At 36.6% G+C, this 72,089-nt stretch overlaps 1 protein-coding gene and 1 pseudogene across 1 annotated transcript; one reads left to right on the top strand and one right to left on the bottom strand.

The window, feature by feature from the left end:
- Nucleotides 1–52,114: 52,114 nt before the first annotated feature.
- LOC126012174 (nascent polypeptide-associated complex subunit alpha-like) lies at nt 52,115–52,893 on the bottom strand. The gene has a single exon (XM_049776004.1). It carries the CDS (start codon nt 52,825–52,827, stop codon nt 52,180–52,182), a length of 648 nt encoding a protein of 215 aa, XP_049631961.1. The 5' UTR covers nt 52,828–52,893; the 3' UTR covers nt 52,115–52,179.
- Nucleotides 52,894–58,354: 5,461 nt separating this feature from the next.
- LOC126012183 (ras-related protein Rap-1b-like) lies at nt 58,355–59,157 on the top strand (annotated as a pseudogene).
- Nucleotides 59,158–72,089: the final 12,932 nt, after the last annotated feature.

The following is a 72,089-nucleotide window of genomic DNA, read 5'->3' as shown; positions in this document are numbered from 1 at the left end:
TGGGTGGGTGTAAACTCCAGGGCACCACTTTGGTCTGTGACTTAGGACTCTACAGTACTTAAGTTAGAAAGGGTAAATGAGGAGTAATGATGATAGGAATTAAAGAAGTTAAAGAGAAATATGAACTTATGAAGGGGTATGCAAAAGGGCAGAGTACAAAATGGACATTGTGCATACATAAAAACATAATTCAATGATAGTGAGTACTATTAATGTTTCTTGTGTGAGTACTATTAATGTTTCTTGTGTGAGTATTATTAATGTTTCTTGTGTGAGTACTATTAATGTTCTATTAATCTACTATTATTCGCCCCCGCGCGATTCTGAAAATATAGACTGGACAGAGATTACCAGTGACTTCAAGAAGCTGGGAGGCCAGAAGTTCAGAGCCCCACCCAGACCCTCCCTAAGGAGCTGAATGGATAATGGGGGAAGGCCTAGGATACCTTCAAGCTCCACCAAGGGACCCAATTCACCGGCTTGCCCAGGCATGTGGCCCGGGAAAGCCCTGGAGATCTGGAGCAAGGCGGTAGAGGGGTGCTGGGGTTACCCAAGTCCTGCACCCCCACTAGGCCTGGTCAAGCAGACCTCCGGCATGGCGGGGGCCTGCCAAACCTCCTCCTGCTAGAGTCCCAGCTCCAAGAAAGGAGAGATCCTTCAAGAAGCTGGGAGGCCCCGTGATTGTATTGTTTAAGCTTTCTACGTCCTCCTTGATGAGTTTCACAAGATATTTTTCCAGCATTCTGTTGGTTTCTTCAGGGTTCTCTAGCCTAGCTGAGTACTGTTTTTCACAATACTCCCTCATGATGTCTTGTATTTATGGGGATTCTTTTGTAATCTCTCACCTTTCATTTGTGATCCTATTTATTTATGGTGTATCCCTCCCCCCCCTTTTTTTGTGAGTCATGCCAGTAATTTGTCTATCTTGTTTATTCTTTTGAAAAACCAACTACTGGTCTCATTGATTTTTTGTATTGTTTTTCTTTCCTTCTATGTTGTTTATTTCTGCTCTGGTTTTTATTTTTTTTTCTTCTGTTTGTGTTTGGGTTCCTTTGCTGCTGTTTCTACAGCTCCTTAAGGTGCCCTTGTAGACTGTTGATTTTGTCATTTTCCTCTTTCCTGATATAGGCCTGCATTGCTATGAGCTTTCCCTAATTACTGCTTTTGCCATGTCCCACAAATTTTGACAATTTGTCTCCATTGTCATTTATCTCAAGGAATTTTTTTATTTCTTCCTTGATTTTATCTTTTATACAACTGTTGTTGAGTAGCATGTTGTTTAATCTCCAGGTTTTGGATTTTCTCCACAGTGTCTTTTTATAGTCAATCTTAATCTCTGTTGCATAATAACCTGAGAGGGTGCTTCTAATAATTCTTATATTTGTGACTTTGTGCAAGTTAGATTTAAGTCCTAGGGCATAGTCTATTATAGAGAAGGTTCCATGTGCACTTGAGAAGAATGTGTATTCTGCTTTCTTTGGGTGAAGAGCACTGTAGAAGTCCATCAGTCCAATTTCCTCTAATTTCTCATTTAGGGCTCTATGTCTTTGATAGTTTTCTGCCTGGTGGATCTGTCTAGTGGTGATGTTGGCATGTTAAAATCTCCTATTATCACATTACGTTCCATATGTTTTTCTCGGTTTGTGAGCAAATGCCTTATATATTTTGCTGGCTCTACAGTGGGTGCATAAATATTGATCAGAGTTAGTACTTCTTGGTGTAATGTTCCCCTGATCAGTAGGTAGTGACCCTCTTAGTCAATGAGCACTTTTTTGAGGTTGAATGTAATTTGATCTGATATAAGGATGGCTGTCCCAGCTTTTTTTTTCCATTGGCTTGGATGATTGATTTTCATCCTTTTATTCTAAGCCTATGTTTATCCTGTTCTGTTAGGTGTATTTCTTCTAGGCAGCAGATATCTGGTTTTTGTTTTCGGATCCAGTCCTCTATTCTGTGTCTTTTAATGGGGAATTTTAGCCCATTGACATTTAAGAAGATGATTGATAGAGCAGGTTGTTGTGTTGTATTTAGTAACATGGTTGTTGTTATAATAGGGGGTTTGGGTTGTGTAACCCAACTACTACTTTGAGTAGTTCATTTAGAGTTGGTTTGGTTAGTGAAATAGTGTGAGTCCTTGTCAGAGACTGTTTTTTTTCCTTCCTCCTATATGAATGAGAATTTTGCCAGATAGTGGACTCTAGGTTGGAAGTTTCTGTCATTCAGTAGTTTGAATATGTCATTCCACTTTCTTCTTGCTTGAATTATTTCAAATGGGAGATCTGGTTTGGTTCTTATATTCCTTCCATTGTACTTGAGGTTTTTTTCTCCCTTATTGCTTTAAGAAATTCATATCTCTCTCTCTCTCTTTCTCTCTCTCTCTCTCTCTCTCTGTGCCATTTGCATTACTATGTGTCTTGGTATTGGTTTGTTTTGGTCTATTTTATTAGGGACTCTTTTTGCCTCTTGGATTTGCATCAGAGCCTCTCTCCAGAGGGTGGGAAAGATTTTTGCTATTATTCCCTTCACCACTTGTTCTTCGACTTGCCCTATTTCTTCCTCTCTTGTATTTCTACAATCCATAGACTATTTCCTTTGTCTTTATAAAGTATCTAACATTTTCCCCAATGCTTTACCTCTTATTTCCTTATTGGTTTCTTTGTTATTTTTGGTTTGTAGTTTTCTTCAAGTCTTTCTATGCAATTCTTCAGTTGTGTAATTATGCTATTATTGCTTGCTAAGATTTTTATTTCCTTTAATTCTATTTGTATGGATTCTTTCATCTGCTGTAAAAGTTCATCTTAGAGTTGGTTGACTTGTTCAACTATGGATTTCTTGAACTTGCTGGCAAGTGATTCCTTGATTTCTTGATTTGAAAGCCATGGCTTTCAGTGCCACTTTTATGTTCTCATCTATTTGGCCCATGTGTTTTGGTGGACTTGGAAACTTACCAGGATTTCTCTTCATATCCCTGGCTGCTAGTTTCTTCCTTGGTTTCCCCATATTTTTTTTGCATTTGATGATTCGAAGTGTTCTGCCCTTGTTCTCAGCCCTCCTATATCACCTGTGATATGTGGCTGGGTCCCTACTCTGGCGTGCAGAGCCAGGTGGGGGCTAATGATGTAGTTTCTGAGGTTTGGCTCCGCCCTCAGGCCTCCTCTCCTGATACCTGTGAGAATGCTCAGGCCCCAAGCACCGACAATAGCGACTGCTGGTAGTCAGTCTCAGCCCTCCCCCAGTACCTGGGAAAGGTGTGGTGCTACTCCCCGCCTGAGTCCCCATGTGCACGCTACATTGGTAGTCCGGCCTCAGCCATACCCCAGTACCTGGGAAAAGTGTGTGTCACTCCCCGCCTGAGTCCCCAACTGCCAATTCAATTATTTCTTAAGCACTCCAGGCCTCTAACTCCAACCTCTAACTCCAATGAATAGATTTCTAATATTTGTAAGTGGGAATGAGTTTGGATGCAGTCAAATCTTCTATATTGGCCGAATCTATATTGCAAACAAGCCATGGCTATATTATACATAGTCCCTCATATATTATTTCCCCCATCCCATTCTGAACTTCTATTCTCTCACCCTTTTAATCTCATCTCCTCAATCCCCTCAAACCTGACCTATTATCTCTTCCTATTTAACTCTCTTTACCTTCAGTTCTTAAGCTCTTAGAAACCAAGACCATCCTCCTGACTCAGTAATCTGCCACCTGGCTTCCAAAGCGAAAGGACACCCTCTCAGCCCCGTTTTTCTTGCCCTGACAAGAAGCTGCAACCACCAGTATTGTTGACTTATTCTATGCAGCCATTTCCCCCAATGTGGATGGTTGCTTGCTACCAGATTCAGCTCCAGAGGGACCTCCAGCTAGAGAACACTACCTGACCCCTTACTGCTGCAAATCATTTCTCAGACTCCATAAAGACCAAAGGTCAAAACTGTGCTCTGGCTCTCATCCCAAAAGACTTATTGAGGATATCTATATAATCTATGTATATTAAATTCCTTAATACTTATATCTTTTAGTGTGTCTATTTCCAAAAGTAAAAGTAGCCTCCTCCATCCCTCTTTTAAAAATATTTATTTACTTTCATTTTCTTGCTCTGGTTCTGTTTAGTACAAAATTCTAGAAGAAAAGTCTTGCTTGGGACAAAAGCTCAGATCAAAACCAGGGCACAGAGATTGTGTAGCCTGTCATTTTACCCCCTAAAGCACATAATATAATATGGCATCATTCCTTTTTGCATAGGCATACTAAAATTGGGGAAATCTTATGTATAGAAACAAGCACTTATATACTAGGAATAAGCACCCATAAAGCTTATAATACAGGAACACTTCTTACCCTGAACTTTTGTCATGGGGACTCAACTTAGACCTCACATGATTGAACATTGACCATCTAACTCCAAACCATAAATCCCAATCTTAGAACAGTTTTCTGCAACAGCACCAAGAATCACACTTTCCCCTCAGGGGAGTCCTTTATATAGTTCTGGCACCAACTTGTGCCAGGATAGGTTCATACAACATCCTGATGATGAGGAAACAACAACAATTTGATCTTAAAGCAGGTTGTCCCACCTCACCACCTAACAGTGAGATGAAGTCAGAAGACACTTCATCCTTTGATCTATTCAAAAACCAATATCACTAATTATAAAAGATTGACTACAACAACTGTGATTGAGCAGAATTCCTGGAACCATAAAGAAAGATTCTATCCTAGACTTTGTCTTAGGATCTGCGCAAAAACCTAGGTCTCTAATACAAAGGACTGACCTTGACAACGACAGCTGAGCAGAACATTTCCTGGCACCATAAAGAAAGACCTTGGGTTTTGACAATAAACATGTCCAGACCTTGTAGTTGGTCTCATGACAGTATACTTCAAGGGTGCATAAACTCTGTATCTCTTAGGCCAAGGGAATTTCCTTCCTAATTTCCCCAATACTTACTGTGCCTATTAAAAAACAAAAACAAAAAACTTGCCACACCAGTCACCCTTCCTTTTTTCAGTTTTGATTTTGTTTTTCCTTTTATTTCTTTCTTCTTTTAAATTTATATTTCTAGATCCTAGCCAGGAGCTCCTTCCCAATTTTTTTCAACAGAACCACAGAATATGAATTATCCTGTTTTGCCTCATAAATTGAGAAAAAAACAAGTGATGGTATCAGGGGCAAGTAGTCTCAAGAACATTGATTGAGTGAAATAAAAAATGATCAGACCTAAATATCCAACTCAAAGTCAATGACAATAGAATAAAAAGAGCAAAACTATGACAAATTATACACTAAAAGGACCTGTTACATTAGCAGTCCAGGGCACTAAGGGTGGAGTATAGGATGCATTCTGGAAAGAAGAGTAGAGGGAGGTCAACATTGGTGGTGGGAATTGCCCTGTTCACTGTCACTATATAACTATATATAACTAATATATATTCTATGTAACTAATAATAACTATAAGACTTGTAATTCACATTGATCTTAATAAAAATTATAAAAATTCTTTGTTTTAGACATTTATTTTAAACTTGACTTTCATTTTTGTGAACTTTTTATTGTTAAAATATATAGTTAGCTTGCCATTTAATTTATTCATTTTCGTACCTTCACAGAATTAATATCTAGATTTTCTTGTCAATCATTTAGTGTTTGAGTTTTCCAGAGCTGTTATTTCTTCCTCTTTTGAGCCCTCATCTTGGAGATGATAAAACACAAAAAGAGAATTTTTTGTTTGTTTATTTAGTAACTAAGCTGGACAGAACAATTCAGATTAATTGCAAATTTCCACTGTCCATGACGTTTCCCATTTCTCTCAAGAACTAATCAGTGACCCTCTGTCTTTCCAGTATCTCTAATGTCTAATCTTGGCACTGATTTCTAAAGTGCTTTAACTGCATGAATAATAGGGATCTTGTCCTCAGTTGTTGTGTCCTTAGCTGGCCAGGCCTGCACTGCTGTGAGCCAAGCTGGAACAAGGCCTAGGACAAGAGGAGATGCCTTTCTAGTTTCCCTAGTCCTGGCAGTGGTAGTTCTGGCAGGTTCTTCCTGGAAACATGATCAGCAAAGGGTGTAAAATATATGAGAGACATCAATGGAAAAATTATTTTATTTTGTATCCAAGTTAGGTGTTGAAAATCAGGAGACACAGCCGCTGAGATGAAATCTCAATTTGTTTTGCAGGTTCTGGTGGTGGTGATGAGGGTGGAAAGAAATAGGGAATTAGTATTTTGATTGGGTTATCACCATACCTGCTCAAGTATCTTTGGAAACCACCTCTTGTCAAAGGAAAGGAACAAATGTAGAAGAAACTAGAGGATGGAGTAGCGAGAAACAGAAACAGAAAGGCCTTTGCTGAGCCCATGCCTTTGTGCACCACATTCAAACTGATTTGTACTCTTTGTATTCTTAATTATTTGTGAGAACAGGATAACAGGAGTACCCAGCTCACCCATTATTTCCTGAATAAAAAAAGGCACACAGAAGCCGCTGATCATTTTTGAATTAGCAAACATGATACTAAAAAAAAAGTGGGGGCATAAAAAAATTCATTAATACCATCAGGGATTAGGAGGCTGATTAAAGTGTAGCTGTTAGCGTATGCAAATGAGCGATAGGCATTTATCGGGGCCTGTGCAAGCTGTCTTGGAGCTGTAAAGCCCACGTATGTTTTTCAGCTGATTAAAGTAGTTTTAAGTTCTGGAGAATTTTTGGGGGGGGCAGGGAATTAAAAAAAGAGACCATCATTTCTACTTTTCCTTTTGTCAGAATTTCTCTAAAGTCTGCTTCCAATCAGTCCACTTGACTGCACTCTAGTGCTGCTGCTTCTGTGAGAGCTCAGGATGTGGCAGCTCTGTTATCACAAGCTCCGCTCTTTTCCAGGTCTCTTGCTTTGAGTTTCTCATACGAGCCCCTTAGGAATGGCCCAGGCCCAAAAGACTTTAGGACTCCAGGTGCAACCTCAATTTGAACACTGTCTCGCCCCAGGCTGAAGGCAGTTAGAAAGGCATTTGTGCCATGATTACAAGTGCTCTTATTGTGTCTTGAGACTGTTCCCTCACTCTGAGCTCTGCAGCCTGAAGCAAGGGAAGAGCACTTGAGAGGTGAGATTAAGACACCAGGGCAGAGTTGGAAGTTTATGCTGTCCTGTGTCTTAAAGGGAATTCTGAGGAAAACAAAGGAGAGAAACATTAGTTTCCAAATCCAAACCCTATTTAAGACTGTCTTTTAGCAGCCTATGGATAATAACTTCTTAATAAACAATTGCTATGAACTAGAAAATCATAAATGTAGGAAAATAAGATTACTCCTGTCCTCAACATAAAAAATATTAAATTCAGAATCTCGCCTTTATAATATTTATACTGACAACTTTCTGGTTCAACTCACTTCCTTCTCTAATTGGGATCCACACAGTATTTTTCTAACTTGGCTCTACATTTCTAGTCTTGCTTCTCCCATCTACCAAGACTTTACTAAGGACAGTAGATAGAGGGCTGCTTTTATAACAGAGCCACATAGTATCATCCCTCTGCTAAAAACCCTGCATTGCTCTTTTTCACTTGGAGTAAAGGCTAGCGTCTATTCTTTCTTTTCTTAAAACAATTTTGTAATTATTTTATTTAAACACCCTGGTTATAAAGTTGTTCATAACAGAGTTATTTTTGGCCTTTAATGTTCCACTGCCAATACCACCACCAGTATGACATCCCATCCACTATTTTTCCAAGGTTCCTATCCTCCTTTAAGCCTGTCCCCTTAGCAGTCACAAAATAATTTACTCTATATTGCTTGTTATAACTAAATATTATTGAAATTATTAAACATTTTGTGAAAATTGTTATATTTCATAATGGGGGGACATTAAGTCATTATCTGACGGTTTACTAAGTTGTTTGTTACTACTAAAATATACTGTGTTATTGTTTCTGTTTGTTGAGCTTAGGTGACTTCTCTATCACTTTTACATCTAATTTGGTATGTACCTACTAGGGTGTTGGCATTGAAAGATATAGAAGTGTTGTGCAGCCACGTGTGTAGCCATCCATGTGTTCCAGGAATTTCAGGAGCTGAGGAGGGGGGCTGTGAGGTAACATGAAGTACATGGCAGTGGCTGTGGGAGATGGGTGTGGCTACCAGGGCTTCCAAGAAGTCAGAGGGGCTTGAGAGACTGCCTACCCTCACTCTGGGAGGATCCTAAAGTTTTCAGCCCTAAATTGGCACACTTGGAGTTTTTGTTGGTTTGGTATCTCTGCCAAAATTTATTCATAAAGCAACGAAGTTGGATTTTTTTTTTGGTTTTCCGTCCACACCCTGCGATGCTCAGGGATTACTCCTGGCTCTTTGCTCAGAAATCACTCCTGGCAGGCACGGGGGACTATATGGGATGCCGGAATTCGAACCACCCTTGGTCCTGGGTCAGCGCTTGCAAGGCAAACGCGCTACTGCTGTGCTATCTCTCCAGCCCCGAAGTTGGACTTTTGGTGTGGGAGCAATTGTGGGGTGTGGGTGCAGTTGCAGGGCATTTAGCGGGGCGGGGACTTGACCTGCTCTGTCCCAAAGGTGCCCGGAGTTTTCAGCTGTGAGACTGCTGTACCCATGAATGTTTGTGAATTGGCCTGCATCTCTTTCAGGAAAAAAAAAGTGGCTCTGAGCTGACATGGAGACAACTGTGAGACAATGGTGTCTAAAGGCTATTTTAAGTGGTTCACACTATTATAAAATCTGGCCCAATACTTTCCTGGCTTCTTTACATTTTCTCTCATTCACACTAACTCTTTTGGTTTTCTTCAACAGCTCCAGAGACATTTTTGAACATTTTTTTATCTTCTTTACTTTTGTATTTCTTCCATGGCACTTATTTCTTTTAATATAGTTTGCAGTATATAGTATGGTTATTATCTATTATTACAAGCTAGACTATAAACTCTATTAGTGAAGGGATATTTGTTTTACTCAATAAAATATTCCATACATCTAGATTAATATTCATTGTAAGCTCAACAATTACTTTTTAAAAAGTTCAAATAAATTTGTAAAAATGTTTTGACATTTATTTAAAAATATATAGTAACTAACCTTAAAGGTTAGGAAGCATATCTTCATGGGGCTAAATCTGATAACCCATATTACTGGAAGTAAAAATGTATTTTCAGTTTGATTCTCACAATTTAAAATAAACAAATAATCTATATGTAAAGGATAATTCTTTTTTTGGTTCAAATATTTATTTGTTAAAATATTTTTCAGTTTGACCAAGTCAGATCTTCCCTGAGAACCTTTTGGGATGAGCAATATCTAAATCTCAGGCTTTTCATAACAAAACCAGAGTAAATTCCAATTCTATACATGTGGTACCATTTCTTACATGACATTGAGACTCATCCCTAGGCTTTACAATGATTGGCTCATGATTTTTCCCTCTTTCAAATCAATCTTTCATCTTATCTGCACATTCTATGGGAAATCCTATTTTCCTTGGCCAAGTAGTAAGCTAGAGTTTATTGAAATATCAAAAACACTGGAACTGACTTATTTGGTTATCCAGTCATAGATGTGTGGTGGTGAGGAGTGGTAGAGATGATGCAAAAAACAGTGATTTCAAGACAACACTTTGTCTTATAAAATTTCAAACAAAGGAGGTCAGAGAAGTAATAGAGTGTCCCTTGCATGTAGCCAAGCTGAGTTTGATCCCTAGATTCTATAAAGTCCCAGAGCACTAGAGAAGTGATCCCTGAATGCAGAGCCAGAAGTAAGCCCTAACCGTGGCAGGATATGGTCCAAATAATCCATATCCCAAAAAAAAATCCTGTTTTTGGTTTTTGGGCTACACTCACTGGTACTCAGGGATTACTTCTGGCTCTGCACACAGAAATCACTTCTTGCAGCTTTGTGGGATCTTACGGGATGGTGGGGATCTAACTTGGTTGGCTATATGCAAAGCAAGCACTCTACCTACTGTATTATTTCTCTGGTCCCACAATTTTTAAAAATTATTTATTGAATTTAGACTGGCTTGACAGATATCTGAGCCAATATGAGATGAGTCCAAGGAGGAAGTGTTGCTAAAGGTTTAGGAAGTGGCAACTGAAAGAAGGAACTAAACTTTCTCTATTCAGATGTTGAGGAACACACAGTGGTGGAAAGGGGAAGAGAAGTGGGACTATATGTAAGATGTTTAGTTTGTTGGAATATATTCTAAAGATTAAGTCAGATAAGTCAGTGGAAGTTTATTTGTGGAAATTGTATACTATGTTAAGTGTTCCAGATTTTGTATCAGGAAGTTCCCAAAGCAGAGTCAGGACCCAGTAAAGAAAAAGGTGCAATATTTAAAATAGAACTCAAAAATCTCAGTAATCAACTAAACAATAGTTATTTAGCTGACTCAGGTGCAAAATTTAAAGGGGGAACTCAAAACCTTAGTAATCAATGAGATAATAGTTAAATGCAATATTAAAAAAATGTAATGAACAGACTGCTTCCAGTCTTTTTGTAATAAAATTTTACTTGCAGAATTTGATGAAAGACCCACTTTAGAAGATTGAGCTCATCACAGAAGTCTGGTCTGAGTCCAAATGCTGCCTGCCTTAGCAGCTGGAGAGTTGGAGGACTGAGGGCCTGGACAGCATGCTGTCTGAAATGTCTTTACTCTTGCACCAGATACAGTTGTTACCCAGCCCCTGTCCCCCCTCCTTGCCCCCTACTAGCACTTTGGTCTGATATCTACTTGTTGTTAGGGAAGAAGAGTATATCGATTTGAGTGGGATAGACAGGCATATAAATGATTAGCCAAGTCAGAAAAAAATAAGCTATTAGAAAAGTAAATCTGATTTCAGTAGAGGAGTGTTGTGACCACTCCAAGTAAATATCATCAGATATCTAAATTTTTATTAATACTTGGGATATAATAAACCTAATTAAACTTGATTTTTATGAGATACCAACATATGATCTTGAGAAACTTTGTAAGTACCATTAGTACTTTATATTATTCTACAGTGATCTATACCATATGATCTAATTTTACCAAGTATTTGGGTTCAAATAAAAGTCTGCATAGACTGGAGCAATTGTAAAACAGAAAGATTGTTTGCTTTGCATGTAGCTGACTCAGGTTAGAACCCCATCACCAGATATAGTCCCCTGAGCCCTGCCAGGAGCTATTTCTGCGGGCATAACTAGGAGTTAGCCTGTTGCATTGCCATGTGGGTGCCTAAAGTAAAAAAAAAACAACAAAACAAAACAAAACAAAAATGAAGCTTCTAATTTACTAGTTGGTTTACAAATAAGAGTATGCAAGAGTGTTTATTGTTCCAAATGAATTTCAGAAGTGTTTAATCCACATCTTTGAAGAATGTCATGGTTATCTTTAGAGGGATCACATTAAATCTGTACAATGCTTTGGGGAGTATTGGCATTTTAATGATGTGAATCCTGACAATCCATGAGCAGGGTATATTTTTCCATTTCCACATGTCCTCTTATTTCTTAGACCTCCAGCTAACACCATGTACCAAGGTAAAATCCAAATGGATTAAAGACCTTAATATCAGACCTGAAACCATAAGGTATATAGAACACATAGGTAAAATACTCCATGACAATGAGACTAAAGGCATCTTTAAGGAGGAAACAGAACTCTCCAATCAAGTGGAAGCAGAGATAAACTGATGGAACTATATTAAGCTGAGAAGCTTCTACACCTTGAAGGAAACAGTGCCCAGGATACAAAAGCCACCCACTGAGGGGGAGAAACTATTAACCCAATACCCATCAAATAAGAGGTTAATATCCAAAATATACAAGGCACTGACAGAACTTTACAAGAAAAAAAATACCTATTACCATCAAAAAATGGGGAGGAGAATTGAACAGACACTAATTCCACAAGTCAAGGTCCTGTGCCTATGACTCACTGTCATAAGAACACTGTTTACCTCCGGGAATTGTGATTGTTTAATAGATGAGTACAAAACATAATCAGAGTCAAAAAGATGAAAAACTTTTGAGACATTTGATTTAGTCCTCACTTGAGTTGAACCTATAAAGAGATTAGCTTGAAGCTATAGTCAACCTTATCACGCCAGAAAATTGTCATTGTGAAAATGGAAACCAATTACAGATCTACTTTATGTTGGAGAAAAATATCCTCGTGATCATTTGAGCCATGGAAAATAACTCATTTTTCTAGTATATAAATCAATACATTTATTATAGCTAAAGACAATTTGATTTCAGTTTATTGTACCTTGAACAACAAAAAATATTCTAACTGATGCACTTAAGACTTGTAAAAGCCAACCATTGTCCTCTTCCTCTCCCTACCCACCCCAAAATGTCCTCAATCCAAACCAAGCATCAGAAAACCCCATCAAACCTTGATAAATCTGTCCTCATGACCTACGAACTGGGTAGTAACAATTGTAAAAACAGGGACAAGTTCCTATCCTCAGAACTGGCTTCAAGGGCAGCTTCTTTCATGCTGTCTCCTATACTTGGCCGTTTATACTTGGCAATTGCTTATAATTGCCACAGAGGGCTGCCACACAGCTTTGGGAGTAGGGTGGGGGAATCTATCACATAAGGCTTATGTAAGTTTTTCAATACCCTTTTCTGTTGGTGGAAGGGACTTTGATACAGACTCCAGTTTTTAACCACAGGTCTATGGCTATAGTCTCTGAAAAGAATATTGCTTAGTATGTAGTATACCTGGTTAAAATTTTTTACTGTACTATATTAGATTTAATTATTATTAGATTTAATTATATTTAATTATTAGATTATATTAGTTAATACACTAAATACCAGTATAAATAATGATTTTCATTTATGCTTTGGAAATCCATCTTATACTCATTGGTCTATAAAGAGATGTAAAAGAGGTGTAAAAACCATTGCTCTAAAGTGATAGATAAAAAATAATTCTTTGTCAGTCAATAATCTGTTTTTATTTTCTCACACAACTATAATCTTTGCTCATCTCTCACATCTCAGTTCACTTCAAAATGGCAGGTTTTTTTTTTTTATTTTTATTGTGGCCAAAGTGAATTACAAATCTTACACAGTGATATTTAAGGTACACAGTGACAATAAATGAAGGCCTTTCCACCACCAGTGTTGTCTTCCCTTCATCCCTGTTCACAAGCATATATCCCTTATCTCCCTCCTTTATCCCCCAGAATGCTAATGTAACTAAAAGCATATATGAACACTAATGTAAACCTTTATTTTTGCAGTTCCAAATATTTTTACTAGTGGTTTCTTAAAGGTTTAGAGTCAAAGGAGCACTGTAAAAACAGCGTGAGAGTGACATCGGTCCACCAAAGTATGGGGGACATGGAAAGGAAAAACCTTGGCCTAAATACAAGGAGACTCTACCCCTGAAGTTTCCTGACATAAGAACAATTCTAGGCTCCAGGCAAACTAGTTTGTTCAATCCAGGTCATTGTCTGTAGTGCCCATACAGTTTTATTTTTCAGTCTCTGATATTGGTAGCATGTTTTTGTATTGAAGAGCCTGGAATCTGTATATCCTACATTGAAGTCAGGATGGTGCAGAGCGGCGTCTAATTTCAACTCACAATTAAAGGGCAATACAGAAAGCCCTGTCCAGTATGCAGGTCATTGTTGTTGTTTAAATCTTCTCAGTGTTAAGGGAGGACTCTTTTGAGTAAATCGATGTCAGAGCAAAAGTAGGGTCTTCCCTGGTAGAGAATTGCTTCCAGGTGATGTCATAGACAACTTTGGATGTTTCATAGATGGCTTCCCTGGTTCAGGGGTGAATGGAAAATGCCCAAACCTCTGAGGCCTGTGCCAAGTCATCATGTCAATGTTCAGGGTGTAAGGTTCCATTGCACCACAAGATTTGTGTGTTCCTATCTCTATTAAATAAGAACTTATTTGTATGTATAGTATTTTCCATTTTAATGTGCCCATGCAAATAAGGAATAATGCCATCTGGTGTTATCAGTGCATAAGGGGGCCGCAAGAACAAGTCCAACAATCCCCGTGACCTGGTTCAAACATAAGCATTAAACTGAGGGACTCTTTCACCAAAATTCCTTATTGAACAGTTCACAAAGAGAAAAACAGATAAAAAGTGGGGAAAATAAACAATCTAACTTAAGAGAGTGGACATAATTGTCACCGTTTAAGAAAATTTTTTCCCCATCTCTATAAGATAAGAACGTGTTTGTATATAATTTCCCATTTTAATGTGCCTATGCAAAGGAAGAACAGTATCACATGGCGAGATTGATGCCTATGGAGATAAAAGTAATTTTAATGTTAATGTAAAATGTAGTATTAAGAGGTACAGTAAATCAACCTGTTAATACAACGGAGTCTAGTATCACATCACAGGCTATTTACAGGAATTAAATAAAAATTTTATAGCACATAAAATGATAAATAAGTCTTCTTGTAAGTAACCACTCACCTATGGAAGGTGAATTTGTTTGTGGTCTTTAGGAAACTGACTATTTTCATATTCCTTCCTGTGACATTAATTCAATTTTTGAACCTACTATCTGCTTTCTAAAAAGACATACAATTTGTTCAGTGTAGGTATTTTCTCTGAAAACACAAATTTTGGTGATTTGGGTATTCTGACCCTGCATAACTAATGTAGCTCATTTGTCTGAGATTGTGTCCAATTCTGTGGCATAGATTAATATCTATCCATAGCACACAGATGTTTATGGAAAGTATTAAGCACCCTTTGTTGGGGTACCATAGCTTTGTACATAAATACCATAAATGTCATTATGGTGACCATGTTGCTTAAAATATAATGAAATGAACAAAAAATAAAGATCAGTAATTTAAACTAGCAGACATGTTGTTTTCTACCCAGATAATACCATTATAATTTAAGAAATTACCATTTATTCATTAAAGAAATTGCCAAGTATATGAGGTTATTGATAGAACATTAATGAAAACAAAAACAAATCACCTAATCAAATTCTTCTAAAGTTGCCTGGTATGTTAGGATCAACAAGCCCAATTCCTTATTGAAGTTATTATCTATCAGATACTGAGGCCCAAATTTTCATTTCTAAGATCATCCTGAGAAAGATCTTTTTGTGGATCTCATTAAAGCTTTCACTCTATTACGTGACCCAAGAGAAAATATTTTCCATGACTGACTTAACTTTGTTGTACTTTAGTCAAAACTTCTCTGTGCCAGGACATGAAGCTTTTTTCATAAAGATTTTCTAAAGTCTGGTATTCTTTTTTTCTTTTCTTTTTTTTTTTTTTTTGGTTTTTGGGTCACACCTGGCAACACTCAGGGGTTACTCCTGGCTCTATGCTCAGAAATTGCTCCTGGCAGGCTTCGGAGACTATATGGGATGCTGGGATTTGAATCTTCATCCTTCTGCATGCAAGGCAAACACCTTACCTCCATGCTACTCTCTGGCCCCCTATTCTTAAGTCCAGTTTAAATATGATTTTCCTTCAGTTTTTTTCCTATGTTGCATTTTCTGGTTGTTTTATTATGACATCACCTGGTAAGTCACCAGATATAATTGAAATCACCATTTCTAAAACTTACTTTTAACTGCTATAAAGCACAAATGATTTATGATGGTTTAATCTAAGATTTTCACCTTTATGGTGGTGCAAAAAGCAATGCTAAATAGCATACACCATACAGTAAATTGTGTCCTTTACTGGTAATGAATTCTTTTTTTGTTGTTGTAGTTTTTGGGTCATATTTGATTATGCTTAGGGCATACTCCTTTCTTTGCACTCAGGAATCAACTCTAGTGAGACTCAAGGAACCATATATGGTTCTGGGAATTGGATCTGGGATGGCCATGTACAAGACAAGTACCCTAATTTCTGTACTATTACCTGGCTTGAAGATATGTTATTAATTTATGACCCTGAGTCATGCCTATGGGCACCAATAGTTATTATTCAGACACATAATCAGTGATCCCAATCCCATGATTTTGGCTAATTAAGTTTATAAATATTAAAAGTATTTAAAAATATGTTTTTGGTAGGTTTGGTGTCTGAAGTGCATATTGGCTAATTATACACAATGGACTACTACATAGCAGTAAAAATGATACAATTATGCAATTTGCAGCAAAATGATTGGAACTAGAAAATATTGTGTTAAATTAAGTAAGCCAGAAGAAAAAGGATAAATGCAGAACAATATCACATATAAGTTGTATTTAGGATAAATCCATGACCCATCACAATGGTCTAAATGGTAGATACTTTGAATACTGTAAATGCCAGGGTATAACAAGGAGAAGTGACTAAATTAAGTGGAAGAGGAGAAACACAAAGCCTTTGCTCTCTTTTATACTGCAAAGAAATCTCAACAACAGAAACAGCTATTTAGATCCATTAGGTGTTCAAACAACCTCTTATTACAAAGGCCTATAATAATGTTTTAATATTTTTATCCACAGAATCGGGTATATAATATGATATGATGCCAGGCACTATTACTACAGTGCTTACTATAAATATGTTATAGTGCCTTATTTTTATTATATATAAAATAACTTCAACTTCTTGGAGGTTCTTGGAGATATAGGTTGGACAACTGGAATTTCATAATTGAGTGCTCTATAATATTAGACTCCAAATACAGTGCTAATTATGACAATGTCTTGAAAAAAGTACTTCAATTTACCCATTTTATTTTGATTATGTTTGATACTATGACCTAAAGCTTATGACCATAGAGACCACTGAAATAGGCAACTGCACACTATAGACTTTTGTTACAGGCTCAGTTATTGAGTATGTTTTTGAAAATTACTATTATCCTTTTTTATTTTTTCCTTCACTCTTTTTTTCTTCTTTTTCCATTCAAGCTATATTACTATTATATCACAATGCCCACACTGTCAGTTTTCTTTTAGGAAAGAAATCTTGATGCACAAGACACGGTGGATGATACTACATAGAGTAGACTTCACTCATAATGCTCACTACCATATTGCGTAGTATTCTAGATGTGAAAATTATGATTATCCTAAAATAATCCATGCACAATCTAACCCTGAAAGCTTTATTTAGCAAAGTTCACCCATGCCATTGATAAAGTGACTAGAAATTGGAAAACCTTTCCCCTCCTATGTGCCAGCCCAATTTATTATTTATTTATTTATTTTCTTTTTTAACTATTTATCTTTCTTAATTCAATTATTTTTAAGTTGTCTGACCAATTGATAAGGGTCAGGGTTCCAACTACAACCTATGAATAGATCTCTAATGTCTGTCTATAAGTGGCCATAAATTTGTGTGCAGTGGACTCCTTATACTTGACAAATCTATACTTCAAACAAGACTTGCCTAGATTGTATATAGCCCCTCCTATATATTATTACTTCCCCCATTCAGAACTCCTTCTATCCTCTCACTCCCTCAATCCTAATTTGTTATTTCTCCCTATTTAACCCTCTTTACCCTCAGTTCTTAATTCATTAGGAATTGATAACATCTCCCGACCCAGTAGGCTGCCACCGGGCTCCAAAAGCAAAAGGAAAGATGCCCTCTCAGCCCCACATCTCTTGCCCTGGTAAGAAGCTGCAACCACCACTTCTGCTGACTCATTCTATGCAGCCTATTTTCTCCCACTACCCCTTTAATGTGGACATTTATGTGCTATCAGAGTCCTGGCACCATAAAGAAAGACCTTGGGATTCAACAATGAACATGTCCGGAATCTGTAGTTAGTCTCATGACTATAAGCTTCAAGGGTGGATAAACTCTGTATCTCTTAGGCCAAGGGAATTTAATTTCTAATTTCCCCAATACTTATTGTGCCCATGTAAAACAAACAAAAATCTTTGCCACACCAGCCCCCCCTTTATCTTTCTTTCTTTTTTTAAATTTATATTTATAGCTTCTTGTTATGGTTTTCCACCTACTTTCTTTTTTTTACTTTTCTTTTTTTTTATTAACAGAACAATAGAACACGAATCATCTTCTGCCTCATATTTCTATGTCTTCCTACAATTTGAGAAAATAAAGTGGATGGTACCAGGGGCAAAACAGTTTCATGAACATTGAGTAGAAATAAAAAATGATCAAACCTAAATACCCAACCCAAAGTCAATGACAATAGAATGAAGAGACTCAAACTACAAGCTATACACAAAAGGAGCCTGTTACACTAGCAGTTTGGGGGACTAAGGGTTGAGGTATGGGATGCATGCTGGGAACAGGGGCAGAGGGAGATCAACACTGGTGCTGAGAATTGCCCTAATTCACTATTACTATGTACCTTAAATATAACTGTGAAAGACTTTAATTAAAAAACACCTCCTCTATCCTAAATGAGGCAATGTGTATTTGTAAATTATGAGTCTGATTTTTCACTGTTTTAGGGAAACCTTACTTTATAGCTTGGCTATATGAAAAGTTCTTGAGAGAATTTTTGAGAGAGAATTCTTGAGAGAGAATTCTTGGCTAAATGAAAAGTTCTTGAAAGAATATTACTAAAGTCATAAACTTAAATACTTAACAATAAACATTTGATTTTAATTTTGCTTCCACTGTGATCTGAGGTCTAGCCCAGTAAGTTTCAATGAGTTTTGATGTGTTTGATGTTGGTAGTGTTCCAGAGACTCACAACTAGGCAAGCTTTCATTCTTTTCTAAACCAATTTTAAAAGATTCTGGTAAGAACTTGAATTTTATCTTATTTAATCATTTGTTTCATCTATACTATCAATAATCATGGTGAACACATTTAACATTCTAAAAAGGCAATAGAAACAGAAAAAAGAATATAAAAATTATATGACTTACCATATATAAAATATACATGCCAGGGTAGAATTTTTCTTCCGTTACATTCTAACATAAAGGTATTTTAAGAAAGCTATTCATATTTTGTGACTATGAAAAAGAATAATTTTCAGATGAAAAATGAGTGATGAAGTTATGAAAGATGCTTACAACCTTTTTTTATTGTTCATAAAACCAAAATCAGCCTACGCTAAAATGTCTTGCTGATGACAACATATTCCATCGTTGAACAGAATCATTAACTTTTTAAAAAGAGCCAATAATCAATAAGTCTTAATTTGTTGCAGTGACATTTGTGCAGGTTTCATCTAGATGAAATTAATTAGAAAGAAAATGGTTTCTCAGTGATTGGCTGGAGGAAAGGAGTCAGTGGCAAGATAAGTTTGACCCTGTATAGTGGAAACATTTTAATGAGGTTAAGCCTCAGCATATATGAATCTGGCCGCTGGTTGAGTGTATACTGACATTTCTAATTGGTTAGCAGAGGCTTTCCAAAATGGGTCAATGACTTTGAAAGTATTTTGTGGGTCACTGGAATTCTAGGTGGTTAGATAGTATTCAGACAGATTAAAATGTAATATGTGAAATAAACATCTGGGATAGAATAGTGAACAACAATCTCATCAAGATCACAATACCCCTTTTTCCATGTTCCTTAGTTGGGACTCCATAGCTTTTAAAGTAAATTCAGATCCCAATTTGCTGGTACCAAAGGATTCCTGTTTTATGAGTCCTTGAAAAGCCCTGCCCATGCCAGACATCAGAGATAGCCAGATTCTGGAGTGAGGAATGTGCCCAAGAATCCTCAGGGGAAAATGCTTGTTTTAATTGCCTTAGGAACCCTTCATATCAATAAGTCTAATGAAATTAGACAAGGAGAATACTAGCAAGACTTGATCAAATACATTGGTTGTCCCTCTAGGCACATTATTAAGTTAAGAGGAATGACTCAGAGTAAACCAAAGTAACCCCTTCAACATTAACCTGAGTCTCTGGGGAAAGACCATAAGGACTTTCTTTGGACACAGATTTTTTAGCACTGAGGTGGCATGTCATTTGAAAGAAATGTTGAACAGCCTGGCAATTAGACCCTGAAGTTTCTCTCAGCTCCAGGATCTCTGGACATAGAATAGGCACTGTCTTTTGAGTCATTCTTTCCAAAGTGGGGCCCCTCTCTTCCATTGCCTTGCTTTCCCTCTTGGGCAGATTCAGATCAACTTTCTGTTGGAGAGGGTTTTCCCAGCAGGTGTAAAGATGGTAGTATTCAAGTGGTTAAGGAGGAGACAAGAAGGCTTTACAAAGATTCATAGACAGGAATGCTTTGTTTTGGGGTCAAATTGAGCAATGATCAGGGCTTATTCCTGACAATGAGCTCAGTATCTCTCCTGGTGGGCTCATGGGACCATGTGGGTTACTGGGGATGAAACCTAGCTCATCTGCATGGAAGACAAGCACCCTATTTGCTATAGGATTGCTGTCCCCAATGTTGTTGTTTTTTTTAAATGAATTTCACTTGAGCCACAAAACTTTATTAAGTAGTTTAATATATGAACACAGAATCTTCTTTTGAATTGAAAAACTTAAGAAACAAAATGAAATGAATTATTTAACCTATATTTAATGGTAATGTCTGCTCATAGAAATTTTATTATAGTTCTCTACTTATTAATGCAGAATCTTAAACTATCTGTAATATAATATTTTCTAACATAAAGCTAATATTTCTTACCTTAAAACACAATTTTAGGGGCCGGTGAGGTAAGGTGTCTGCCTTGCAAGCACTAGCCAAGGAAGGACCGTAGGTCAATCCCCCAGCATCTCATATGGTCCCACCAAGCCAGGGGTGATTTCTGAGCACTTAGCCAGGAGTAACCCCTGAGCATCAAATGGGTGTGGCTCAAAAAAAAAAACCACAAAACCCCACAAATTTATTTTTATAGACCTATTAAAATCATCTTTTTATGGGTGCCTGAAAGACAGTACAGTGCCTTTTATAAGGCCATCCTGGGTTGGATTCGTAGCAACCCATCTCCCCCTGAGCACACCAGGAGGAATCTCTAAGCACAGAGCCAATAGTAAGCTTTGAACACATGCAGCGTGGCCCCCAAAAGATAAAATAAATAAATACATTTTATTTTATTTTTGCCTTTTTATTATTGTTTATATATATATATATATAAAGGCTCTTCACCAGTGCAACATTCCCATCACCAATGTCCCAATAGTTATCAGTGGAATAGGCTTGAGTACTTGGAGAATGTTCTCCATACATACTGACACCTAATTTTTGATAAAGGAGCAAGAAATCCTAAATGGAACAGGGAAGACCTCTTCAATAAGTGGTGTTGGCACAACTGGTTAGCCACTTGTAAAAAAAAAAAAAAGAACTTAGACTTCCAGCTAACACCTTGTACAAAGGTAAAATCAAAATGGATTAAAGACCTACATATCAGACCTGAAACCATAAAGTACATAGAACAACATATAGGTGAAACACTCCATGGCATTGAGACTAAAGACATCTTCAAGGAGGAAACAGCACTCTCCAAACAAGTGAAAGCAGAAATAAACAGATGGGACTATATTAAGCTGAGAAGCTTCTGCACCTCAAAGAAAATAGTGCCCAGGATACAAGAGCCACCCACTGAGTGGGAGAAACTATTCACCCAATACCCATCAGATAAGGGGCTTATATCCAAAATATATAAGACACTGACAGAACTTTACAAGAAAAAAAAATCATCTAAACCCATCAAAAAATGGGGAGAAGAAATGATCAGACACTTTGACAAAAAATAAATACAAATGGCTAAAAGGTACATGAAAAAATGCTACACATCACTAATCATCAGGGAGATGCAAATCAAAACAATTATGAGGTATCATCTCACGATTGGTGCACACCACAAACAATGAGAACAAGCAGTACTGGTGGGGATGTGGAGAGAAAGAAACTCTTATTTACTGCTGGTAGAAATGCCATCTAGTCCAACCTTTATGGAAAGCGATATGGAGATTCCGCTAAAAGCTGGAAGTTGAGCTCCCATACGATTCAGCTATACCAATCCTGGATATACCCTAGGAACACAAGAATACAATACAAAAATCCCTTCCTCACACCTATATTCATTGCCGTGCTGTTTACAATAGCCAGACTCTGAAACAGCCTAGATGCCCCTCAATAGATGAATGGCTAAAGAAGCTGTGGTACATATATACAATGGCATATTATGCAGCTGTCAGAGAGATGAAGTCATGAAATTTTCCTAAACATGAATATATATGGAATCTATTATGCTGAATGAAATAAGTCATAGGGAGAGAGATAAACACAGACTGGTCTCACTCATCTATTGGTTTTGAGAAAAATAAAAGACATTTGTGTAATGATTCTCAGAGACAAAATAGAAGAGGACTGGAAGATCCAGCTCACGACATGAAGCTCATCACAGAGAGTGATGGGTGCAGACACAGAAATAATTACGCTGAGAACCATCATAACAAAATATGACTGAATGTGCGAAGTAGAAAGCCTGTCTAGAGTACAGGCCAAAGTGAGGTGGGGAGGAGGAAAACTTGTGCTTTTTTTTTTTTAAATAAAATCCTCTAACATTTTTTAAAAGCCTTAGAATGTAGAAATAGCAAAAAAATGTTTGCCATGTTGGTTTTTCCTGCTATAGCTGTACTTTTTGGCAGTAACTGGCAGATATACTGACAATTCACCATTAAATATTTTAGTGTATGTATCAAGAACAAGTTTGTTTTTCTACATACCATAATCACACTATCACCAGCAAAATGTTAATATTGATTGAATAATGTCACCTAAGGGTTCATCTAAATTTAAATTTTATGCTGGTCCTCTAAATGTTATTTATTAAGTTTTTCCCCTAGTTATAAAGTTTTAACTTTAAAAATTTTTTTAAATTAGTCATCATAAATTTACAAAGTTATTCATTATTGTGTTTTAGGCATACAATATTTCAGTACCAATTTCTTCACCATTGTCCACTTGCATCCACCAGAAGAGGTACTCTTTTTTCATAAATTTTTTTTCAAAATTTAATTGAACATATCTTTTCTCCTTAACTATATTTAATTATTTTTTCAGGCTTAGAATTATATATTGTAGTAGTTACTAAAAAACAGTTAAATGTGTGCTAAATAAAGATGTGATTGACCAAAAGAACTTCTGGAGGAAAAACATGAGACTTTTTTTTTTGCCTTATACAAAGTTATTCCATGTTTTCTTTTTTTAAAAAACAATTTTTAAATTGAATCATTGTGAGATACAGTTACAAAGTTGTTCACGATTGACTTTCATCCAATAATGTCCCACAGCCATCCATTCACCAGTGCTCATTTTCTGACACTAATGTCCCCAGTTTCCCTACTGCCCTCTATCTTGTCTTCTCTCCTGCCTGTCTACATGGCAATTTTTTCTTATCTCTCTCTGTCTTCCTCCTTTTTCTTTTAGACATCATGGTTTACAATATTGTTACTGAGTGTCCATCAATCATGTACATCAATTTGCCTTATGTAGGCACCCAGTTTTTGTCCAGAGTGATTATTTTTAACTATATTGATATAGAAGATATGGCATTGAAGTGAAATTCTCTGTCCTACATATACTTCCCCACTTTTTGTAAAAGTTTCCTACCAATCTTCCTGGATTTTGTCTCTAATGTCTTTGAGATTATTAACATATTATCTTTTTTTATAATTCACAAATTAGTGTTATCATTTTGTCTTTCCCTCTCTTTCTGACTTGTTTTACTCATAATACTCTTCATATCCATAAGCTAATTTTATAATTATTTTACTAATAGCTGCATAATATTCCATTGTGTAGATGTACCACTCCTTCTTTAGCCACTCATCTGTTGCTGGGCACTTGGGTTGTTTCCAGATTCTGGCTTTTGTGATTAGTGCTACAATGAGCATACACATGCAGATGCCTTTCTACATTGTGATTTTGGGCTCCTGGGGTATATTTCCAGGAGCGGTATTTCTGGTCATATGGGAACTCAATTTCTAGTTTTCTGAATAATGTCTATATTGTTTTCTAAGAAGGCTAAACCAACAGAAATTCCCACCAGCAGTAACAAAATTTTCTCTCTGTATCATCACTTGAACTGGTTATTATTGTTCTTTTTGATATGTGCCAGTCTTTGTGGTGTGAGATATCTTTTTTCCCTGCCCCCCCCCAAGAGATATCTTATTGTTGGTTTGATTTACACCTCCCTGATGACTAATGACATGGCAATCTGTATTTTTTTCAGGAAATTTCTGTTCATCTCTTCTCTCCAATTTTTTGATGGGAGCCTGTTTTTTGTTCTCTGATATCAAGGTATTTAATTATTTAGATTTTACTTTTGTGCATATTGTTAAAAAAAAAAAAGGTTTGAGTTCTTTCTTTTTTTTCCTTGGAGATGACAAGTTTTCCTGAAGAGAATTTTCTTGCTCCACATGACTGAACTTTTTGTGCTGCATATGTTATATCTTCAATCTGATATAAACAAGAGCAGTTTTTTCTTTTATTTTGGTAACAGACATTTGAGGCTTTTAGTTATTTTTAGATATATAGTCAATAGATTCATCTTTAATTTTTTGTGGTATGAATGTCACATACGTGATACTTTGTGTATTTGCAAGATTTAATGTTCTATACTGAAAATGCTTTATTTATATAATCAACAAACAAAATGTGTTATTGTTTAAAAAACTTAATACAATAATTCCTGTATGGCAGGACACTTAGTACTTCACATTGTATCTAATATTGTTTGTGCATTTATAAATAAATTCATGCACTGCCTTAATTGCATTCAAGCAGTGGCTGGATGATCCTGTAGCATAAAACTGAAGAAGGTATTTGGCCTTGAGAGAAAGGTTTATCATATGACTTTCACCCCTTTTATATTTCAAATTAGGTCTTAATATGAGCTTAATTATTGGAACACAAAATGTTTATCTTATCTTTTTTCTTTTAGCCTAAAATTTATATTCTCTTTAATCTTCATTTTTTTGCCACAAGTTTTACAGGATTTTCTAAGTTTTTTCAATTTGTGCTCATCAAGAATGTTCCCTCTTGCTTTCTTGAAACCAGCAGAGTGCCAAGTAATCCCTGAGAAAACCAGACTTGGACTTTACCTAGGAAAGAGCTTTTTGCTTCAGAAATAACTTACAGATCCCCAAGTGTACTTATCTCAGTGTTGTGAGGAGTAAAAGAAGTGTGTGTGTGAGGTGGTGTGAGGAGACCACCTATAATGGGTTTCTTAAGAGGTTGCATCTACCACACTTTGTGGGCTAATTAATGAATTATGTGCCCAGCTTACTTTTAATTTCAAAGGGTCTCTTTGGAGTTGTGCCTCTCCCTGGCATACAGAAAAAATAGCTATTGCATTGTTCCACTGGCTTCTCCCCCCCATCCCATAGGCTTGCCTGGGTAATGTTCTTCCCTTACAAATTTCATCTCACTGCTCTGTGCATCGAAACGATGCAGTTATGGAGCGCACAGGGAAAAAAATTATAATGCCATTAAAAGTTATCATAAATTTCAGATCAGCATCACTTCTAATCCGATACACAATTTTACTGCCTCTATAAAGTAGGTGATTTGCAGTGGTCTGAGGCGTCTCCTGGAGCATTTTACTTCTTTTTAAATTAAACACACCAACTTTGTGCTGAATTCAGAGTGTGGACATAAAAAAGGGGGTAAAAAGGAGAGGGAAGGTACATCAGATGGGAATTGCAATTGAATCTTTATATATGCCATCTTGGCACTGTGGTACTAAATATAGTGCCAGGTAAATAGATGTGCTGAAATATTCAGAATAAAAAACAAATGTTCCAATAGCAGAAGCAGTGAGTCCTGAGAATGTTTCCACAGTGGGTGTGCTTAAAATAATAAAATGCTGTTGTTTAAAACTACTCAATCCTAGAAAATGCTATGTTGTAATATATATATATATATATATATATATATATATATATATATATATATATATGTATACACACATATATAGGGCTGGTATATGTATGAGGTTCTATGTTTCTTGAATACATATATATGTGTATATATATATAAAAGAACTAAGAAATTAAGTAGAATATAAGAGCTTTGATTTTACTGGTTGGAAAGTTACTCCAGTCATTTCTTTGAGGTACATTAATTCTTTTCAGAAACTTAGTACATTGGAAATTATCATTCATTCAATTGCTAGCAAGTATTCTGAAATATGAATATGCCCAGCAAGGACATTAAGTGTAATGTCCAGTATCTTTTAAGCATGTGCATAAACACAAAAAGAGGTGAGTGCATACCCAAGTGTTAGAACAAAAAGAAACTTGCTTCTCAAGGGTTCTGGTGAAGAATTTTCAATGAATTATGTGCATGATTTTCCCCACATTCTGCATTTATTGGGTGCAAATTTTTTTAAAAAAATGTGCATTGTCTATAATACTTTGAGATAACTTTAAAGATAAAAGGTAAAGAAAATGCTATAGGCTTACTATCAAGATGCTCTCAGTTTGGGGAAGGGAAGTTTGTAGAAAATAAATTTATGCATGTAATATAGTATGTTCAATGTTATGATTTTCTTAGTAAAGGTACAACGAGGAGAAGGAGCCATGTCTCATGATCATTGGAATATGATAGCCAATGTTTCATTTAAATTAGCACTAAGTTTCTTTGTTCTAATATCTTCAACAATTTATTTGATTATTTTTGATGATCAATCAACTACTGATATTAATTTGTATTAAATTCTAGATACTGTCTGTTACTTATATCCATGTCTTTTATGTATTGTATAGCTCATAGTTCTGCCAAAGTGAACTAGAAATACTTAAAAACAAAAAAAAAATGCTATTTACAAGGATGAATAACCCCCAGCTTCTACTATACTTTATAAAAAAGGCATCCACATTTTTATTACTATTTAATCTTCTATAACCACGTAGATATTGTTTCAACTTTATGGATGAAGAAACATACTTTGAGGGAAAAAGTAATTTTCTCTAAAGTGTCTATCAAACAACCAAAACTATATTATGTCATTCTAATCATTCCCTTGGTCTACATAAACAGAGCTATGTGTGATGTTTATGTGAGTGTCTTCAAGTGTATGTCCTGTTTCTTGGGTTCATGTGAGGTTTGTAATAAGTTGAAGTGTCATGCTCGAGTCTCAGCCTGTATAGAAAAACCAAAGGACCTAGGTAGACCAATTGTCTGAGAACTGTGGTGATTGTTGATTGTTGATGTGATGTTCTGTGGGATTGATAAGAACATATTAGATTGACACAAAAGCTTTGAACATGTTGCAATTCTTGATTAGACAATAGTACATAATATCTGCACCTAATATATGTCAGCTGATTATGATTTTTCAGTCCTCAGTACAACCTGGTAAAGTAGGTACTCTTGTCATCAGCCCTATCTCTACAAACAAAAGCCCTGAGAGATTAAAAATGAAGGCTGTTATACATTGTATGACTGTATCTCAATCATGAACAAATTTATCTGTGGAAAAAACTATTATGAACAACCTTGTAACCATGATGTTTGAATAAAAATATTAAAAATAATACCCAAATACAATAGATACTCAAAAATACCCAAAGACAATAGAGATGAGGACCATAATAGAAAGTTTGCCACCAAGAGCAGATGAGAATAGTTAGGGCAGAGAAGGGACCACTATGACAAAAATTGTCTACATTTGTGCATGTGAACATATTTGAGTTATGAATCTGATATAGACAGTCTAACTCAGTGCCTGATTTCTAGAAATAACAGCTCATATATTCATCTACCTTGTATAGATGAGTTTGGTGTCTCCTAATTGCTACTGGAGTTTTGGACCTGTGATAAAAAAAGTTGACGGAGATTGAATCTAGGTGAAGTAGTAGTTGTTCTACTCTGTGGGAGTGAATAGATGAATGAAATTATTGAAGGCATAGCCTGTTAGTAGACAATAAAACAGTCCTGGCTTCCTGAAAAAAAATGACACATCTGCATAATATTTTATATTCTGAAACCAGGCTATATTCATATATTGCTCCTGAAGTGAAATATAAACTATTGTAAACTTTAGTGATTAGATAGCTAATCTGTTTAATAATTATAGAACATTTGTTAAGTGACTTTCAATGTGCTAGATTTTCTAATAAATGTTTATTTGTCCTAGTACTAATGTGTTTAATTAAATCAAAATATTTAGCCTGAAACATATAAATGTTTAGCTTTCAAACTAAAATAAATGCAAAATATTTGGCTATTCTGCATTTCTATTAAGATTGAGTAATATATCTATTTTTCCAGTAGGGGGCACACCAGAGATGTTCAGGACTTCTTGAATAGCCTTGGGATCTTATGTGTTGCCAACATCAAACAGGGTTGACTGTGTGCAAGGCAAGCACCCTCTATCCCTAGTGTCTTCAGTTTTCAATTCTATTGATCATGCTTCAGGGCTTATTTGCTTTGGAAATTATCTAATAATTTTTGGTTATGACCTGTAGCTGAAAATATCTTTATAAACACACAGGAGCTTATTGGATTTGGGAAAAAGTTTGAAAATCTTTCATCTTTTCTTGTTAGGAGAAATAGTTGAAGATAATGAGGTTGTGACCACAAAGGTTAGTTGGCCCCATGGGAAAAAGAAAGGTTTTAGCTGTAGGATTGTGTCTGTTGGTCAACTCCTGAGAACCCTCAAGCATGCACATTTGGCATTTAAATGAGGAGGTTGGGATTCATGGCACTTTGAAATCAAGAACTTAAAAACACAATTGGACTGAGGAAATTGGACTAGGAAAAATTTAATTAGCAAGTTGTTAATTATTGAATTGCTAATTAATAATTCACTCACTTTATAGTGATTATACTAAATTATTTAAAATAGGTTTTGGATTAGAATTAGAATATTTTAGAGAATATTAGCATAGTTTGGGTGAGTGGGGTACTGGGGCTTAAACACTGAACTATGTCTATGGCCTGAATAAAACTTTTTATCATGTTTTTAATTTTAATTTTGTTTTTAATTTGAACTTGGCAGTATTCAGGGTTACTTCTTGCTCTTCACTCAAAATTTCTCCTGGCAGGCGTGGGAGGGAGAGTTCCATATTCTCATGTAAAGGGACGCCAGGGATTGAACTCAGGTCTGCAGTGTGCAGGACAAATACTCTATCCACTGTCCTATTGCTCTGACAACCATGAATAGAATTGTTTAAATGGAATTATAGTACACAGCTTATATAAATAAATAAAATCTTTCAGTTAGCAATGGATGTTAGTATTGCTTCATAGTGAAACCAGGTTTTTTTAATTTTATTATTATATTTTTATTTTCTGTTGAGAAGTTTTTTATTCTTTTTTAAAATATTTTTATTTAAACATCTTGGTTACAAACATGATAGTGGTGTGTTTCAGTCATATAAGAAGACACACCCCTATCACCAGTGAAACATTCCCACCACCAATGTCCCAAATATCTATTCTCCCCTCTCCTCCCCCATCTGTACTCTAGACAGGCTTTCTATTTCCCTAATACATCTCATTGTTAGGATAGTTCGCAATGTAGTTATTTCTCTAACTAAACTCACCACTCTTTGTGGTGAGGTTCATGAAGTGGGCTGTAACTTTCAGCCCTCCTCTCTTTTGACTGAAAATTATTGCAAGAATGTCTTTCATTTTTCTTAAAAGCCATAGATGAGTGAGACTGTTCTGTGTCTTTCTCTCTCTCTCTCTGACTTATTTCACTCAGCATAATAGATTCTGTGTACATCCATCTATAGGAAAATTTCATGACTTCATCTCTCCTGATGGCTGCATAATATTTCATTGTGTATATGTACCATGGTTTCATTAGCCATTCATCTGTTGAAAGGCATCTTGGTTGTTTCCAGAGTCTTGTTATGATAAATAGTGCTGCAATACATATAGGTGTAAGGAAGAGATTTTTGTATTGTATTTTTGTGTTCCTAGGGTATATTCCTAGGAGTGGTATAGCTGGATCGTATGGGAGTTCAGTTTCCAGTTTTTGGAGGAATATCCATATCTCTTTCCATAAAGGTTGAACTAGACGGCATTCCCACCAGCAGTGGATAAGAGTTCCTTTCTCTCCACATCCCAGCCAACACTGCTTGTTCTCATGGTTTGTGATGTGTTAAAATCTCTGTGGTGTGAGGTGGTACCTCATTGTTGTTTTGATTTGCATCTCCTTGATGATTAGTGATGTGGAGCATTTTTTCATGTGCCTTTTGGCCATTTGTATTTCTTCTTTATCAAAGTGTCTGTCCATTACTTCTCCCCATTTTTTGATGGGGTTAGATTTTTTTCTTGTAAAGTTCTGTCAGTGCCTTCTATATTTTAGAGATTAGCCCCTTATCTGATGGGTATTGGGTGAATAGTTTCTCCCACTCAGTGGGGGGGCTCTTGTATCCTGGGCACTATTTCCTTTGAGGTGCAGAAGCTTCTCAGCTTAATATATTCCCATCTGTTAATCTCTGCTTTCACTTGTTTGGAGAGTGGCATTTCCTCCTTGAAGATGCCTTTAGTCTCATTGTCATGGAGTGTTTTACCCACGTGTTGTTCTATATACCTTATGGATTCAGGTCTGTTATTGAGGTCTTTAATCCATTTGGATTTTACCTTCATACATGATGTTAGCTGGGTGTCTAAGTTAGCTTTTTTTGCAAGTGGCTAGCCAGTTGTGCCAACACCACTTGTTGAAGAGGCTTTCTTTGCTCTATTTAGGATTTCTTGCTCCTTTATCAAAGATTAGGTGATTTTATGTCTGGGGAACATTCTCTGAGTACTCAAGCCTATTCCACTGATCTGAGTCTGCCTTTATTCCAATTCCATGCTGTTTTGATAACTATTGCTTTGTAATACAGTTTAAAGTTGGGGAAAGTAATGCCTCCCAAATTCCTTTCCCCAATGATTGCTTTAGCTATTCGAGGGTGTTTATTGTTCTAAATGAATTTCAAAAGTGCCTGATCCACTTCTTTGAAGAATTTCATGGATATTTTTAGAGGGATCACATTAAATTTGTACAATGCTTTGGCGAGTATTGCCATTTTAATTATGTTAATCCTGACAATCCATGAGCAGGGTAGGTTTTTTCATTTCATGTGTCCTCTCTTATTTCTTGGAGCAAAGTTTTATAGTTTTCTTTGTATAGGTCCTTCACATCTTTAGTCAAGTTGATTGGAAATGTTGCACTGGTGAAGGGGTGTTCTTTACATGACTGTAACCTAATCACAATCATATATGTAATGAAGATGTTTAAATAAAGAAAAAAGTTTCAAATAAAAAAAAGATATTCAACCTCCATTGAAACCTCATAGATTTATAAACCAGCATATTTTGAAAGCATATTATGATGCCAATAATCACCATAAAGATATGTAATTTCAACAAGTAAATTTATGGTTAATGTTGTTCCTTTATATCAGTGGTCCTCAAACTATGGCCCGTGGGCCACATATTGTATTTGTATCTGTTTTGTTTCTTCATTGCAAAATAAGATATATGCAGTGTGCATAAGAATTCGTTCATAAGTTTTGTTTTTACTATAGTCAGACCTCCAATGGTCTGAGGGACAGTGAACTGGCCCCCTGTTTAAAAAGTTTGAGGAGGGCCCGGAGAGATAGCACAGCGGTGTTTGCCTTGCAAGCAGCCGATCCAGAACCTAAGGTGGTTGGTTCGAATCCCGGTGTCCCATATGGTCCCCCGTGCCTGCCAGGAGCTAGTTCTGAGCAGACAGCCAGGAGTAACCCCTGAGCACCGCCGGGTGTGGCCCAAAAACCAAAAAAAAAAAAAAAGAAAAAGAAAAAGAAGAAGTTTGAGGACCCCTGCTTTATATCATAGCTGTAAAAATATATTTTAATGCATGTACTTAAAATATATTTTAAAGCAAATTCTTATATGCTGTATTATTAGTTTAATAAAATATATGTACAATTTATACCATTTATATACCATGAATTTATCATATAATTTCAATAAATACATTTATGGTTAACATTGTTTCCTTTATATCACAGTTGTACAAAATATATTTTAATATGTATATATTTACAAATATATTTTAAAGCAAATTATAGATGTTATATTATTTGATCCATAAATATTTAGAGAATATGTGCATGTACATGCACAATAAAATGATTGCACAAAAAATAACAGTACTGTCACCATTGTCCCCAAATTCCTTAACATTATAAAATATTTAGCTTGTATTTACATTTTCTCAATTACCTCAACATTTTTAATTTGTTTAAACTGAGGTGTAATTGTGTTCTTTTATTATAAAATTAGCTAATATCTATTTTTTGTGATTTTAGAAATATTAATTTATACATTTAATATTATTGTTTTTATCCTTTCACATAGACAATGAGATATGCAAGTACTTTGAAGTACATATAAAAATAAAAGATTTATTGTGGCAACCATAGCAGGTCAAATTCTTTATGGTTTATGGATTTTGAGTTGTACTTCTTGGCATTTATTTTGAGAATCGAAAGTTTAGAAAGTAAATGATGAAAAATATTGCATTTCATTTGTGTGTGTGTATATGTGTGTGTACTAAAATGTGTTCACCTGATAAGTCATTAAAATTATTTTTATTTATTTTATTTATTATTTTATTTATCTTGCTTTTAGTTCTTAAAAATAGTACTTTAAATAATTTTTTACTTTATTTAAAGAAAATGCACCTCAGAGCTGACATAGTCAACCATAATGCATTTGTTTCCAGATAAGTGAGAGCAAGGTTATTAAAAAAAAAGGAATGGAAAGAAACATAAAAGAAAAGGAAGAGAACAAATAAAATATTTTTAAAAAGAAAGAAAACAGCACAGTAGCAAAAACATTTCTGAAAATTATTGTATTTGCAATGTTCTTAAACAATTTTGCATCATTAATACATTGTAATGATGCAAAATATAACAAATCGTAATAAAATCATTGTAACATCATTAATACAAAGGCAGAAGGGTTAGTAAGCTCTTGTTGTTAGCTCTCCATTCTGTTAAATTGTGTGGTTCATAAATTAAAAGCAATATTTCCAAGTACTATACAATGGCTTTCAGGGGTGTGTACTCAGCTGCCAGGCTCCTAGAAGAAGGAAAACACAGGAAGTGTGGAGGGTGCCCACATTTGCTCAAAAAAAGCCAGGTGATATCAGCCCAAATGACAACATATCTGAAGTTTAGTCAGATTGGTGTCCAGAAAGAGAATCATAGAGGGGTGTTGAGGCAGGACCATGCCAAAATGGAGATTCTGGGTGATGGATGCAGCAGGTGTGGCTTCAGCAGGGCAGGGCCTTGGCTGGTGTACCCCAGATTTTTCACAGCTTGGATTACATCACCTTTATGTTTTCCAGAATGACTCTATGGAGCTGGTGTGGTGTAAACATGGTGACTACATTTGTGGACATGATTAAAGCTGTCAGGAAGATGTGCGGAGAGGGTGCCACACTAGCTTTACATAGCTTTAAATTATTTTCTCTTTTTCTTTCTTTCTTTCTTTCTTTCTTTCTTTCTTTCTTTCTTTCTTTCTTTCTTTCTTTCTTTCTTTCTTTCTTTCTTTCTTTCTTTCTTTCTTTCTTTCTTTCTTTCTTTCTTTCTTTCTTTCTTTCTTTCTTTCTTTCTTTCTTTCCTTTCTTTCCTTTTTTCCTTTCTTTCTTTCTTTTTCTTTCTTTCTTTCTTTCTTTCTTTCTTTCTTTCTTTCTTTCTTTCTTTCTTTCTTTCTTTCTTTCTTTCTTTCTTTCTTTCTTTCTTTCTTTCTTTCTTTCTTTCTTTCTTTCTTTCTTTCTTTCTTTCTTTCTTTCTTTCTTTCTTTTCTTTCTTTCTTTCTTTCTTTCTTTCTTTCTTTCTTCTTCTTTCTTTCTTTCTTTCTTTCTTTCTTCTTTCTTTCTTTCTTTCTTTCTTTCTTTCTTTCTTTCTTTCTTTCTTTCTTTCTTTCTTTCTTTCTTTCTTTCTTTCTTTCTTTCTTTCTTTCTTTCTTTCTTTCTTTCTTTCTTTCTTTCTTTCTTTCTTTCTTTCTTTCTTTCTTTCTTTCTTTCTTTCTTTCTTTCTTTCTTTCTTTCTTCTTTTCTTTCTTTCTTTCTTCTTTCTTTCTTTCTTTCTTCTTTCTTTCTTTCTTTCTTTCTTTCTTTCTTTCTTTCTTTCTTTCTTTCTTTCTTTCTTTCTTTCTTTCTTTCTTTTTTTCTCTTTCTTTCTTTCTTTCTTTCTTTCTTTCTTTCTTTCTTTCTTTCTTTCTTTCTTTCTTTCTTTCTTCTTTCTTTCTTTCTTCTTTCTTTCTTTCTTTCTTTCTTTCTTTCTTTCTTTCTTTTCTTTCTTTCTTTCTCTCTTCTTTTCTTTCTTTCTCTCTTTCTCTCTCTTTCTTTTTCTTTTTCTTTCTTTTCTTTTTTCTTTTTCTTTCTTTCTTTTCTCTCTTTCTCTCTTTCTTCTTTCTTTCTTCTTTCTTTCTTTCTTTCTTTCTTTCTTTCTTTCTTTCTTTCTTTCTTTCTTTCTTTCTTTCTTTCTTTCTTTCTTTCTTTCTTTCTTTCTTTCTTTCTTTCTCTCTTTCTTTCTTTCTCTCTTTCTTTCTTTCTTTCTTTCTTTCTTTCTTTCTTTCTTTCTTTCTTTCTTTCTTTCTTTCTTTCTTTCTTTCTTTCTTTCTTCTTTCTTTCTTTCTTTCTTTCTTCTTTCTTTCTTTCTTTCTTTCTTTCTTTCTTTCTTTCTTTCTTTCTTTCTTTCTTTCTTTCTTTCTTTCTTTCTTTCTTTCTTTCTTTCTTCTTTCTTTCTTTCTTTCCTTCCTTTCTTTCTTTCTTTCTTCTTTCTTTCTTTCTTTATTTCTTTCTTTCTTTCTTTCTTTCTTTCTTTCTTTCTTTCTTCTTTCTTTCTTTCTTTCTTTCTTTCTTTCTTTCTTTCTTTCTTTCTTTCTTTCTTTCTTTCTTTCTTTCTTTCTTTCTTTCTTTCTTTCTTTCTTTCTTTCTTTCTTTCTTTCTTTCTTTCTTTCTTTCTTTCTTTCTTTCTTTCTTTCTTTCTTTCTTTCTTTCTTTCTTTCTTTCTTTCTTTCTTTCTTTCTTTCTTTCTTTCTTTCTCTCTCTTTCTTTCTTTCTTTCTTTCTTCTTTCTTTCTTTCTTTCTTTCTTTCTTTCTTTCTTTCTTTCTTTCTTTCTTTCTTTCTTTCTTTCTTTCTTTCTTTCTTTCTTTCTTTCTTTCTTTCTTTCTTTCTTTCTTTCTCTCTTTTTCTTTCTTTCTCTCTTTCTCTCTCTTTCTTTCTCTTTTTCTTTCTCTTTCTCTCTTTCTTTTTCTTTCTTTCTTTTTCTCTCTTTCTCTCTTTCTTTCTCTCTCTCTTTCTTTCTCTCTTTCTTTCTTTCTTTCTTTCTTTCTTTCTTTCTTTCTTTCTTTCTTTCTTTCTTTCTTTCTTTCTTTCTTTCTTTCTTTCTCTTTTTCTTTCTCTTTCTCTCTCTTTTTCTTTCTTTCTTTCTTTCTTTCTTTCTTTCTTTCTTTCTCTCTTTTTCTTTCTTTCTCTCTTTCTCTCTCTTTCTTTCTCTTTTTCTTTCTCTTTCTCTCTCTTTTTCTTTCTTTCTTTCTTTCTCTCTTTCTCTCTTTCTCTCTCTCTCTTTCTTTCTCTCTCTCTCTTTCTTTCTTTCTTTCTTTCTTTCTTTCTTTCTTTCTTTCTTTCTTTCTTTCTTTCTTTCTTTCCTTCTTTCTTTCTTTCTTTCTTTCTTTCTTTCTTTCTTTCTTTCTTTCTTTCTTTCTGTCTTTCTTTCTTTCTTTCTTTCTTTCTTTCTTTCTTTCTTTCTTTCTTTCTTTCTTTCTTTCTTTCTTTCTTCTTCTTTCTTTCTTTCTTTCTTCTTTCTTTCTTTCTTTCTTTCTTTCTTTCTTACTTTCTTTCTTTCTTTTCTTTCTTTCTTTCTTTCTTCTTTCTTTCTTTCTTTCTTTCTTTCTTTCTTTCTTTCTTCTTTCTTTCTTTCTTTCTTTCTTTCTTTCTTTCTTTCTTTCTTTCTTTCTTTCTTTCTTTCTTTCTTTCTTTCTTTCTTTCTTTCTTTCTTTCTTTTCTTTCTTTCTTTCTTTCTTTCTTTCTTTCTTTCTTTCTTTCTTTCTTTCTTTCTTCTTTCTTTCTTTCTTTCTTTCTTTCTTTCTCTTCTTTCTTTTTTTCTTTCCCTTTCTTCTCACAAAGGAATCAGAAAGTTGATAAACATTTACCATCTAAACCTGTCATCTCTTCTCTGCAAGAAAGGAGCACCTTTATAGTATTTTCACTGAGTAGTTACAAATAGTACAATTTATGTTATTAAAGAAATAAATGCTAAGCCTTAGTCACATTGATAACTTAAATTTTTATAGCATTAATGTCATTCTCAAAATCTACTTTAAAATTGCAGAGTAAGCTAAATCAAAACCAAGTTTATAAAGAAGTTTTGGAAACCATAGTATTTTGATATCTAGTCTGAAGACAATATGGTTTTTGGCAATAGCACAGTGGCAATTTGTCGTGCACACAGCTGATCCAATTTTGATCTCCAGTATCTCATATGCTCCTCTGAGCCTTCCGGGAGTGATTTATGAATAGAGTCAGGAGTAATTCCTGAATATTACTTAGTGTGGTCCAAAAAACCAAACAAAGACTAGAGAGAGGTTTTTAGATTATTTGTAAAGTTCAACGATATTTTCAAGCAACTTGGGAAGTTTAGAAGGCTGATATGATTCGCCCAAGTGAAATAATTTATATACTAAGATTCAACTCATTACTAGCAATATTGCTTTGGTACTAGTAATGAGTTGAATCTTAGTATATAAATTATATTAGTATATAAATTATATATATTTGTATATAAATTATATATTTATATAAATTATATATATGTAGGCTTGGGAAGGAGAATCTGTGTGCTTGAGATTATCAACAGATTTTGACTTTGATTTTTTTTTTATTGTTCTATACTTCTTTATAAGCAGAACTTACTTTCAAATTCCTAAGCCATCACCAAGGCATGATTTTCTGATTGGCAAGCAATTACTTTCAATCTTTGAGGGTTAAGGAAACTGGATCTTCTAGGACTTTCTAGGATGAACGTTGTCCACTGTGCTTTGAAAACAGTTTTGATAAACAGTTCTCACAAAATATGATTAATTTCATTTTCTCTTGTTTTGAAGTGTGATAAATTTTGGTCAAGTTGTCCCTCAGAACATAGGTTTAGAAAATAGAAAATAAAACGGAATGTTGAAGTACGAAAGAATTTTCTGTGAAATTATATGACTCCAGGGTAAAGAATGTGAAATTGATATTAATTATAGGTGCTAGAAGAATTCTATGTAGTGTGAAAATCTAGGGCTTTTTTGTTTGTTTGTTTTCTTTGTCTTTGGACCACACCCGGCAGCTACACCCAGGGGTTACTCGTGGCTCTGCACTCAGAATTCATTCCTGGCAGATCCAGGGAACCATATGGGATGGTGGGGATTGGACCCTGATTGGCAGCATGCGAGACAAACACCCTACCTGCTGTGCTATTGCTCTGGCCCAAATGCCATTTAAAAAAAAAAGGCCTGGAGAGATAATTCAAGGGCCTGGGTGAATGCTTTGCATCCATGAGGCCCAGCTTTGATCCCTGGCACTACATGGCCTTAGCACTGATAGGTGTCCCCACCCCAAATAGTGCATTGGAGGTAGAAGAATATTTAAAAGATTTTGAGATTTTTGTTGTTGTTGTTGTTGTGATGCTCAGGGGTTGCTCCTAGCTATGTGCTCACAAATCGCTCCTGGTTTAGGGGACCATATAGGACACTGGGGGATCGAACCTCGTCTGTCCTGCGTCAGCCACGTGCACAGATGACCCAGGGTGATAGAAAGGCAAGCAAAGAAAAAAAGATGATGTTTGAAGGAGAAGTACAGAGGAAGCTCAGGGATTGGAAAAATTTGAAATATAAAAAAAAATTGGGAGAAAATATAGTAGATTTTGCCATAGCAGTATGATAAAAACTGACTTATTTTTTTTTTTTTATATTTAGATTGTCTTCAGAGCTAGAATTTAAAGGTGGAGCATCAATGAAACGTTTCTGACACTGATAATAGTTTTGAACTATTGTACTTACATATACTTTAATCAGGTCTCTTTAATTTTAGGATATCATGAATGATAAAGAATACTGCCAGTTCAATAAAAGTTTTTGAGGAAAAGAAATTTTGAGGGAAAAAAAAGTTTTTGAGGAAAAATGATGGCAATGCAGGGGCCAGACCAACAGTACAATGGGTAAGACATTTGCCTTGTATGTCTCAGACCTAGGTTCAATTTCTTTTTTTTTTTTTATCTTTTTTTTTCTCTTTATTTGGATATCTTGATTACATAAATGATTGTGATAAGGGTTCAGTCCTATAAAGATCACCCCTCTTCACCAGTGCAACATTCCCGCCACCAAAGTCCCAAATCTCCCTCCATCCCACCCCACCCCCACCTGTACTCCAGACAGGCTTTCCAGTTCCCTCATTCATTCACTTGATTATGGTAGTTCTCAGTGTAGTTATTTCTATAACTGTGCTCACCACTCTTGTGGTGAGCTTCATGGAGTGAGCTGGTGTTCCAGCTCTCCTCTAATTGTCTCTGAGGATTGTTACAAAAATGACTTTTATTTTTCTTAAGACCCATAGATGAGTGAGACTATTCTGCGTCTCTCTCTCTCCCTCTGACTTATTTCACTGAGCATGATAGATTCCATGTACATCCATGTATAGGAAAATTTCATGACTTCATCTCTCCTGACGGCTGCATAATATTCCATTGTGTATATGTACCACAATTTCTTTAGCCATTCGTCTGTTGAAGGGCATCTTGGTTGTTTCCAGAACCTGGCTATTGTGAATAGTGCTGCAATAAATATAGGTGTGAGGAAGGGGTTTTTGTATTGTATTCTTGTGCTCCTAGGGTATATCCCTAGGAGTGGAATAGCTGGGTCGAATGGGAGCTCAATTTCCAGTTTTTGAAGAAACCTCCATATCGCTTTCCATAGAGGCTGTACTAGACGGCATTCCCACCAGCAGTGGATAAGAGTTCCTTTCTCTCCACATCCCCGCCAGCACTGATTGTTCTCATTCTTTGTGATGTGCGCCAATCTCTGTGGTGTGAGGTGGTATCTCATCGTTGTTTTGATTTGCATCTCTCTGATGATTAGTGACGAGGAGCATTTTTTCATGTGTCTTTTGGCCATTTGTATTTCTTTTTTATCAAAGTGTCTGTTCATTTCTTCTCCCCATTTTTTGATGGGATTAGATGTTTTTTTTTTTGTAAAGTTCTGTCAGTGCCCTGTATATTTTGGATATTAGCCCCTTATCTGAAGGATGTTGGGTGAATAGTTTCTCCCACTCAGTGGGTGACTCTTGTATCCTGGGCACTATTTCTTTTGAGGTGCAGAAGCTTTTCAGTTTAATGTATTCCCATCTGTTAATCTCTGCTTCCACTTGTTTGGAAAGTGCAGTTTCCTCCTTGAAGATACCTTTAGTCTCAATGTCATGGAGTGTTTTACCGACATGTTGTTCTATATACCTTATGGTATCTGGTCTGATATCAAGGTCTTTAATCCATTTAAATTTTACCTTCGTGCATGATGTTAACTGGGGGTCTATGTTCGCTTTTTTGCAAGTGGCTAACCAGTTCTGCCAGCACCACTTGTTGAAGAGATTTTCTCTGCTCCACTTAGGATTTCTTGCTCCTTTGTCAAAAATTAGGTAATTGTATGCCTGGGGAATGTTCTCTGAGAACTCAAGCCTATTCCACTGATCTGAGGGTCTGTCTTTATTCCAATACCATGCTGTTTTAATAACTATTGCTTTGTAGTACAGTTTAAAGTTGGGGAAAGTAATGCCTCCCATTTTCCTTTTCCCTAGGAGTGCTTTAGCTATTCGAGGATGTTTATTGTTCCAGATGAACTTCATAAGTGTTTGATCCACTTCTTTGAAGAATGTCATGGGTATTTTTAAGGGGATCGCATTAAATCTGTATAATGCTTTGGGGAGTATTGCCATTTTAATGATGTTAATCCTGCCAAGCCATGAGCAGGGTAAGTGTTTCCATTTCCGTGTGTCCTCTCTTATTTCTTGGAGCAGGGCTTTATAGTTTTCTTTGTATAGGTCCTTCACGTCTTTGGTCAAGTTGACTCCAAGATATTTGAGTTTGTGTGGCACTATTGTGAATGGGATTGCTTTCCTGACTTCCATCTCCTCCTTATTATTATTGGTGTATAAAAAGGCCATTGATTTCTGTAGGTTGATTTTGTAGCCTGCCACCTTGCTATATGAATCTATTATTTCTAGAAGCTTTTTGGTAGAGTCTTTAGGGTTTTCTAAGTAGAGTATCATATCATCTGCAAACAATGAGAGTTTGACTTCTTCCTTTCCTATCTGAATTCCCTTGATATCTTTTTCTTGCCTGATCGCTATAGCAAGAACTTCCAGTACTATATTGAAGAGGAGTGGTGAGAGAGGACAGCCTTGTCTTGTACCCGAATTTAGAGGAAAGGCTTTTAGTTTTTCTCCATTGAGGATAATATTTGCCATTGGCTTGTGGTAGATGGCTTCAACTAGATTGAGAAAAGTTCCTTCCATTCCCATCTTGCTGAGAGTTTTGATCAAGAATGGGTGTTGGACCTTATCAAATGCTTGCTCTGCATCTATTGATATGATCATGTGATTTTTATTTTTCTTGTTGTTGATGTTGTGTATGATGTTAATAGATTTACGGATGTTAAACCACCTTGCATTCCTGGGATGAAGCCTACTTGGTCGTAGTGTATGATCTTCTTGATGATGCATTGGATCCTATTTGCCAGGATTTTGTTGAAGATCTTTGCATCAGCATTCATCAGGGATATTGGTCTGTAATTTTCTTTTTTGGCAGCATCTCTGTCTGGTTTTGGTATCAAGGTAATGTTGGCTTCATAAAAGCTGTTTGGGAGAGTTCCCTTTTGATTTTTATGACTAATGAGAGCTTGGAAAGATTTGAACATTTTTTTCTTTATTGAAGCACCATGATTACACACACGATTGTAGTTGGGTTTCAGTCATTAAAATAACACCCTCCTTCACCAGGGCAACCTTCCCACCACCAATTCCCCCATCTCCCTCCTTTCTCACCCCCTGCCTGTATTCATGACAGACATTCTATTTTCTCACTCATTAACATTGTAATGGCAGTGTAGTCATCTCTCTAACTAAACTCACCACTCTATGTGGTGAGATTCACATCGAGAGCCAATTCTTTCAGCCTTCATCTCTGTTGTCTCTGAGCATTATTGCAATAACGTGTTTTGTTTCTCTTAAAACCCATAGATGAGTGAAACTATACTGTCTCTCCCTTTGACTTACTTTACTCAACATAATAGATTCCATGTATATTCATGTATAGAATATTTTCATGACTTCATCTCTCCTGATGGCTGCATACCACAGTTTCTTTAGCCATTGATCTGTTGAAGGGAATCAGGGTTGTTTCCAGATTCTGACTATTGTAAGGAGCACTGTAGTGAAAATAGGTGTGAGGAAAGCATTTTTGTATTGCATTTTTGTGTTCCTAAGGTAGATCCATAGGAGTGGCATAGCTGGATCATATGGGAGCTCAATTTCCAGTCTTTTGAGGAATATTCACAGTGTCATAAAGGCTGTATGAGATGGTATTCTCATCAGCAGTGAATGAGAGTTTTTTTCTCACCAAATCCTCACCAACACTTATTGTTCTTGTTCTTTGTTATGTGTGCCAGTCTCTGTGGTGTGAGATAACTTATTGTTGTTTTGATTTGCATCTACCTGATGATTAGTGATGTGGAGCATTTTTTTTTTCATGTGCCTTATGACCATTTGTATTTCTTTTTTGAGAAATTCTTCTCCCCATTTTTAGATGGGTTTACATGTTTTTTTGTCTTGGTAAGTTCTGTCAGTACCTTGTATATATTCGATATTAGCCTTTTATCTGATGGGTATTAGGTGAATAGTTTCTCCCATTCTGTTGGAGTTTAGTCCTATTCTGTGTTGAGTTTTGTCACTATATCCCACCACTGCCTTCTGGCTATAAGGGTTTCTTGTGAAAGGTCTGCTGTAAATCTTAAGCATGCTCCTTTGAATGTAATTTCTCTTTTTGTCCTTGCTGCTTTCAATATTCTATCCCTATCTGTTGCATTCATCATTGTGACTAGGATGTGTCTTGGGATGCTTTTCTTTGGGTCTCTTATAGCTGACATTTTTTTGGGCATGCAGAATTTAACTGCATGCAGTATTTAGCTCTGGAACTTCTGTGCAAAGATGTTCGTACTATTTGTTCTTCTTGGGGATTTTCTTCTTGTGCCTCTGGGACCCAAATAATTCTTACGTTGTTTCATTAGTTTATTGAAGATTTCTTTTTTAAACTTTTTTCTTTATTTAATCATCTTGATTACATATATAATTGTGATTAGGTTTTAGTCATGTAAAGAACACCCCCTACAACAGTGCAACATTCCCAACACCAATGTCCAAAATCTCCCTCCATCCCACCACACTCCCACCTGTACTTTAGACAGGCTTTCCAGTTCCCTCATTCATTTACATGATTATGGTAGATCTCTGTGCAGTTATTTCTATAAATGCACTCACTAATCTTCATGAAGTGAGCTGGAAGTTCCAGCCCTCCTCTCATTATCTCTGAGGATTGCTGCAAAGATGACTTTTATTTTTTTTAAAACCCATAGATGAATGAGACTACTCTGCGTTTCTCTCTCTCTCCCTCTGACTTATTTCACTCAGCATGATAGATTCTATGAACTTACATGTATAGGAAAATTTCATGACTTCATCTCTCCTGATGACTGCATAATATTTCATTGTGTATATGTACCATAGTTTATTTAGCCATTCGTCTGTTGAAGGGCATCTTGGTTGTTTCCAGAGCCTGGCTATTGTGAATAGTGCTGCAATAAATATAGGTGTGAGGAAGGGGTTTTTGTATTGTATTCTTGTGTTCTTAGGGTATAGCCCTAGGAGTGGAATAGCTGAGTTGAATGGGAGCTCAATTTCCAGATTTTGGAGGAATCTCCATATCGCTTTCCATAGAGGTTGGACTAGACGGTATTCCCACGATCAGTGGATAAGAGTTCCTTTCTCTCCACATCCCCACCAGCACTGATTGTTCTCATTCTTTGTGATGTGTGCCAATCTCTGTGGTGTGAGGTGGTATCTAATCATTGTTTTGATTTGCATCCCCTTGATGATTAGTGATGAGGAGGAATTTTCATGTGCATTTTGACCATTTGTATTTCTTTTTTATCAAAGCATCTGCTCATTTCTTATCCCCAATTTTTGATGGGATTAGATGTTTTTTTTTCTTGTAAGTTCTGTCAGTACCCTGTATATTTTGGACATTAGCCCCTATCTGATGGGTGTTGGGTGAATACTTTCTCCAACTCGGTGGGTAACTATTGTATCCTGGGCACTATTTCTTTTGAGGTGCAGAAGCTTCTCAGTTTAATGTATTCCCATCTGTTGATCTCTGCTCCCACTTGTTTGGAAAGTGCAGGTTCCTCCTTGAAGATGCCTTTAGTCTCAATGTCATGGAATGTTTTACCGACGTGTTGTTCTATATACCTTATGGTATCAGGTCTGATATCAAGGTCTTTAATCCATTTGGATTTTACCTTTGTACATGATGTTAACTGAGGATCTATGTTCGCTTTTTTGCAAGTGGCTAACCAGTTCTGCCAGCACCACTTGTTGAAGAGGTTTTCCCTGCTCCACTTAGGATTTCTTGTTCCTTTGTCAAAAATTAGGTAACTGTATATCTGGGGGACAATCTGAGAACTCAAGCCTATTCCACTGATCTGAGGGTCTGTCTTTATTCCAATACCATGCTGTTTTGATAACTATTGCTTTGTAGTACAGTTTAAAGTTGAGGAGAGCAATGCCTCCCATTTTCCTTTTCCCTAGGAGTGCTTTAGCTATACGAGGGTGTTTATTGTTCCAGATGAACTTCATAAGTGTTTGATCCACTTCTTTGAAGAATGTCATGGGTATTTTTAAGGGGATCACATTAAATCTGTATAATGCTTTGGAGTATTGCCATTTTAATGATGTTAATCATGCCAATCCATGAGCAGGGTATGTGTTTCCATTTTCTTTTTCTTTTTCTTTTTATTTATTTATTTTTTATTGTGACTGAAGTTCATTACACAGAATTATTTACAGTACATAGTGACAATTAATGAAGTGCTTTCCCAACACCAATGTTGTCCTCCCTCCACTCCTGTTCCCAGCTTGTCTCCCACATATCCCTTCTTTAACCCCCAGAATCCTAGTGTAACTGGTCTCCACCTTACAGTTTGTTATAGGTTGGGTATCTATTCTGTTTGGTGTTCCAGTCTGGTCATTTTTTTCTCTTTATTTGAATATCTTGATTACATAAATGATTGTGATAATGTTTCAGTCATATAAAGAACACCCTCTTCACCAGTGCAACATTCCCACCACCAATGTCCCAAATCTCCCTCCATCCCACCCCACCCCCACCTATACTCCAGACAGGCTTTCCAGTTCCCTCATTCATTCACTTGATTATGGTAGTTCTCAGTGTAGTTATTTCTATAACTGTGCTCACCACTCTTTGTGGTGAGCTTCATGGAGTGAGCTGGTGTTCCAGCCCTCCTCTCATTGTCTCTGAGGATTGTTACAAAAATGACTTTTATTTTTCTTAAAACCCATAGATGAGTGAGACTATTCTGCATCTCTCTCTCTCTCCTTCTGACTTATTTCACTCAGCATGCTAGATTCCATGTACATCCATATATAGGAAAATTTCATGACTTCATCTCTCCTGACGGCTGCATAATATTCCATTGTGTATATGTACCACCTTTTCTTTAGCCATTCGTCTGTTGAAGGGCATCTTGGTTGTTTCCAGAGCCTGGCTATTGTGAATAGTGCTGCAATAAATATAGGTGTAAGGAAGGGGTTTTTGTATTGTATTCTTGTGTTCCTAGGGTATATCCCTAGGAGTGGAATAGCTGGGTTGAATGGGAGCTCAATTTCCAGATTTTGAAGGAACCTCCATATCGCTTTCCATAGAGGCTGTATTAGATGGCATTCCCACCAGCAGTGGATAAGAGTTCCTTTCTCTCCACATCCCCACCAGCACTGATTGTTCTCATTCTTTGTGATGTGTGCCAATCTCTGTGGTGTGAGGTGGTATCTCATCATTCTTTTGATTTGTATCTCTCTGATAATTAGTGACGAGGAGCATTTTTTATGTGTCTTTTGGCCATTTGTATTTCTTTTTTATCAAAGTGTCTTCATTTTTCTCCCCATTTTTTGATGGGATTAGATTTTTTTTTGTAAAGTTCTGTCAGTGCCCTGTATATTTTGGATATTAGCCCCTTATCTGAAGGATGTTGGGTGAATAGTTTCTCCCACTCAGTGGGTGACTCTTGTATCCTGGGCACTATTTCTTTTGAGGTGCAGAAGCTTCTCAGTTTAATGTATTCCCATCTGTTAATCTCTGCTTCCACTTGTTTGGAAAGTGCAGTTTCCTCCTTGAAGATACCTTTAGTCTCAATGTCATGGAGTGTTTTACCGACGTGTTGTTCTATATACCTTATGGTATCTGGTCTGATATAAAGGTCTTTAATCCATTTGGATTTTACCTTCGTACATGATGTTAACTGGGGGTCTATGTTTGCTTTTTTGCAAGTGGCTAACCAGTTCTGCCAGCCCCACTTGTTGAAGAGATTTTCCCTGCTCCACTTAGGATTTCTTGCTCCTTTGTCAAAAATTAGGTAATTGTATGCCTGGGGAATGTTCTCTGAGAACTCAAGCCTATTCCACTGATCTGAGGGTCTGTCTTTATTCCAATACCATGCTGTTTTAATAACTATTGCTTTGTAGTACAGTTTAAAGTTGGGGAAAGTAATGCCTCCCATTTTCCTTTCCCTAAGAGTGCTTTAGCTATTCAAGGATGTTTATTGTTCCAGATGAACGTCATAAGTGTTTGATCCACTTCTTTGAAGAATGTCATGGGTATTTTTAAGGGGATCACATTAAACCTGTATTCTGCTTTGGGGAGTATTGCCATTTTAATGATGTTAATCCTGCCAAGCCATGAGCAGGGTGTTTCCATTTCCGTGTGTCCTCTCTTATTTCTTGGAGCAGGGCTTCATAGTTTTCTTTGTATAAGTCCTTTACGTCTTTGGTCAAGTTGACTCCAAGATATTTGAGTTTGTGTGGCACTATTGTGAATGGGATTGCCTTCCTGACTTCCATCTCTTCCCTATTATTATTGGTGTATAAAAAGGCCATTGATTTCTGTAGGTTGATTTTGTAGCCTGCCACCTTGCTATATGCATCTATTGTTTCTAGAAGCTTTTTGGTAGAGTCTTTACAGTTTTCTAAGTAGAGTATCATGTCATCTGCAAACAGTGAGAGCTTGACTTCGTCCTTTCCTATCTGAATTCCCTTGATATCTTTTTCTTGCCTGATCGCTATAGCAAGCACTTCCAGTACTATGTTGAAGAGGAGTGGTGAGAGAGGGCAGCCTTTTCTTGTACCCGAATTTAGAGGAAAGGCTTTTAGTTTTTCTCCATTGAGGATAATATTTGCCATTGGCTTGTGGTAGATGGCTTAAACTAGATTGAGAAAGGTTCCTTTCATTCCCATCTTGCTGAGAGTTTTGAACAAGAATAGGTGTTGGACCTTATCAAATGCTTTCTGTGCATCTATTGATATGATCATGTGATTTTTATTTTTCTTGTTGTTGATGTTGTGTATGATGTTAATAGATTTACGGATGTTAAGCCATCCTTGCATTCCTGGGATGAAGCCTACTTGGTCATAGTGTATGATCTTCTTCATGATGCCTTGGATCCTATTTGCCAGGATTTTGTTGAAGATCTTTGCATCAGCATTCATCAGGGATATTGGTCTGTAATTTTCTTTTTTGGCAGCGTCTCTGTCTGGTTTTGGTATCAAGGTGATGTTGGCTTCATAAAAGCTGTTTGGGACTGTTCCCTTTTTTTCAATTTCATGGAAGAGTCTGGCTAGGATTGGTAGTAGCTCCTCTTGAAAGATTTGAAAAAATTCATTAGGAAAACCATCTGTGCCTTCGCTTTTCTTTTTTGGTAGATGTTTGATTACAGTTTCAATTTCCTCAGTAGTGATGGGGGTGTTTAGATATGCTACATCCTCCTTACTTAAATGTGGAAGGTTATAAGTGTCCAAGAATTTTTCCATTTCTTCTAGGTTCTCATGTTTTGTAGCATAAAGTTTCTCAAAATAGCCTCTGATTATCCTTTGGATCTCTGCAATTTCTGTTGTGATCTCCCTCTTTTCATTTCTAATACGGGTTATCAGATTTCTCTCTCTCTCTCTTTCTTTGTGAGTTTTGCCAATGGTCTATCAATCTTATTTATTTTTTCAAAGAACCAGCTTCTGCTTTCGTTGATCTTTCGGATTGCTTTTTGGTTTTCCACTTCATTGAGTTCTGCTTTCACCTTTATTATTTCCTTCTGTCTCCATATTTTTGGTTCCTTTTGTTGGTCATTTTCTAATTTTTTAAGCTGCGCCTTTAAGTTATTCAGGTATGCTCCTTCTTCCTTCCTGATGTGTGCTTGTAGAGCTATAAATTTTCCTCTCAGGACCACTTTTGCTGTGTCCCATAGATTCTGGCAGTTTGTGTCTTCATTATCATTTGTTTCCAGGAAAGTTTTGATTTCCTTTTTGATTTCATCTCTGACCCACTGGTTGTTCAGTAGCAGGGTGTTTAATTTCCAATTGTTAAAGTTTTTCTTCTGTGTGGCTTTGTAGTTCACATCTAATTTCAGAGCCTTGTGGTCAGCAAAGGTAGCCTGCAAGATTTCTATCCTCTTGATTTTATGGAGGTATGTTTTATGTGTCAGCATGTAGTTTATTCTGGAGAATGACCCATGTACATTGGAAAATAATGTGTATCCAGGTTTTTGGGATGGAGTGTCCTGTATATATCTACTAGTCCTCTTTCTTCCATAACTCTTTTCAGGCCTAGTATGTTTTTTTTGGGTTTCAGTCTGGTTGACCTATCAAGTGTTGATAGGGCTGTGTTGAATCTCCCACAATGATTGTATTATTATTGATTTCTTCTTTCAGATTTGTCAGTAATTGTATTAGATAATTTGCTGGTTTTTCATTGGGTGCATATATGTTTAATAGTCTGATTTCTTCCTGTTTCACATATCCCTTGAGTAGTACATAGTGTCCATCTTTGTCCCTTACCACTTTTCTGAGTATAAAGTTGTTGTCATCTGATATTAATATGGCCACCCCAGCTTTTTTCAGGGTGTTGTTTGCTTGGATAATTTTCTTCCAACCTTTGATTTTGAGTCTATGTTTGTTCTGACTATTCAGATGTGTTTCTTGTAGGCAGCAGAAAGTTGGATTCATCTTTTTGACCCATTTTGCCACTCTGTGTCTTTTAATTGGTGAATTTAGTCCATTGACATTGAGGGAGATGATTGTCATAGGATTTAATGTCATCTTTGTAGATAAGTTTGCTGTGTTTGCTGGTCTCTCTTGTCTTAGAGTAGACCTGTCAGTTTTTCCTTTAAGGCTTGTTTATCATCTATGAAGTTTCTGAGCTGTTGTTTATCCGTGAAGCTGTGTATTCTTCCTCCAAACCTGAACATGAGTCGGGCTGGGTGCAGTATTCTTGGGGAGGCATTCATTTCATTCAATCTTGTCACAATATCCACCCACTGTCTTCTGGCCTTGAGAGTTTCTTGTGACATGTCTGCTGTAAGTCTTAGGGATGCTCCTTTGAATGTAATTTTCCTTTTTGATCTCGCCGCTTTCAGTATTCTATCCCTATCTATGGGATTTGTCATTGTAACGAGGATATGTCTTGCAGTGTTTTTCTTTGGGTCTCTTTTAGCTGGTATTCTTTGGGCATGCAGGATTTGATTGCATGTAGTCTTTAACTCTGGGAGTATCTCTTTGATGATGTCTTTGACAGTTGATTCTTCTTGGAGATCTCCTTCCTGGGTTTCTGGGATTCCAATGATTCTTATGTTGTTTCTGTTCAGTTTATCAAAGACATCTATTTTCATCTGTTCGCATGCCTTGAGTACTTTTTCCATTGCCTGTTCGTTTGTCTTAAGGTTCTTTTCCAATTTTTTCTGTTGTGTTGAGCTTTTCTGCATCTCATTTTCCAGTACTCCAATTCTCTCCTCAGCTGCTGATATCCTGTTGGCGAGGCTATCCATTGTGGTTTTCAGTTGAGCAACCGTATTTTTCAGATCTGTTATTTCAGTTTGGAGTTTTATGATTTCTGTCTTTGTGTTCTCTTCAGATCGATCTATGCTCTTTTTGAGTTCTACAAACATATTCCATATTTCTATTCTAAACTCCTTATCTGAAAGGTTAATCAGGTGGTTGGAATTTATTAGATCAGCCGAGCTTTCGTCTTCATTCTCTATGGATGGTGTTTGACTGCGAGTTTTCCCCATTGTCACGCTTGTAGTGTGGTTTTTCTTTCGTGTTGTGGTGGGGTTCATTGATTAGGAAGAGTTTACGGCTGCAAAGGGAAGCTAAGCGGCTGACCTCTTCTGCTGCCTCTAGTTGAAAGTCCTCAGAGTGAACAAAGGCACAGCAGGGCAGAGTGATCCCGCATCCCCGGAATGTAGGCACTCACCAGCTTCAAAATGCAGTTTTTTGGGGGGTGTGCTCCCTAGGTCCCTGAGGAAACCTTATGAAATTAAGAAGCATAGTTTCAGGCAGACAGAGATAGGAGTTTCCTGAAGTCCTTAGAGTGAACAAAGGCACGGCAGGGCAGAGCGATCACACAGCCCCAGAATGTAGGCACTCACCAGCTTCAAAATGCAGTTTTTTTTGGGGTGCACTCCCTAGGCCCCTGAGGAAACCTTATGAAATTCAGAAGCACAGTTTCAGGCAGACAGAGATAGGAGTTTCCTGAAGTCCTTAGAGTCATGTGTTTCCATTTTCATGTGTCCTCTCTTATTTCTTGGAGCAGGGCTTTATAGTTTTATTTGTATAGGTCCTTCATGTCTTTGGTCAAGTTTATTCCAAGATATTTGAGTTTGTGTGGCACTATTGTGATTGAGATTGCCTTATTGACTTTCTTCTCTTCCCTATCATTATTGGTGTATAAAAAGGCCATTGATTTCTGTAGGTTGATTTTGTAGCCTGCCACCTTGCTATATGCATCTATTGTTTCTAGAAGCTTTTTGGTAGAGTCTTTACGGTTTTCTAAGTAGAGTATCATGTCATCTGCAAACAGTGAGAGCTTGACTTCTTCCTTTCCTATATGAATTCCCTTGATAACTTTTTCTTGCCTGAGCGCTATAGCAAGCACTTCCAGTAATATGTTGGAGAGGAGTGGTGAGAGAGGACAGCCTTGTCTTGTACCCAAATTTAGAGGAAAGGCTTTTAGTTTTTCTCCATTGAGGATAATATTTGCCATCGGCTTGTAGTATATGGCTTCAACTAGATTGAGAAAAGTTCCTTCCATTCCCATCTTGCTGAGAGTTTTGATCAAGAATGGGTGTTGGACCTTATCAAATGCTTTCTCTGCGTCTATTGAAATGATCATGTGATTTTTATTTTTCTTGTTGTTGATGTTGTGTATGATGTTGATAGATTTACAGATGTTAAACCATCATTGCATTCCTGGGATAAAACCTACTTGGCCGTAGTGTATGATCTTCTTGATGATGCATTGGATCCTATTTGTCAGGATTTTGTTGATGATCTTTGCATCTGCATTCATCAGAGATATTGGTCTGTAATTTTCTTTTTTGACAGCATCTCTGTCTGGTTTTGGTATCCAGGTGATGTTGGCTTCATAAAAGCTGTTTGGGAGTATTCCCGTTTTTTCAATTTTAATGGACGAGCCTGGCTAGCAGCTCCTCTTGAAAGATTTGAAAAAAAAATCATTAGAAAATCCATCTGGGCCTGGGCTTTTCTTTTTGGGCAGATGTTTGATTACAGGTTCAGTTTCCTCAGTAGTGATGGGGGTGTTTAGATATGCCACATCCTCCTTACTTAAATAGGAAGGTTATAAGTGTACAAGAATTTTTCCATTTCTTCTAGGTTTTCATGTTTAGTAGCATAAAGTTTCTCAAAGTAGTCTATGATTACCCTTTGGATCTCTGCAATATCTGTCGTGATCTCCCCCTTTTTATTTCTAATACTATTTATCAGATTTCTCTCTCTCTTTGTCAGTTTTGCCAATGGTCTATCAATCTTGTTTATTTTTTTAAAGAACCAACTTCTGCTTTCATTGATCTTTCGGATTATTTTTTTGTTTTTCCACTTCATTGAGTTCTGCTTTCAGCTTTGTTATTTCTTTCTGTCTCCCTACTTTTGGTTCCTTTTGTTGGTCCTTTTCTAATTTTTTGAGCTGCGTCATTATGTTATTCAGGTATGTCCCTTCATCCTTCCTGATGTATGCTTGTAGAGCTATAAATTTTTCTCTCAGGATCACTTTTGCTGTGTCCCATAGATTCTGGCAGTTTGTGTCTTTATTATTATTTGTTTTCAGGAAAGTTTTGATTTTGTTTTTGATTTCATCTCTGACCCACTGGTTGTTCATTAGCAGGGTGTTTAATTTCCAATTGTTAAATTTTTTCTTCTGTGTGCCTTTGTAGTTCACATCTAATTTCAGAGCCTTGTGGTCAGCAAAGGTAGCCTGCAAGATTTCTATCCTCTTGATTTTATGGAGGTATGTTTTATGTGTCAGCATGTAGTCTATCCTGGAGAATGACCTATGTACATTGGAGAAGAATTTGTATCCAGGTTTTTTGGGATAGAGTGTCCTATATATATCTACTAGTACTCTTTCTTCCATTACTCTTTTTAGGGCTAGTATATTTTTGTTGGGTTTCAGTCTGGTTGACCTATTAAGTGTTGACAATGCCATGTTGAGGTCTCCCACAATTATTGTGTTATTATTGATTTCTTCTTTCAGATTTGTCAGTAACTGTATTAGAGAATTTGCTGGTCTCAATGGGTGCATATATGTTTAATAGTCTGATTTCTTCCTGTTGCAAGTGTCCCTTGATTAGTACATAGGGTCCATCTTTGTCCCTTACAGCTTTTCTGAGTATAAAGTTGGTGTCATCAGATATTAATATGGCTACCCCAGCTTTTTTGAAGGTGTTGTTTGCTTGGATGTTTTTCCTCCAGCGTTTGATTTTGAGTTTGTTTGTTCTGACTATTCAGGTGTGTTTCTTGTAGGCAGCAGAAGGTTGGATTCATCTTTTTGACCCATTTTTCCACTCTGTGTGTGTTTTTTTTTTCATCCAACAAGAAGCCATAACTTTATTAATGATAGAAACAGTACAAATTTCAAACCAAGCTGTAATTACTCTTTTGAAACACCAAAAAAAGGGTCTCCATTTTTCCAGATGGTTACATTGTTAATTCCATAATAGCATTTACAATATCATTACTGTTGTTCTTCAGGGCTCGGACTGCCTTTGCTCTCGACACATTCGCTTGTGACATGACCAATTCTATATCCTTAACTTCCACACCTGTTTCATCAACCTCTTCCTCTTCACTCTCCTCCTGTACAGTCGGAGTCTGTGTATTTTCCTGAATGCTTGAGACAGCTTCACCTTGAACTTTGAATTTCTCAGCAGCTGCTAGCTGTGCTTGTTGAGATAAATCTTCAATCTTTGCTTCCCCAAAAACTATGTAGGTATCTGAAGCTGGGCTCTTATAGACATCTGGTTTTGTGATGACAAAGAGGATATTCTTAGATTTTCGAATCGTGACTCTAGTAACCCCTGTAACTTGTCGAAGACCCAATTTGGACATAGCCTTCCTTGCCTTCTTTTCACTCCGGCTCTGTTTTGCTTTACTAACTGGTTCTTCATCGATCTCAGCTGCTGCTGCCAGCTGAGCTTGCCGTGTGGTTGCCTGTGTAGAATCTTGTTCTTCAAGTTCTGGTACTGATTCATCACTGTCAGATTCTGTCCCAGATCCTGTCTCAGCCTGGGGTTGTGGCAGCTCCTGCTCCGTGGCAGGGACGGTTTCTGTGGCTTCACCGGGCATTTCGTGCGGGGGACGCGGAGCCAAGATGGCGGCAGAAAGAGAACGAGCGAGAGCGTGACCCACGCCTGGGGCCCACTCTGTGTGTTTTAATTGATGAATTTTGTCCATTGACATTGAGGGAGATGACTGTCATAGGATTCAATGTCATCTTTGTAGATAAGTTATCTTTGTAGATAAGATATCTTTGTAGATAATGTCATCTTTGCTGTGTTGGTTGGTCTCTCTTGTCTTAGAGTAGACCTGTCGGTTTTGCTTTAAGGCTGGTTTATCATCTTTGAATTTTCGAAGCTGTTGTTTATCCATGAAGCTATGTATTCTTCCTTCAAACCTGAACATGTGTCAGGCTGGGTGCAGTACTCTTGGGGAGGCATTCATTTCATTCAGTCTTGTCACAATATCCCACCACTGTCTTCTGGCCTTGAGAGTTTCTTGTGACATGTCTGCTGTAAGTCTTAGGGATGCTCCTTTGAATGTAATTTCCCTTTTTGATCTTGCTGCTTTCAGTATTCTATCTCTATCTGTGGGATTTGTCATTGTAACGAGGATGTGTCTTGGGGTGTTTTTCTTTGGGTCCCTTTTAGCTGGTACTCTTTGGGCATGCAGGATTTGTTGGCACGTAGTCTTTAACTCTAGAAGTATCTCTTTGATGATGTCTTTGACAGTTGATTCTTCCTGGAGACCTCCTACCTGGGCCTATGGGTGTCCAATGATTCTTATGTTGTTTCTGTTGAGTTTATTAAATACTTCTATTTTCATCTGTTCGCACTCCTTGAATACTTTTTCTATTGCCTGTTCGTTTGTCTTAAGTTTCTTTTTCAATTTCTTCTGTTGTGTTGAGTTTTTCTGCATCACATCTTTTAGTACTCTGATTCTCTCCTCAGCTGCTGATACCCTGTTGGCGAGGCCATCCATTGAGGTTTTTAGTTGAGCAACTGTGCTTTTCAGATCTGTTATTTCAGTTTGGAGTTTTCTGATTTCTGTCTTTGTGTTCTCTTCAGATCGATCTATGCTTTCTTTGAGTTCTTCAAACATCTTCCATATTGCTATTTTAAGTTCCTTATCTGAGAGGTTAATCAGGTGGTTGGAATTTATTAGGTCATCCGAGCTTTTGTCTTCATTCTCTGTGCATGGTGTTTGCTGCGAGGTTTCCCCATGTGACACTTGTAGTGTGCTTTTACCTGCATGTTGTGGTGGGGTTCATTGGTTAGAAAGAGTGCGCGGCCCTCAAGCAAAGCGAAGCCTCTCTTCTGCTGCCTGTAGTTGACAGTTTTAGGTGGTGGGCTCCCTAGGCCTCTGAGGGATTCAGAAACACAGGCAGGCAGGCGCAGGAGAAGTTTCCCTTGAAGTCCTCAGAGTGAACAAAGGCACAGCAGGGTGGAGCCTCCACAGGCCAGAGAGCTCAGCTTATTGGACGAGACCCCCACAGCCAGATTTTACTCACTGGGCAGCTTCAAAATGCAGTTTTTTGGGGGTGCACTCCCTAGGCCTCTGAGGAGACTTTCAGGGATTCAGAAACACAGGCAGACAGGCGCAGGAGAAGTTTCCCTTGAAGTCCTCAGAGTGAACAAAGGCACAGCAGGGCAGAGCCTCCACAGGCCAGAGAGCTCAGCTTATTGGACGGCAACCCCCACAGCCAGAATTTACTCACTGGGCAGCTTCAAAATGCAGTTTTTTTTTCAGGTGTGTTCTCTAAGCCTCTGAGGAGACCTTCAGGGATTCAGAAACACAGGCAGACAGGTGCAGGAGAAGTTTCCCTTGAAGTCCTCAGAGTGAACAAAGGCACAGCAGGGCAGCCTCTGCAGGCCAGAGAGCTCAGCTTTTTGGATGTGACCTCCACAGCCAGAATTTACTCACTGGGCATCTTCAAAATGCAGTTTTTTGGGGGTGTGCTCCCTAGGCCTCTGAGGAGACCTTCAGGGATTCAGAAATAGGCAGACAGCTGCAGGAGAAGTTTCCCTTGAAGTCCTTCGAGTGAACAAAGGCACAGCAGGGCAGAGCCTCTGCAGGCCAGAGAGCTCAGCTTTTATTGAAGATTTCTATTTTCATCAGTTCACCTTCTTTTTTCTTTTTTTTTGGGGGGGGGGAGACCCGTTTGATACTCCTGTCTAAGCACTCAGAAATTGCCCCTTGCTTGGGGGGACCGTATGGGATGCTGGGGGATTGAACCGTGGTCCTTTCTTGGCTATCACTTGCAAGGCAGACACCTTACCTCTAGCGCCACCTCACCAGCCCCACATTCTTTTTTTCATTATCCGATCATTTGCTTTAATGCTCCTTTCCATTCTCTTCTGTTGTATGGAGTTGTTACATATATCATCTTACAACTCACTGATTCTGTCCCCAGCTGCTGTTACTTTGTTGGAGAGGCTTTCCATTGAGATTTTCATTTCCTCTACTGAATTTTTCAGACCTGTTATTTTAATTTGGAGATTTCTGATTTATATCTTTGTGGTCTCCTCTCTATCCATGCTTTCTTTGATTTCTATGAGAATCCTTCACATTTTTCCTCTAAACTATTTATTTGAGAAACTTTGTAATTGGCTTTCCTTGGGTCATCAGACCTGCCATTTTCATTCTCTATGCATGGAGTTGGCCTGCATTGTTTCACCATTGTCTTGCTTGTTGCGTGTTTTTTTCTTTTTTTTTTTTTCTTTTTTTTTATTTTGGGGTCACACCCATTTGGTGCTCAGGGGTTATTCCTGGCTAAGCGCTCAGAAATTGCCCCTGGCTTGGGGGGACCATATGGGACACTGGGGGATCGAACCGTGGTCCTGATCCTTGGCTAGTGCTTGCAAGGCAGACACCTTACTTCTAGCGCCACCTCGCCGGCCCCACGTGTTTTTTTCTATGTCTAAAGGTGGAGTTCATTGGTTAGAAGATGAGAGCATCCTCAAAGCAAAGAAGAGCAGTTGTGTTCGTCTAGCACCACCCTTTGTGGGCTGGAACAGCCTAGCTTGATGAAATTAAGTTCTCTGGGGTCTTCCTCTGCAGCCTCAAGCAGGAAATTAGAAAGCCAAGTAAGATTTGACCTTAAAGAATTGAAAATAAGATGTGTTTGAGCTAATGTTTGATGCTGTGTCAGCACCTTTTACAAAGGGTTTAATATCCTTAATTTTTAAGAAACGCCTGTCCATCAATAAGAAAAAAATAAGCCCACAATTAAAAAAATATGGACAAAAGGCACAAATAAATGACAAAAATCTAACAAGTTAATAATAATTGTATGGAAATTGTCTAACCTCATAAGTCATCACTAATAAGCAAATAAAAACAAAATACAATTTATTATCTACTTAAATGGGAAATACATTTAAGGTGAACTACTTAAATTGAACTACTTGTGAGAATTCAGAAGATGGACAACCTTACACATGCCTTTTTAGAGGGCAAATTTATTTAATGTTCTTAAAGATTTATAATAATTTTCAATACAATAAAAAGAAAAGTATAGAAATATGTTATAGAGTTGAAATTTCATAGAAAGGTTGATCACCAGATGAATGCTCAAATTTCATTATAAATATATAAACATGGTTATAGCATTAAAACTAATATAAGTACTGAAATATAAAATACAATATATTTATTTATTTATTTTACTGGATCACACTCGGTGACACTCAGTGGTTACTTCTGGTTCTGCTCTCAGAAATCACCCCTAGCAGGCTCAGGGAACCATATGGGATGCAGGGAATCGAACCACCAACTCCTGGGCTGGCTGCATGCAAGGCAAACACCCTACCACTGTGCTGTCTCTCTGGCCCCAAAATACAATACATTTCTGAACAAAACAGATAACTGTTATCTTGAAGAAAATATACAATAATGTTAATTTTAACTGAGTTGTAGAATGATGAGTAATTTAAATTCTTTCATGTACATTTATTCTCATAGACTTTTCAGTATTAAAAAATAAGGCACCAAAGATGATTTAAAAAATAAGGCACTAAATAATAGAATAAACACCACTTGGAGAGGGTGTTCGGTCATACCCAGCAGTGATCAGGGTATTTTTCTAGATTTGTGTTCAGGGTCATTCATGACAATTCTGGGAAGCATATGTGGGTTCTGGGGATTGAATAAGGGTTGGTTGCATGCAATGTAAGTGATTTACATCCTATACTTCTGTATATCTCTCTGGCCCTGGAATAAGGGCTATATAAATTATACATCTATAATTTATATGTATATTTTTTCATACAAATGTTACCTCTTATTGTACAACTTTGATACAAGGCCAGGCACGCAGCTACTTAGAGGCTGGGACACAGGGGATGTTCTTTGTAATGTATTCCAATTGTTGGGCTACAAACCACATTAACAATACAGTTCACATAGCTACTCCAGACATTTAAATTAGGGGAAAAGGCTTGCTATTTAGCGGTACATGCACAGGGAAAGCACATGATTTCTTTCCAACAGAATGCCATATAGCCTGTGTGGAAATAACTCATTATTTATAGAAAACAGATCTCACATAACCTGGTGTATTGTGTTGTACAAAGTTTCTTGTATCTGCTACCATCCATATCTTGCTGGGATGTGGAGAAGCCAGAGTTCCAGTTTCTCACTTACTAGCCCAGACTGTGGAGGAGTTCAGGGGACCATTAGTTCATCCCTCTTCATGTTAGGGATCACACAGGTACAGTCTTCTGTAAGCATATATGCAGGGTGCTGCTTTTGACTAAAATGTACTTGAAGGATCACTCTATGCATATAAAGTCAAATGCTTATTCAGTGAGGATAAGCAAGAACAAAAGTTATCCACTTATATTGACAAAATAGCAGCTAAAGTTCTAAAATTAGTATTTGATTTTTCAGCGAGTACAAAATTTTATATATACATGCTCTAAAAGCATTTTTTGTCTGTGGAAGTTTTAAAGATAAGGGTTGGAGCCAACTAATAAGTTATTATATATAATATATTGTATGCAAATTTCTGACTCAACTTCCAAATTTAGATAGAGATTCATCTTTATAACATACTTTTTATATTATTTTTTTCAATGTGTTAACCTTGGGTCAATCTACTGCACCTGTCTCTTAGCACTTTGTGCAAAGGGCAAATGACTGTATCAATTGAGTTAAGTAGAATAAATTTGCTGATATAGCAAGTGCCCAAACAATGAAGATTGGGTGGTGCAAGAGTATATAAATAAATGTGGAAAATGTCTCTCATATGGTAACATCAAATCCAGTGAAAACTCAATTACACTGAATCAACAGTATAATTAAAGAAATACTAGACATTGGAGGCATCCAGATTTGGAGTTAAATACAAATTTTATTACTTCATTGCTATCTAAGCTGGACAATTATAACTTTCTTGATCCAAAGATTCCTAATCTCAATAGGTAAGCTTGATATCATTTATCTTCTTTCACAAATACTTAAAAAAGTTAGTTAGCGCAGTCTGGCGTGGAGAGCAAGCCGGAGCGGCTCCGGCAGCGGCAGCGGCAGCAGCAACGCCGCCGAAGGAGGCGATGCCGGCGGTGGGGGCCTGGTGACAGCGCGAAAGGTACTAGCTTTTAACAAGTCTGCACCATGCGTGAATATAAGCTCGTGGTTCTTGGCTCAGGAGGTGTAGGAAAATCTGCTCTGACTGTACAGTTTGTTCAAGGAATTTTTGTTGAAAAATATGATCCTACGATAGAAGATTCCTATAGAAAGCAAGTTGAAGTAGATGCACAACAATGTATGCTTGAAATTTTGGATACTGCAGGAACGGAACAATTTACAGCAATGAGGGATTTGTACATGAAAAATGGACAAGGTTTTGCATTAGTTTTTTTCCATCACAGCACAGTCTACGTTTAATGATTTATAAGATCTGAGAGAACAGATTCTTCGAGTTAAAGACACTGATGACGTTCCAATGATTCTGGTTGGTAATAAGTGTGACTTGGAAGATGAAAGAGTTGTAGGAAAGGAGCAAGGTCAAAACTTAGCAAGACAATGGAACAACTGCGCATTCTTAGAGTCCTCTGCAAAATCAAAAATAAATGTTAATGAGATCTTTTATGACCTAGTGCGGCAAATTAACAGGAAAACTCCAGTGCCTGGGAAGGCCCACGAAAAGTCATCATGTCAGCTGCTTTAATATACTAAATGCATTGTAGCTCTGAGCCAGGTCTGAAGAACTGTTGCCCAATTCAACAGTGCCAGCATTCCAACTTTATTAAACCTACCAACATCTTAAATGGACTTTCCTGTGGTGGTACCCTTTAAGAGGCGGATCTACATCAGTTTGCACATTCTAATCACTTTCCAGTATCACAGAGAGATTTTTACTTATATGATAGCTCTAGAGTATGCAGCTGGTCAAACCAGAGGCTACAATCCAGTATTACTGCTAAGAGACATTTTTCATCCAACAATGTTGTACATGTCTGAAAATGGTGTACTGTATACTTTAACATGCCCCATACTTTGTATTGGAGAGGACAATAATGTAAATCCTAAAAGCACCACTATTTTAGCATAATAAAAGAAAGTCCAAAGAGCTCCTATATAGACTACTCCAGATAACTTGCTTCTTTGATACTTGTAGCTTATTGTAATTTTTTTTAAGAAACTCAAGGTCATTATCATTGTATTGTACAAATAAGCGCTTTGATTAGCACAGCTACATAGCTTTTTTTTTAATTTTTAAAAAACCTGTGGAGACAGTGATCTTGTCTTTAAAATATAATAGTCCTTTCAGTATAATGTCTTAGATTAAAGACGTTGCCTTTAATATCTGTTGGGAAGGATATGTCCAGACTTTTCAAATCTCTTATTATATGTTTCCTTTTTTGTTTACATAGGGAACAATGTTTATAGTTTTGTGTACAGTGGGGGTCTACAACAAGAAGTGTATATTTTCAAACAATTTTTTAATGATTTGACAATTTTTGTAAATCATTTTCAGGCTTCTGCAGCTGTAGATTCTCACTGTGAATCCCTTGCTTGCTCATGCATAAGTGTATTTCAATACCAAATATACAGGTTTAGTATTTTTGCCTGTTAGTGATTGTTTCACATGTTGGTTGAGCTATTAAATGGTGGAAGAGTACTGTGGGTGTGAATGTGGGAAGTAATTTTAATCATGTGTAATTGGTTACAAGGCCTGAGTTGCAGTAACTTGCTGTTTTATTTAACAATGCCTTGTTGCTTTGTATGCATTAACGTTTGGGTGTAAAGATTGTGTATCTATCCAACAGGGAGCCACAGTATTTAAATTGACCAACCTAATGTTAGAACGACTTGGAGGTGACCAAATGTAAACTAAAAGCCTTAATTAAAGTGGTGCAATTTTGTATAACTTAGCATCAGTAGTTCAATAAATTTGGATTGCCATGCAAGGGCTTGCATTAAAAAACAAAAAGTTAGCATATACTGAGAACTTGGTCCTAATAAATAATTTCTAGTCAATTAATAGTTACAATAATGGTGGGCAGTTGCAAAAGTAATTTGGTAATAAAATTCTTAGTCAAATAGTTTAATGTTTTTTTTTTCATCAAAATGATTTGTTTATTGAACTAATCTTGAAGAGATACTAAGCTACTGAATTGTCTCAAGTAAAATGGTTCATGGTTAGAGGCTATGAACTCTGGGAACTCTAAGGTCTTCTTGGAATGGGGCAGGCTTATTCCCTACCCTCTTTGCTCCCCAAAGAACACTAGAAGACTCACCCACTATTTTAAGGGATACATTTAGATTGAGATTTGGTGAGTTGGACCCTGTATTTTGTTTTCTTGTGAATTTAGAGAAATAAAATTATTGGGTGGAAGTGTAGTGGGGCAGGGATACTGCATAGTTGTTCCCTTCTTTTCTATTCTTTTCTTTATTTGAATTTCAAGGTTACCAAAGTCAGAATTCAAGGATAAATATGAAAAATCAGCTGGTAAATGTGTGTTCACAAGTGAAAGAAAAAAGAAAGCCAAATGAATGTTAAAACCGTTTTTTTTTTTGAAGCAGCGCAGAAACAGATCTTTTGATCCTTTATCACAGAACAACAAAACACTCCCATGATTTGCACACATTTGACTGTGCCAATGTTCTTATAAACATATGTTTGTCCATATGTTCACACACAGACATGATGGTCTGAATTATACACACTTCCTTTTTTAAAAAAAGCTATATTTTCCTTCAGATTTATTTTTTCCTTTCCTTTCTTTTCAGTTTTTTTCTTTTATTAATTAATTTTTTTTTGATATTTCAAAGCTGGCAGTTCAGGAAATGGCTGGAACTGCCACATCTCTGTTCTTGCAAAAGAAATCAATGCTAATCCTATTACTGGCAGTTATCACCTATCCCAGAACTCACAGCTAAAAGGAAAAAAACACACCAAGATGTCAAAGTAACAGAGAAAAAAAGGGGGGGGGCTTTCAAATAGTGATTGTTTCTCTCTTTTTTTAACCCCTCTCTTTATTTTTTTCTTTAAGTTAGCAAAGAAACCCAAGTACAAAACACCTGTGTTCAGAAAAGATTATATGACTTATTTAAAAACAAATGGGTCAGATTTATCTTTCTCCACTTGCTTTGATAAAGCATCAAAATAGAATATTAATAGTAGCTCTTAGTTTTGTTAGTAATAATAACACATATCATGTAATGGTCACTGTAGGCTTTGTGTTAGTTGCTTACTGTAAATTGTCTTATAAAATACAATTTGTCCTTGAGGCAGGAGCGATAGCGCAGCAGTAGTGCATTTGCTTTGCACATTGCCAATCGAGGACTGACCTTAGTTCCATCCCCAGCATCCCACATGATCCCTTGAGCCAGGAGAGATTTCTGAGTGCATAGACAGGAGTAACCCCTGAGTGTCAAAGGGTGTGGCCCAAAAATAAATAAAAGCCAACACAATATGTCCTTCAGTAGGTATGAAAAATATTTTTATTTTAGAGATTCAGGTATTACACAAAGTTTCTTCTGAATAACCTAGGTAGGAAGATCTGGTATCCATTCTGTATCCAGTAACTATAGTTTTTTAATTGCAAACAAAAGGGGATTTTATTTTGTGCTTAATAATCAGGATGTAATAAGTGTTTTCTAAAATTAGGTATTAAAATGCATAGCCTTGCATAAATCCAGGGCTGGTTTTACGTAGGATTGGTTTACAAGTGAATTTATACCCAATTAGTCTGGGTTTTGGTTTTTACATTTTGACAGCTTGTGACTCAATGGACACTAGTTAGGGCAGGAGGGACGCTTAGATCTTACATGGCAAATAACTCTAGTTTGATATCTGTGTGCTTCCAATGTCCTCCTCCATCTGCCATTTTTTCTCGGCAGAGTGAGCCTGAAAAGTGACTGGGGATATACTTAAACTTTATTGTTTTTCTGGTTTTTAGAATGATTTTCAGGTATCAATCAGATAAACTGATTGCTTGATACCAGAGAGATAGTATAGTGGGTAGGTGCTTAGCACAGAGCTAACCTAAGTTCAATCCCTGACACCAAATGTAGTCAGTCAGTCATTTGACTAATGTCAGGAAAGATTCATGAGCACCAAGCTAGGAATAAGCTCTGACTAAAGCCAGGTATGACTCAAAACCAAAACTCAAAACATTTAGAAAAATAAACTAATATCTTTGAGTTCCCCTTTCCTACAATGAAGACCATTCTCATATATGTCTCTTTCATTGCTCCCTTTATTCCAACAGTGAAATCAGATGGACATGAATTATGCTTCTGTTTGGAGATGTTTATAAACATGAGGGTACTAACTCAACGGATACTTGATTATCTTTACAAGTTCCTGGTTCTTAGCCTTACATTTGAGCAATAAAGTTAGAGATAAGCAAAGAAGATATCTTCAGGGATCTTAGAAATGTAGCATTCCCAGTCCCATCTCAGAGATACTAAACCAACATTACACCATAATAGGATCTTTAGCAATTTATATGTATGTTCATGTGTGGAAGGTATTGTAATATGACACTTTGGGCCTACTGAGGAAACTTGATTTTAAAGCCTAAACTTTGTCTCCTTGAGTTCTGCATCCAGCACAATATTGCTATACAAAAGGAGCTCAAGAGTTTCAGTAAGTGAATAACCAAATGAACTACCATATTTTCTAATTGATGGAAAAATGTAAGTCATGGGTATCACCCACATTCTATAGTGTTATATAGTTGGTCCCAGAAGGACTGAAAAAGTGCATCTACCTTATTCAGTCACCATGCATGTTTTTGGGATCTTTTCTAATTGGTATGAATCTTGTATCCCTAACATATTTGTTACTTCAACAGTTTGTTAATCAGTTCATTTTCAACCCAATTAACTCACTAAATTGTCAAGAACTGTGTTCAACATCTGACTACACGAGAAGAAAGGAATACTTTATGATGTAGGAGAAAATAAAATTTGATATTTGTCTGGATTGTTAAATGTGTCCTGCCAATAGAAGAGATTGTTCTGGCTAAATTCTTATTCCCAGTGAACTATTTTGTCCTAAGAATGAATAATTATAATAAAAGTTTCCAAAAATATTTATTGAATATTTTATTTTATTTATTTTTTATTTATTTATTTTTTGGTTTTTGGGTCACATCTGATGACGCTCAGGGGTTACTTCTGGCTATGCGCTCAAAAGTAGCTCCTGGCTTGGGGAACCATATGGGACACTGGGGGATCGAACTGCGGTTAGTCCTAGGCTAGCACTGGCAAGGCAGACACCTTTCCTCTAGCTCCCCGCCGGCCCCTTATTGAATATTTTAAATTTGGTCCCAATAGACTCTTGTCACTTTGCATATAAGAAGAAATAAATGCAGAACCAGAGTCTGAATAATGTATTTTTCTTATTCTGGAGATATATTCTCAATGACTACATAACTCTGAAGTTAGTTATAGTATATTTCACTAACTTGGTTCCTCCTATAACAGAAATAAAAATGTTAATGTGCAACAAGAACAAAGTGATCTCTGTGTCAGTTCTTGTGATACCCATGCCTGCTTTTTCTTCTAGGAATGAAATACTTTCTTCTTTGTTTTATAGAATTCAAATTAAAAAATAAAGCAGAAGAAACTATTTAATTAAAACAACCAGAGGAGCTGTTGCTTCAATAAGCAGTAAATAAGAGAAAAAGGAGAAAAAGAGAAAGACAGACAGACAGACAGACAGATAGGCAGATAGATAGATAGATAGATAGATAGATAGATAGATAGAAATAGAGATAGAATAAAATGCATTTTTGGATCACACTTGGTATTATTCAGAAATTACTGTATCATATGAGGTTCTAGAGATTAAACATGGACTAGCCAAATGCAAGACAAACGCCCTGCCCACTGTAGTATGTATGGCTCCAGCTCTAGAAATAAAGGCATATTTGAGAGTGGGTTCTGAGAATAGAAATAAAGTAATATTTTAGCACAAATTTTGTTCTTTGTGGAGACAATGGAAGAGAAATAGTAGAGACAAAAATGCTAAGATTTCTATTTTAAATAAATTGTACATTTTTAAGCCTTTTTCTGATATTCCTAGTTTTGATTTTGACTACAGACAGACTTTTGAGTAGAGAAGGACATTATAGGACTGTGAGATGTTTTGTTATGTTTCTTATAAATAAGTAATATTTATCACTGATTACATTCATAGGCATGTCCCACCGCTGAAGTCTCTGTGGACTCTGTTGGTAATGTGAAATATTTTGTGCTTTGCAATTAAACTAGGAGAAATATTTTAAATAGTTTATTGTGCACCATAAAGTTGTCTTTTGGAGAAGTGTAAACCACATCTTGTGCTTGAGGACCAGTGGTGCTAGATATTGAACTTGGCTTCCACATGTAAACCATGAGCTCTGGCACTTTGATCAATATCCCCTGCCCCAATAAAATTGTTTTAAGAGTTTAAATTCTAGAAACAAAAGCAATGCCAGTTAGAACATTTTACTAAAATAGGCTGATTTTGATGCCAACCACCTCACCCACAGCATGATGGAGTAGAGAACAATCTACTAAGTAGATGGGTGTCAGGGGCAGGAGAAAATGAGCCAGAGCCAATAAAGCTAATAATTGTCACGTTTCCTCACACAACCTTAAAATACTGCTTTACTTAGTTCTCTAAATTTTAAAAACCAAATAAGAAAGAATTTATCATACCAGTTTAAATGCATGTGATTGCCTCCATGGGGAAGATCTAATTCTCAGGACAGACTGGTAGAAAATGCTGTTAAGTGTGACAAGCCTAAGGGCCATGTTGATCACTGTGATGCATTTGATTTAATCCTGGATGTCGAGGGACTTAGGAAGTTCAGTTTGAGCTCATGACCCAAGTTCTCCCAACAGCTTATGAAATGCTAATATAGTTAGAAACATTGGATAATCACATCGCAGCCAAAAGTGCAGAGAACATCCAGGTAATTATATCTTTATCCCAATTGCTGGATTTACATAGTTTTCAAAATTACTAACCCTGACCATTACTTTAACTCATCACACCATCAAAAAGCAAAACATTAGTTTTTGAGGATTAGCTACTAATCTTTGTTCTTCCTCATCCCTTATTTTCAATATCAAAATAGCTTCCTAGTTACCCTTGCTCTAGTCTTCCGCCTTATTTTTTTTCATTCCAAGTCAAATGCAGACTAAAAATACCAGAAGAATAACAAAATGTAATTCCTCTATGTTATTCCTTGATTTCAAACTATTAATAGATTACTATTGCATGTGGGGAAAAATAAGATTTCTTTGAATGCATTAATGGGCCTTCAAATTCTAGTCCCAACATCTTTTTTCTTTTTTTTTTTCAACATCTTTTTTTTATTTACTATACAACACTTATTTTTTGGGATATTGAATAGCTTTATTAATTTTAAGAAAGGGGATGACATGAACAAATTCTAGCTTTCTGTGGACTTGTGATTCTATGAATATATGATATAATATTATAGACTAAGGAATAGAAATTAAAACCATATATTAGTTACTGTTTCTGATTAGTTCATTTTCATTGTCCTGAGGCTTAACTAACCTGAAATGGTTAGGGACAAAGTTCTTTTCTTCCTTATCTGATATCTCTCAGATGCTGTTTCATAGTTTCAGCAGCTATATTGCTCCTGTTTATGGCTGAACCCTGGGATAGCAAGAGCTGAATGTGGGATGTCTATCCTAGCCACCAGCTGAGCACATATCTAGGCAAGGGTGTCTTCCTTTGAGTGTAGAAGTTATATGGGATCATTTTACCAAAAAAAGAGATGTTTTTACCTTCAGATTGAATTATAATAATTAAGTAGTATAACATTTTTCTCATGTTATTTCAGTGGAAAATATTTTAATGTAAAATATTTGATGTACAATATATATTGACATCTTAAAGTATTTTGTTTTATTCATTAAGAAATTAGTACTTGGCCTCCCGGCTTCTTGAAGGATTTCTCCTTCCTGGGAGCCGGGAGTCTAGCAGCATTGGGTTCGGCAGGCCTCCGCCATGATGGAGGCCTTCTTAACCAGGCCTAGGGGTTGGTGCGGGACTTGGGTAACCCCAGCACACCTCTACCGCCTTGCTCCAGATCTCCAGGGTTTCCCCGGGCCACATGCCTGGGCAAGTTGGGCCCCTTGGCGGAGCTTGAAGGTACCCTAGGCTTTCCCTCATTATCCATTCAGCTCCTTAGGGAGGGTCTGGGTGGGGCTCTGAACTTCTGGCCTCCCAGCTTCTTGAAGGATCTCTCTCCTTCCTGGGAGCCGGGAGTCTAGCAGCATTGGGTTCGGCAGGCCTCCGCCATGATGGAGGCCTTCTTAACCAGGCCTAGGGGTGCTGCGGGACTTGGGTAACCCCAGCACCCCTCTACTGCCTTGCTCCAGATCTCCAGGGCTTCCCCGGGCCACATGCCTGGGCAAGCTGGCGAGTTGGGCCCCTTGGTGGAGCTTGAAGGTACCCTAGGCTTTCCCCCATTATCCATTCAGCTCCTTAGGGAGGGTCTGGGTGGGGCTCTGAACTTCTGGCCTCCCAGCTTCTTGAAGTCACTGGTAATCTCTTTCCAGTCTATATTTTCAAGATACATTAATAGTACTCACTATCAATGAATTATGTTTTTATGTATGCAGAATGTCCATTTTGTACTCTGCCCTTTTGCACACCACTACAAAAGATCATTTTTCTCTTTAAGTTCCTTAACCCCTATCATCATTACTCCTCATTTACCCTTTCTAACTTAAGTACTGTAGAGTCCTAAGTCACAGACCAAAGTGGTGCCCTGGAGTTAACACCCACCCAACTATTCCAAAAGGCATAAAAAGGACACGTATGTCTTTTCAAAATTTTATGGGTGTTTTCTTTGACAGCTATAACTTTTGCTGAATATTTTCTTATACAGTGACGATCCCCCCTTTTTATCTTCTCTTTGTGAACTGCTCAATATAAAATTTGGTGTGAAAGAATCCCTCAGTTTAATGCTTATGTTTGAACCAAGTCATGCGTATTGTTGGATGTGTTCCTACACCCCCATATACTCTGATAATGCCACGTGGCTTCATTTCTTGTTTGCTTAGGCACACTAAAATGGGAAAATACTATACATACCAATAAGTTCTTATCTAATAGAGATGGGAACACACAAATCTTGTATTGCAATGGGACCTTACACCCTGAACATTGACATAAAGACCTGGCACAGGCCTCAGAAGAATGGGCATTCTCCATTCACCCCTGATCTAGAGAAGACATCTACAAAACATCCAAGGTTGTCTATAACATCACCTGGAGGCAATTCTCTACCAGGGAAGACCCTACAGCTCCTCTGACATTGATCTACTCAAAAGAGACTTCCCTTAATACCGAGAGGACTTAACAAGAACAGTGGCCTGCTTACTGGACAGGGCTTGCTGTATTGCCCCTTAATTGTGAGGTGAAACTAGAGAATACTCCACACCAGCCTGACTTCAATGCACATTGAAGATTCCAGGATCTTTAATACAGAAACCTGATGCCAACAATAGAACTGCATTAAAAATAAAACTGTATTGGCACTACAGACAATGACTTGGATTGAATAAACTAGTTTGCCAGGAGCCTAGAGTTGGTCTTATGCTAGGAAACTTCAGGGGTAGTGGTCTCCTTGTATTTAGACCAAAGCTATTCCTTCTATGACCCCCATATTTTGGTTGGCCTATGCAAACAATATTTGCCACTCTAACACTTTTACTGTGCCCTTTTGACTAACCCTTAAAAAAAATCTCTCAAATTTTTGATGTTAACTTAAACTAGTATGTATGTGCATGAATATATAAAAATACTATACCTTCAAAGTTAAGGAGTCACATAAATCTCATGGCTTTAGGTTGCTTTGTGTACTGCTAAGAAATGTTATAATGTACTACAATCTGGGGACTTGTGGACAAAATAATTGTACATGGGTTCTGCCTTATTTTTCTTAACGTTTTTTTGACTGTAAGTTCAATATTTAGGCGCCAGCAAGGGGATTTCTTCTGAGAACTCTGTTTATGGGCGATTGTTTTTCACTGTAACTTTATCTTGTCCTTTATGCATCATTGTTGTCATAATCAAAAATAAAAAATTTAAAAAATTGTTAAAAAAAAGAAATTAGTACTTAAATGAATATAACTTTAAGAATTAGATATTTTATTTTGTTTTAAGAAAAATAATGTACCTAAAATCATAAACCAAAATTTGGCAAAAATAATTTGATAAAATTTTGAGTGTAAAAATGGTTGTTTTTGTTCTAGTCTTATTTAGTAAAGGTATTGAATGACTTCAAAAGATCATATTATGTTGTTAATATTTTTTCTGATGATTTCCATTATACTTAAATCAAAACTCTGAATAATCTATATTCTTTTTATTAATCTTGATGATCTTGTTTCCCATCATTATTTCAAATCATTTTCTAATACCTTACTTGATTTACTGACCTCTTGGTAAGCCTTTTATTATACAAGTACTCTTGCATATACTATTTCCATAAAGGAGGACTCTCATTTGGATAGGAATTTTGTTTATGTAAAGGAATTTGTCATGCAATATGAAATACCTATATATTTTTTCAAGTTATTTATTTATATGCAGTGATTTTCAAAATTGTTAACCATAGGGTTTCAGGCATACAATATTTCCAACTCCAATCCCATGCCAATGACAATATCTCTCCACCAATGACACCAGGTTTCTTCTCACCAACCAAATCAGACTCCTTAACTGACACTTTTTTTAACCTTTTTTAAATTAATTTTTTATTGTCATCAAAGTGAATTACAAGTCTTTCACAGTAATATTTAAACTACATAGTGATATTGAATAAGGGATATTCTCACCACCAGTGTTGTCCTCCCTCCAATTCTGTTCCCAGAATTCCCCTCCTTTGCCCCCTGGACTTCTAGTATAACTGGTTCCTTCTGTGTATAGCTTGTTGAAGATTGGGTATAGATTCTGTTGTCGTTGACTTTGGGTTTGGTGTTTAAATCTGATCATTTTTTTATTTCTGCTCAATGTTCATATGACTGATTCTGGTACCATCCATTTTCCTCCCTCAATTTATGTGGTTCTGTTTGGAAAAAAAAAAGTAAAGAAGAAAATGAAAAAAGAAAAAATCAAAAAACAAACCAAAAAACCCCCAAAAAACTGGGAGGAGTCCATCTAGAGGTTATTAACATCAATTTACAAGGAAGAAAGAAAAAAGAAGAGAATCATAACCAAAAAAAGCAAACAAAAACAAAAACGAAAACAAAAAACCCACAAATAAAATCACCACCAACAGCAACCAAATAAACAAAACAAAAAAAAGAAAGAAAGAAATGTCAAACAAAAGACGAAAACCAGCAACTACAAAAACAAACAAACAAACACCACAGCAACAAATACAACAAACAATAACCACAAGACCAAAAGGGAAAAAAAAAAAGAAAGAGAGAGAGAAAAGATAAAAGGAAGGAGGGCTGGTGTGGCAAAGTTTTTTGTTTTTGTTTTTTTGCAGAGGCACAGTAAACATTGAGGAAATTATAAAGGAAATTCCCTTGGCCTAAGAGATACAGGGTTTCTCCGCCCTTGAAGCATACTGTCAGGCATACTACAGGCTCCATACATGATATACATGATCCTTTTCTTTTTTTTTTTTTTTTTTTTTGGTTTTTTGGGCCACACCCGGTGACGCTCAGGGGTTACTCCTGGCTATGCGCTCAGAAGTCGCTCCTGGCTTGGGGGACCATATGGGACGCCGGGGGATCGAACCGCGGTCCGTCTCCTAGGCTAGCGCAAGTAAGGCAGGCACCTTACCTCGAGCGCCACCGCCCGGCCCCACATGATCCTTTTCACACCCCAAGGAATTTTTATGGTGCCAGGAAACTTTCTGCTCAGCTGTGGTTGATAGAATCAGGCCTCTAACTAGAGATCTTGGTATTTGCAAGAGTATAAAGCCTAGAATAGCGTCTTTCACTATAGTTCTAGCAGTTCTGTTCCATCACTGTTGTTGTAATTAGTCTTCTGTAATTAGTGGTCTTGGATTTTGTATAGATCCTAGGACAAGCCTAGGATAGAGTCCTTCATTATGTTTTTAGAAGATCTGCTTAACTGACACATTTTAAAGTTTATTTCAGTTCTGGTCCCATTCTTTTAATGTTTAGTGGTTTAGGTATATACAGTTACCTCACCTCCACACCACAGATGAGTCCAAAGCTCCTACTCTTGCTCTGCTGTTACTTCCAAACCTCCTCTTCTTGCTTCCCCACTCCATTGCACTCATTATCTAGTAATATTTTAAAATAATAATTTCTTTATTTAAGCACCATGATTACAAACATGTTTGTAGTTGGGTTTCAGCTATAAAACACACCCCCCGACTAGTGCAACTTTCCTGCCACCAATGTCCCTCATCACTCTCCTCCCCCACCCCTGCCAGGCATTCTAGTTCTCTTACTCACTACTATTGTCTTGATAGTTGTTGGTGTTGTTATTTCTCTAATGCACTCACCAATCTTTATGGTAAGCTTCATATCATGGGCTGGCCCTTTTGGCCCTCATGCTATTGTTTCTGGGTATTATCACTATACTGTATTTTATTTTTCTTAAATACTACAGATAAGTGACCTATTTTGTGTTTATCTCTCTCCCTCTGACTTATCTCCATGTCCACCCATGTATTGAAAAATTTTGTGATTTCATTTTTTCTAACAGCTGTTATAGTATTCCATTGTGTTGATGTACCACAATTTCTTTAGCCATTCATCTGTTGGGCATGTGGTTTGTTTCCAGAGTTTGGTTATAGTAAAAAGTGCTGTTATGAATATAGAAGTACAGAGGAAATTATTGTGTTGTATTTTTGTGGCCCTAGGGAATTTCCCTAGTAGTGCAATTACTGTATCATATGGGAGTAAAATGTCCATTTTTAAAAAGAATATCCATATTGTTTTCCAGAAAGGTTGGACTAGATAGCATTCCAACAAGTTGTGAATAAGAGTTCTTCCCGCATTCATGCAAACACAATTGTTTTTATTCTTTGTGATGTGTGCCAGTCTCAGTGGCATAAGATGATATCTTATTGTTGTTTTGATTTGTATCTCCCCGATGTTTAGTGATGTGGAGCATATTTTCATGTGCCTCTTGGCTATCTATATTTCTTTCTTTTTATTTTTTTAATACTTTTTTGTAACCAATGTGAATTACAAATCTTTCACAGTAATATTTGAAGTACATAGTGGCATTGACTCAGCAGTATTCCTACCACCAGTGTTGTCCTCCCTCCACCTGGTTCCAGCAATCCCCTCCTGTGCCCTCCAGACTGCTAAGATAACTGGTCCCCTCTGTGTATAGCTTGTTGAGGATTGGCTATCAATTCTGTTGTTGTTGACTTTGATTTTGGTTTTTAAGTATGAACCTTTTTAATTTCTACTCAATGTCCATAAGACTATTTGGTTCTGGTACCATCCATTCTTTCCCTTCAATTTATGAGGCAGAACAAGATGATTCAAGTTATGGGGTTCTGTTTGAAAAAAAAGAAAATAAGAAAAATAAAAAGAAGAAAAATATAACAAAAGGTAAACAAAATAAAACAAAAGACAAAAACCTACAACAAAAACAAAATAAACAAAACAACAAAAGGAAACAAAAATCAAACAAAAGACCAAAATCAGTAACTACAAAAAAGCACCACAGCAACAAATACAATAACCAAACAATAACTACTAGAACAAAAGAAAAAAAAGGGAAAGAAGAGAAAAGTAAAGAAAAAAGGAAGGAGGGCTGGTGTGGCAAGGTTTTTTTTGTTGTTGTTTGTTTTTGTTTTGTTTTGTTTTTGTTTTTGTTTTTGCATAGGCACAGTAAAAAT

This window comes from Suncus etruscus, chromosome 6, assembly GCF_024139225.1.
Source record: "Suncus etruscus isolate mSunEtr1 chromosome 6, mSunEtr1.pri.cur, whole genome shotgun sequence".
In the NCBI taxonomy this organism is placed as follows: domain Eukaryota; kingdom Metazoa; phylum Chordata; class Mammalia; order Eulipotyphla; family Soricidae; genus Suncus; species Suncus etruscus.
Note: the sequence above shows the minus strand (reverse complement) of the source record. Positions and strands in the feature narration are given on the sequence as shown.

Coding starts and splice junctions, on each gene's coding strand:
- LOC126012174 (XM_049776004.1), bottom strand. CDS start 52,827: ATGCCCGGTGAAGCCACAGAAACCGTCCCTGCCACGGAGCAGGAGCTG.